Source organism: Apodemus sylvaticus, chromosome 8 (genome assembly GCF_947179515.1).
Source record: "Apodemus sylvaticus chromosome 8, mApoSyl1.1, whole genome shotgun sequence".
NCBI classification, from domain to species: Eukaryota; Metazoa; Chordata; class Mammalia; order Rodentia; family Muridae; genus Apodemus; species Apodemus sylvaticus.
In genome coordinates this window covers 54,122,172-54,194,260 of record NC_067479.1, presented here as the reverse complement: position 1 = coordinate 54,194,260, position 72,089 = coordinate 54,122,172, and the positions used below count along the sequence as shown (strand labels likewise).

The following is a 72,089-nucleotide window of genomic DNA, read 5'->3' as shown; positions in this document are numbered from 1 at the left end:
TTGGTTTTTGTTTTCCAGGACAGGGTTTTTCTGTGTGGCCCTGGCTGTTCTGGAACTTGCTCTGGCGGCCAGGCTGGCCTCAAACTCAGAGATCCATCTGTCTCTGCCTTCCAAGTGCTAGGATTAAAGGCGTGTGTCATCATGCCCAGCTGAATGGTTTTTAAAATGTATATTAAAATAATTTACATAGATGATTATGACTGGGCTGAAGTTATAGCCCAATTAGTTGGTAGAGTGCTTGCCCAGCAAACCTAAAAGCCTGGGCTCAGTCCCAGCACCATCTGAACCTCTTATGGTGGCTCTTACCTGTGACCCCAGCACCAAGGTGGTTCAAGGCCATCCGCCTATGTCTAGTCAGCTTGAGGGGCCACGTGGGTCTAAATGAAATTCTCAAAATAAATAAATGAATACATAAATAAACTCACGAAAATACAACCATAGCCCTACTTAAAATGTAATGGCTCAGGTTCATAGCATGTAAGATCTTTCAGAAAACCCAAGATCGATCAGTTCCCAGTATCCATGTCAAAGCTCACAACCGCTTGTAATTCTCGATCTAAGGATCTGATGCCTCTGGCTGCCATAGGCCTCCGTAGATCCCCTTACCTACCTTCTCTCCCCCTCTCTCTCCCCCCTCCCCCTCTCCCTCTCTCAAGTATAATAATTTTTTTTAATTAAAAATTGTTTCTCTCCCTCTCAAACATCTGTCTTTGGTCCTGGCCCTCAGCCTCTACTAGGAAATTCTTCCTGGCCTGTGCTTTACAGCAGTACAGTAGGGTTCTGAATCCAGTACATTCAGCATTCACCCTACGCACATTGAAAAGCATTCCCTTCTGTTGCTTCAGGGAAAAATGCTTAAGTCAGGTTAAGCCGTGCAATGGCTGCAAATAATAAATAAAAGACAGTGGTGCTGAGTTCAAGTCATGGTTTGGAATCCAAGGGGCTGAGTGGTCAGCTAGCAGTCCCCCAACCCACTGGGGCTCCCCACTCCTCATTCTGCATGGAGATGCTTCCGGCAGATAATCTCTAGGATAGCTTCCAATTCCAGGGTCTTTGAAACTAGCTCGTGTGTGTAAGAACTGGTATGACTTATGACTCGTGATATACAGATATTCCAGAAGACAGCATCCTTCAGCACAGATTTATTTTGTCCTCTTTTTTTTTTTTACTTAAATTTAAACCGCTAGCAGCCAGCCATAAGACATGATGAGGAGTCAGGGGCGGGACAAGGGAAACATGCTGGTGTCTTCTTTTTCACCTACACAAATGGAGCGCTTTCTATAATTTTGTTTTAAATGCCCAAAATGAATTAGCCTGATTAAATGTCAACTAAAATCTCTCAGGAATTTCAAGCAGCTGAGTTTGTGAAGCCCATCAAGTTTTTCTTAACTGAACACAGAGAATTATTTGATGTTGGCGCCACAGCATTTGGGGAGTAAGTCAGTCTTAGGTCTTTGAACTTGCAAACAGACAACTCCAAGCATCCATGCACTCTGAAAAGTCTGAGGCTCAGTTTCCTTTTTATGAAGTGGGGGGGGGGGTATGTGCCTCTCTGACAAGGTCATTGTGAAGATGCTTAAAAAACAAAACAAAACAGAATAACAACACAAAAACTTGCTACATAACAGGAAGCTAGCTCTGCAGTCTTCCATGAGTGTTTGCTGCTGCTGTTGGGGGAGGGGCTGAGGCAAAGGAACCAAGAGCTTTAAGCTGCACAAGTTTGAGGCCAGCCAAGGCTATATGAGACCCCATTTCATAAATAAAATAGGTAAATAAATGGCTGGAAGGTGGTGAAGGAAAGATCTCAGGGGTTGAAATAAACTTAAGTATATATGGCAGCCAAAGTGGGTAAACCATGATTTGAATCCTAGCTGACAAAACCAACTTTGAAAAGTCAGTTTTTAAGCCAAATGAATATTGACCAAAGATTTAAGTATGAATTAACTAATTTTTGTTGTTTAGTTTTTGAATATAGGAATAGTTTCATTGATTTTTTTTCAAAAAGCTTACATGTGGCAGTATGTGTAGGTGAAATGATATTTTAGAGTAACAGAGCAGATGTATAAGGCAGTCTTCATAAAACGAGAAACAGCAGAATATCCATAAAGTTAAGAGGCAAGATAATGAGAATTTTATAATTCTGTCTTCTTCTGTGTCTATGTTTGAATGTTTTTCCAACAAAAAGAAACAGGTACCTCTATCTTTAAAAAGCAAAACAGAAGTGACTAGTAGATAAAGAAGCTTTCTTTTTCCAGACCGCCCCTGCTGTGTGCTCTGCCTTGCCCTGAATCCAGATGAGAGAGCTCTGTGGAGTTCGAAGCATTTGCTCAAGCTCTCCAGTTTCTGACAGCCATGGGGGTGAGATGTAAGGAGACTGCCTGGCCCAGGGACATGAGTGACATTGAAAACTGGGTTTCGAAATCCTTGCCAAAAGATCAGAAACTTGTAGCTGTCTTTGCAGGAAGCTGAAGACTTCCGTAGAACACTCTCCGGAAAAACAACTTTATGTTTCTGAATACTGATGCTTTGAGAGATATCAGCCCACGGGGTCATAATGGCCGCAGCTACTGTTTCAAGTGGACTCTGCTGATAAAATCACCAGCGTGGGGAAGGTTATGCTTATTATCGGGTATCTTTATGTGAACTTGGTTGTGGTTTTATATCTGACCTCTATCTCTGACTTTTCCCATTCTGGTTTAAATTCTCCTTGTTTGCAATGCCTTGCTCTTTGTGATCAACCAGAGCTGGCACTCCCTGTCCTTGATCCAACTCCCTGTGCCTAGAGTTGATGTAGTTTAAGAAAGGCTTTAAAAGATTGTGTGTGTGTGTGTGTGTGTGTGTGTGTGTGTGTGTATTAAGACAGGGTCTCCTATCTCCAAAATTGTTCTCAAATGTCAGTGTAGCTAAGAATGGTCTTATACCTCCTGTTGGGATTACAGCTGTGCACCCATGCCCAGTTTACACCTCAATTAGAGGTACATCCCCAGTCCTTCCAGATAAACTTCTGATTTTGTGGATTTGGTTTTGTCTGGTATTTATTTCATCAGTTACTCTTGTCTTCTGTTTGTTACTGTTAGCTGGACTTTGATAGGTGGAACAGCCTTGTACTTGCAGGAGTCATCATAACCATCTCTCTTTCCAAATATTATGGCAGGATGTGGCCCTAATAAACAAGACTCATAGTCCTTGTAGTCATAAGCTGGTCCCAAAAGGAGTAGGCATAGCATCAAAATCAGTAGTATGTCAGTCCACCAACGTCCACAAGCCCACCAACATATAATATCATAGAAGCTGATTCCACCTTATAGAAAGGTGAGCTCCAGCAGTCTCAAGAATACACATCTCTTCTTGCACTGGAAGCAATGACCCACAAAGACAGCTAAGCTTATTATTCCTGTTTCAAGACCTTGGGAAGAGAGAATTTGTAAAGTCCGTCAGGGCAGAGCTCAGTGCGTATGATCTGCACACATGGGTGCACACGGTGTGTTACTGATTGACTACCAAAAGACTGGATTTTCTGGGTCAGCTGGTAGAGAATATTTCACTCTCGTAGCATTAGCTTTAAAAGGTTAGTATCTAGGCTGGAGAGCTGCACGGTGGTTTGGATCTCTTGCCACTCTTGCAGTGGATTCAGGTTCAGTTCTTAGCACCTATGTGGTGGCTTATAACATCAATAATAACTGGGGTTCCAACCCTCTCTTCTGGGTAACACAGGCACCAGACATCTATGTGATGCATAGACATACATGCAGGCAAACACATATATACAAAATAGTATCTGATACACGGGACATAATAAAATTATTTCTTGGGATGGATAAGTGAGAAATGGCTCTCCATTGAGGCTGCAGTATGTACAGCCAGTTGGCATGCTCAGTGTGTAAGCATTCAACCGAGCGAGCGCGCCTTCTCACAGGACGCCATCTCTGGAAGGACCTTCACTTGTGAACAGGCCTGACCTTCAATACACTCTGCCATTTTTTCCCCTCCAAGGTGATTCAAACTACCACATTCAAGAAATCCCACATTAGAAGGAATGTGAACTTCAAACATTGAAATTAGTAGCAGATTTCTTCTACTGTGTGCACTAAAAACAGAATGTTGGTCTTGCTTAATATGGCAACATAACTAGTGCCAAGTCTGAGGTGTGTGTGGCCATTCCAGCCCCTAAATAAAGTCTAAGACCAAAAGGAAACAGAAAAGCCCCAGAAGAAGGTTTAATTTGCAGCAGCCTCTGAAGTCTACACAACGAAGCCAGTCTCAATCTCTCCAGCCCCCACTCCACAACCCTGACACAGAGGCCTTACATGGCCCAGACTGGCTTCAAACTTACTAGGTAGCCAAGGATGACCTTGAACTTCTGATCCTCCTGCCTCTACCTCCCTCTCGCTGAGATTACAGCGTGATGCCACACCTGGTTTATGAGGTACTAGGGATTGAACCTAGGACTTCCTGGATACCAGGCAAGGACTTTGCCAACTGAGCTACAAACCCCTTTCCCCGCATGAAGCCAGTTTCTTAAAAAGAGACCACACAGAACCATGTTGAGAACTCGAGTGAGACTCACTGGGTAAACATCACACACTTATTATGTGCCAGCTGTCATTCTCGGAGGTGAGAACAAGAATAAAGTTTCAGGTCGCATTTAAGTCACATTTTATTCGAGGAGAAACACACTAAGCAAACAAGACAATGTGTGTATATTTCAGGTGGTAGTCAGTATCACAGAGAAAAAGGACACAGTATGATCATGACTAGGAAGGCCTCAGGAGATTTAGAGAAGACCATAGCCAGAGGCCCAAGAACACCCTGGCATGAGCCTCATCAGATTCCCAGTGCAGAGGATGGCAAAAGAGCTTGGTTTGCATTGCTGAGTGGCCTGAATGCGGAGGAGAAGAAAGCAAGAGTTCTATGTCCTTTGCTCTAGTGGGCATAAGTTATGTTTGCCATGTGATCTATGGAGAGACCAAAGTTCTCAGACCCCTACTCCCCATGAGAAATCAAGGGAGTCGGGGTAAACCTTGTCTTCACATTCTTAGCTTGTCTCATCCCTGCTTTTGCACTACCTACTTTAGACATTTTGGGGACGAATAAGTAAATACAGTTTGCATTGGGAACTGAATCCAGGGTCTCATTTGCTAAGCATGTATGCTACCACAGACCCACACCCCTAAAACTATTCTAGGAAGCTTGAGAGAAGGCCAAGTCCTGGTACTTAGTTTTGCCCATCCTCTAACTTAAAGCTGTCTTTGTGGTCTGGCCAAGATCAGGCAAAGTAAGAACATTGTGCAAATAGAATTTTCCACTGGTACCAGTGGAAGTGGGAGTCTGTTTAGAAAAGGTGATCAGAGGCTAGATGTGGTGGCACATGCCTATAATCTTAAAACCAGAGAGATAGAAACAAGAAGATTTCTGTGACTTCTGGGCTATCCCCCAAATCCCAGGAAAGTCTGAGTCATATAATAGACCCTGTGTCTTAGTTAGGATTGAACTGCTGTGAGCAGACAATATGACCAAGTCAACTCTATAAGGACAACATTGAATTGGGGCTGGCTTACAGGCTCAAAGATTCAGTCCGCTATCATCAAGGTGGGAGTATGGCAGCATCTAGGTAGGCATGGCACAGGAAGAGTGAGAATTCAACATCTTGTTCCAAAAGCAAACAGAAGACTGGCTCCCATGTGGTTAGGAGGAGGGTCTCATTGCCCACCCACAGTGACACACTTCCTCCAACAAGGACACACCTTGTTGTCCTCACTCACTGGGGCCAATAATGCCACTCACTGGGGCCAAACATATTCAAACCATCATACCCTGTTATACCATCATAACCATCATACATATTATTTTGAGGGGGCACCCAAAATAATAGTGGAATAAAGAAAAAGCTTATCACATGAATTTATCATGGAGGCTCTGAAGCAGGAATGGTCTTGGTATATTGAAAAGCAAGTGAGGCAGCTGTGTGGTGGAGAGATGGGCAGCAAATGGTGCAGGAGGCTACAGGAGTGCCAGATTATAAATATGGTCTGTCTCAAATGCCGTAAGGACTTTGGCCTTTATGTTTAACAAAGATATTAGGATTTGATCAAAGGAGTGATGTTTCCATCTAGAAGGGTTCACTAGCAGAATCCTGCAATGATCTTAGTACGAAATGATGAATGATGGCATTTTAGGAGAAGAGTAAGCCTTGGACATCTGCAGATTGAAGATAGAATGCATAGGACTTGCAAATGGGGCAGATGTGAGGCCTATGGAAAACCATCCAGATCAATAGAAAAGAGAGCTGAAGAAATCCCAGGAGAGCTAGTGGGGTAGGGAGTGGGGCTGGAATAAATTTGGCATGCCAAGCCAAGTAAAGCCTATTAGACAAGCAAGATCTGAAGAGATCATATCTTATGCTCTGTAGGGGGGTAAATGAGGCAGTATCTCAGTTGCAGCTACTTGAAGGCACACATTATTTGATTAGGTCTTAACTCCAAGGTAATAGGGAACATATTATAAGCTGGTCTTAGTGTTTATACCTGGGAACCTACTAATACTACTTGGGAACTACTATAGGCTCCTGTGTTATTTGTAATATATCAACCACTCCAAATAATAAGGTTTACAATAAAGGTGGTTTCACAGTAAAATTGTTACAGATTTTAAAATTTTATTCAATTTTGGGGGTTTTGTTGTTGGTTTTGAGTCTGAGTCTCATGATATAGCTCTGGCTGGCCTGGAACTTACCATGTAGATCACTCTGGCCTTGAACTCACAGAGATCCATCTGTCTGCCTCCTAGTACTGAGATTAAAGGCATATGCCATTATGCCCGACTCTTAACAGACTTTTAAAAACAAACTGTCCCCAAAGACTTATATGTGAATGTTCACAATAACTTTATTCATTCAAGGCTGTTCCAAATCGGAACAACCATATAACTCTATGTATAGTCATGACAAAGAAATTGTGATACACACAAAGGTGGAATACTCAGCACATGAAAAGGGACCACTCCACATGACTGTCAAAAGCATTGGGTGGAAAATGGGCCAGGAAAAAAGATCACATGGTACATGTGCCTGTATGAGTGCAGTCTAGCAGAACTCAGAACAGCCTGACATGTTCTGTGGCTATAGAAACCACAAAGTCCCTGCAGCACAAGAGGGGATACGGAGTAGAAATGGGATCAAGGGAACTTTCTGGAATGATGAAAACATTCTGACAGTTATCATGGATTATGAAACTGTCAAAATTTTACTGAATACTTATAATGTGCTTTTACTGCACACAAATTATATCAAAACACACAAAATATGTGAACCCCGATGAAAATGGCCTATGCTGAAATGCTAGGCTAAAAATAACTTGTCTAAATTAGGAACAAACTCAGTGTTGAGTTTCCTATCCACCAAAGCAAAAGAGGAGGAAATCATCTAGCTACATAAGCTGTTAATCTAGCATGTATCAGAGGAGAAAACTGTCAGTTCTGATAAGATTACAGTTTAGAGTATTGGAGAAGAAACAAGAACTTCTGTAAGCTAAAGGAACGTTTTTGGCTTGTGTTGGTTGTATCTATCAATCTTCAGCACAATAAGAGAATATCACACCATTGTTCAATGAAGGCCTTCCTTTGAGGAAGGAGGAATGAAGACAGGGATTTAAGACAGAGGGTTTCGGGAGTACAGCTAGCTGCAGAGAGCATCTAGATCCATCCCTATGGCCTAGGAGTCTGATTTCACAGGCTCCCTCCCCTCTCTGGAGGTCTCAAAGTTTGTGATAGGAGTTGAGAATTTGGTAGTTAAGGGTTCAAGTGTAATATTCTCTGGAATTGAGTAAAGCTAGGTAACTGAGTTTTAGCTCCTGAACTTGCACTTTGCTAATTACGGGTGTTAAGGAACGTTCTAAACGCTTGCTCTATTTATACCCAGGTGGAAAAACATGCCGCCTTCTACTTACCGGGCTTAATGGATACCTTTCTCCCTGGCATTCTGAAAGCTCTTCTGGGTCTCTCTCAAGCTCTGCAGCAGACACATACAGAAGATTAAGATGGGGCTGACATTGGGCAGCAGGACTCCTCCGTGTTAAAGCTCTTGAAATCACTGGGCTTTGCAACATCAACATCCTTTTGACTGACTGTGGAAGACCATGACTCCACACATCACCTTTGTGAACTATGGAGACATAACCTTGTCTAAACCATCTGCAGACAGGTATTCTCAGCAATCCACTGCAGCCAGGGAAAAACCTTAACAGGTCCCCAGTTGTCTTAGTCAGGGTTTCTATTCCTGCACAAACATCATGACCAAGAAGCAAGTTGGGGAGGAAAGGGTTGATTCAGCCTACACTTCTGCATTGCTGTTGATCACCAAAGGAAGTCAGGACTAGAACTCAAGCAGGTCAGGAAGCAGGAACTGGTGCAGAGGCCATGGAGAGATGTTACTTACTGGCTTGCTTCCCCTGGCTTGCTCAGCCTGCTTTCTTATAGAACCCAAGAATACCAGCCTAGAGATGGTACTACCCACAAGGGGCTCTCCCCACTTGATCACTAATTGAGAAAATGCCCCACAGCTGGATCTCATGGAGGCACTTCCTCAACTGAAGCTCCTTTCTCTGTGATAACTCCAGCCTGTGTCAAGTTGACACACAAAACCAGCCAGTACACCAGTGAACATTTTAATTAGAATAAGACTTTAGTCGTGCTATAGGCCTGGGGGATGAACAAGAGAAATCCTTGCCAGCTGAGCTGACCCACAAGATGTGGTTTGTTTGTTCATTTGACAAACACTGAATAGCTTCCCAGCAGAGCTATGATGGGCAGTTTTGGCAGGGCACGAGTCTGCTTTACATGACTCCCTACTTTTAAGATTGTTTCCCGGGGTTGGTGGGGAGGCTCTGTGGGTAAAGAAAGGTTCCATGGGTAAAGGTACATGCTCCCAGCCTGATAATCTGAGTTTGATCCCCAGGACCCACATGGTGGGAGGAGAGCACTCCAGCAAGCTGTCCTCTGATCTTAAAACACCTGTAAGTAATCTAAAATAATACTAAAAAAAATTAATGCCAAAAAATACTTTTAGTGACATCCATGGTACACTATTCCACTGACTAGGATAGTGCTTTATTTCTGCATTCAATGTTAAGACCTACTGTGTGCCAAATATCAGAAGCACTGGGGTCAGAAAGCTTTGCTTATGGTCTAATGAACACAGAAACAGGAGGTTAGAAGACACCCAGGGTGGTATCGGTGTATCTGGAGGATGAAGACTTGCCTATTTATGTGTTTTGTTTTCACAGCACAAGGATGGGGCAGGGAGAGAAAACTGTCTCAGCCTGGGCTAGCAGCTTATCTTACAATCAAGTCATAGGGATGAGGGCATGCAAAACAGAAATGGCAGAAACCACTAGTGGGGGCAGTTTCATACCCAGGAGATGGATTTTCCTACATGCAGAAGAACAAACACCAGGACTTAAGGGGGCAACCTAAATTTTCAGTAGACTTAGGAAAATTAGTGGTGTATGCAAGTGGTTCAAGAAGGGATAATTCATTTAATAAATAAGAATTATGTGAAAGGCACTTTACTAAGATACTGGAAGCTAGGGGCCGGAAGTGGAGTGCATGTTATTATAGCATGTGCCTATCAGGCATGACGGTCAGCACCAACAAAACAGAAAAAAAAAAAAAGATACTGGCATGTTGATGTTAATATATTAAAATGTTTATCATACTAAAAGTCACAAAAAGAAAAACATGTGGTGCTATATGACACCCAGAGACAGGATATTTACCATTGGTCCACAAAGGAAGGAATGAATGTGAACAAATCTTGAAGGTTAAAATACGTTACCTCAAGAGCATGGTTTTGTGTAGCAATTTCCTTTGAGACAGAACCATTGTTCTTGGGCAGAAGTTCCTTAAGAAGCAGGATGTTAACGGAGACATGAGACATCAGGGTGCTCCAAGAGGGTAGGGAACATCAGGGTGCTCCAAGGGCGAAGGGAACATCAGGGTGCTCCAAGGGGGAAAGGAACATCAGGGTGCTCCAAGGGGGAAAGGAACATCAGGGTGCTCCAAGGGGGAAAGGAACATTAGGGTGCTCCAAGGGGGAAAGGAACATCAGGGTGCTCCAAGAGGGAAGGGAACATCAGGGTGCTCCAAGGGGGAAGGGAACATCAGGGTGCTCCAAGGGGGAAAGGAACATTAGGGTGCTCCAAGGAGGAAAGGAACATCAGGGTGCTCCAAGGGAGGAGGAGACATCAGGGTGCTCCAAGAGGGAAGGGAACATCAGGGTGCTCCAAGGGGGAAGGGAACATCAGGGTGCTCCAAGGGGGAAAGGAACATTAGGGTGCTCCAAGGGGGAAAGGAACATCAGGGTGCTCCAAGGGGGAAGGGAACATCAGGGTGCTCCAAGGACATGAGACATCAGGGTGCTCCAAGGGGGAAAGGAAAATCAGGGTGCTCCAAGGGAGGAGGAGACATCACGGTGCTCCAAAGGGGGGAGGAGACACCAGGGTGCTCCAAGGGGGGGAGGAGACATCGGGGTGCTCCAAAGGGGGGAGGAGACATCAGGGTGCTCCAGGGGGGGGGGGGAGGAAACGTATCTTATAGGGAAGCGCTTTAAACTCAAAAGTTAACAACTCACTAGTTTCAGGAAATCCCAGAAACTGATCATATTCACTAGGTTCCTCCCTCTCCAAACATCTACAAGCATTTAGGGCCACTGAGAAATACTCTGACCAGCTAAGCCACCTTAAAGGGATAAAGACCAGCTGAGGAGCCCGAAGAGGCTCAGACTACCCGAGCCACCTGGGAAGGGCACTCTCCAGCTTCTAAGACACCTGTAAGCTATGTAGTGTTTCAGGTTCCCAGATTTTGTGAGCTGTCACCCATGCCAGAGGGGGCTTTGGTGACACAGCTGTCTTGGAGTCATTTCTGCTCCTGAAATAACACCTCACCCACATTCTTGTAAGAAACCCCAACAGAACTTATTGGCTTAACAAGAAGGACTTTGGTGGGATCTTTCTTTGGTCTATTGTCAGTTTTCTATCTGTAGTGAGTAGGCATTCTCCCCAGGAAGAATGCCACACAACAGGAGGGGAACAGATGGGAAATGGCTTCAGGGGAGAACAGCATTTACCAAGAAACCCTAAGGCTCCTTGTAGCAGGGTGGGTGCTCAGGGCAAAGGAGAGTTTGATATGTGGCTAGAGTATGGGTTGGGACTGGATTGTGCTGGCTTTCACTATAGAAACCAGAGGCTGAGACAATGACAGGTACAATGTTAGCAATGTGAAATTCATGATTTGAAGATTACTTCATTAAAAAAAATGGATTATAATAGCATGTGTGTTGAAGCAGGTTGAGCCACAGCTGCAGGAACTTGGGAAGTTCTTTGGAGATGGAGGAATCGGTGACTATCGGAGGATGAATTTTCTGGCTTGGCCTTTTTAAAGATTAATTTTATGTGGATCTGACTATTTTGCCTGCACATGTGTCTGTGAAGTATATGCAGTGCCCCAGACCAGAAGAGGGTATTAGACCCCTGAAAGTATGGTTCCCGTAGTGGTTCAAACCAGTGTGAACCACTATGTGGGTGCTGGGACCTGACACAGGACCTCTGCAAGAGCATAGGCATGCTCGCCTGCTGAGCCAGCTCTCCAGCCCCTGCCTTGGCCTTCTTAAACATATTTCCTGTTTGACGGAGGATGCCACTAAGTCATCTAAAAGTGACATCATACAGTAAACTGTTAACAGCCTCCTTTGAGGACTGGGGCTGGGACTGGGGAGTGAGAAGTGAACACAGGGTAGCATCCACCTTAGTATTTCTGAACTTTTTTCCCTTAGTAAAAGTATATTTTCATGTAAAAGTTTCCCTTCTGCTTACACTCAATCTGCCACAGGAAGTAAAGAAAATGTGAATCTCGGCACAGTGGACACACAAACAGCATCAGAAAACATTTCCATCCATGGCTTCCGAGCTCAGCAAGTGGTTCAAAGGTCTTAAGGTGTTCTTACTGATGTCTTCAGCATTACAAAAGCTTGAAGTGATCAGTAGGAATGGACACGGAACTGTGCCTTACTCACATCAGCACTAACTACAAAGACCAAGAGAGGAAAAGGGTGATAGTATCTTTGAGTTATATAGTGTAAAGGGCTGTTGTCCTGTTTCTAAATTGACACGCTCAAGTCCTTGTTTAGGAAACAAAGCCTCAAATATTTGAACATGCCAGAATCAGAGCCCAACACAGATAAGTTACAGATGCCTGGGCTGCAAGCTCTGTCCGGTGGAAGGAGTCTCAAAAATCCTCAATTGTTAAAGGTTCACCTACCGGAATCCTAAATTCAGTCAGCAATGGCTCCTACCGTATTCAAGAGTAGAGTCTGTACTGTTTCCTTCCAATAATCCACTTGATTTTTGGTTGCATTATTAGACCTTCTTTGAGTTTCTTTAAGCTGTAGGCTCCTACTGCTGGCATTTAAGATAAATACCACTCAGATCACTGTGTGCTTTTCCCCTTCATCCAATTTACTAAAATTGGTAGTTTAAAAAAAGTCAGGAAATGCGATGAAAAAAAAACATACGTTTAAAAGACAAATCCTCATTTACTTGCTCAACAAAGTCATGCTGGATTAAAAACCGGCTTGAGCTGGACAGTTAATACGAAACAATTTTAGTCACGGTTTAACCAGTCGCCTCTTGAACCAGAGAATCTCTCATTCCTCTGTCACAGATGAGCAATCAAAGTCCTAACCACTTGTTTTCTAACTTCTGTGCTCTTTCTCACACAGAAGCAAACAGGACATACTACAAAGCAGGCAGGCCTAGGCCCACCTTGAGCCTTCACACACAGCCACTTAGGGTACCTCACGAACAGAACTGTATCATTCTGACCTGGCCACACCCAAAATCCATGTTGAAATAAATACTGATCTCCAAGGTGTCAATGGCACTAGGGAAAGGGGCCTTTGTGTGGTCACATGGGTAGAGCCCACATGATTGGAACCAATGTCCTCACAGCAGAGGGTCCAGAGAGAACAGTGGGCGCTTCCTGTTGTTGACCTTGATTTTGGAGTTCTGACCTGCACAGGTCTAAGAATCAAATACCTGTAGTTGCTAAGCCTCTGACGAGCCTGTATCTCACCACAGCATCCCACCTACAAAAGCACTAAAGGTCCAGGTGCAACCCTTCACTCCCAAGCTTTTTAAAGGCTCCATCACAGAACCAGAGATCAAATGGCATGCAGAACCACAGCTAGGAATTCTCAAATTCCTGGGAGGGAGACACCTGGCCAAGGGTGTCTCCTCCCTTTTCCTTGTTTAAAGATCTTAGCATGTGGTTGGAAGTCACCTCGAACCCCATGTTGTTTACATGGCCTTGAACTCCCGATCATCCTGTTTCAGTTTCCCAAGTGCAGAGATTACAGGCACACACCACCACTCCTGACTTTGGGCACTCTGCTTGACTGATGTAATAGTAATGGAAATAAAGTCAGGGACGACCTGCTAGGTCCAATCCAGCCAAATCAATGGTTGTAAATGTCCTGTGCTATCAAGGATTTGGCTAGGACTGTATGAAATCCTTAAACCATTCTAATGAAACATTATGCTGGGGCTCACTGTGCTGACTGCAGGCAAACTCATACTGTGTGAAGTCAGAGCGAAGCCACCCTGACGGTGCACTACTATAAATGGAGGAACAAACTAACAAGCCTCTTTCAACCACAGACCCTAAGGAATACCCATGGATTCCCAAATGACAGCCCAAGGGCGGTATATGAGGAGGATGGGCTCCTCTATCTCAGCAACCGCATTTGTCTAGCACCTTCAGGGTGCTTTGATTCACAGACCATAAAAATGTTTAGATGAAGGTCTGTCCAGTAATTATCATAACAACTGTAACTGGCCGACCACTCAGTACCCGCTTACTGTATTATAAAGATCCACAACATTTTTTTTCCTTTGAGTGGAATCTATCTCTACATGTAACTGTATGTGTTGGCCCATATGGGACTCAGTATCTGCTCTTCAATGTTCACAGGCTCCTGAAAAGCCGTATTTTAAAGCCTGGGAGGCAGAAAAGTGTAGTTCTCAATTTAGTAAAACCTCTCTTCTAAAGTAAATTCTCAATCCCTAAACATCCACTGAGCTGCACTAAAGCTCTGACAGAATTACTGAAATAAAACTGAGAGGTAGGAGTCACCAAACCTCCTTCTGAACAATGACTGGCATCCAGACCAAATCCTTTATGGACTTTTGAAGTTTCAAAAAAAGTCCAACCTAAAGTCAGAACTGAAATGTTTTGTTTCAGGAATCTATAGCAAATCCTCTCTCGGTGTTACTTCTTAATTCACCCGTATGTTACATTGTGTGCAGGTGCCAGTGGAGACAGGGAGAGAGCGTTCTAGGAGCCCAGAGCAACGTTTGCAGGCAGCTGTGAGCCACCCAAAGTGGTGCTGGGAACTGAACCTGGGTCCTCCAGAACAGCAGGAAGCACTCTTCTGAACCATCGCTCCAGCCATACTCCGGTGTTTTACATGTAGTGGATTCTGAATTCTTGCAGGTAAGAAACAACCTCAGAGATAGATATAAGCTAGGTAATGGTGGCTATGCTAGTAATCTTAACACCCTGGAAGCTGAGGCAGGAGAATCATCATAGCCAAACTAGATGAGTTCTAAGTCAGCCTAGTTTCCAGATTGAGACCCAGTTTCAAAAACGGAAATAACAACAAAAACCCTGTGTCTAACATGCCAGGTACTGCGGTACATGTCTATCTCCCTGCTACTAGAGGCCAATGCCTGGAGATTATTAGTTTCAACAGCACAGTGAGATCATGTCTGAAGAACACAACAGAATGGACTGAGAACAATCACTGAGATCCGCATCTTAGATTCGATAATAACCGTCCACTGAAAGACAAGATCCACTTCCTATCAAGCAGTGGCGGTCAAGTTCGCCCTCGGTGTCACTAGAACAGCATCCACAAGGAATCTGATTTAGTAATTAATAGCTTATTTTATTTTATTGTTTAAAAAGCTGATTTTATAACTATGTAGAGAACTAGATGTTATAAAATAGTTTCATTTTTTTTTTATGTATGTGGATTACCTTAAAATATGGAGAACCAAATTACTTCTTTGGTTTTTATCTTACGGGAAAAACAACGCACAGTCTCATCACATGGCTTTGCGATATTTATATTCCATTGCACAGATATGGGCTATACAACTTAGTAATATGAGTTGCTTCTTAAATTCCAAACATTTGTCTAAAATCTTATTACAGCAGAGGCCTAGGATATTAAAACATCAAGGCAGAAATCCTCTAAAGTAGTTAAAGCAACACTGAAAATACTGCACATTTTAATTAAACTAATATTAGAGGCTGACCTCAAATGCTAACAGACTACGCAGCAGGGCTACTAGCATCTACAAGCAAGTCACTGTGGTCCTTTAATGTATGAGAAGGACTATTCTTTAGGAATCCTTTCTTCGTGGAAGTACAGAATTAACACAAAAATCCAGATTAGTGATTTCAAGACCTTTAGATTCTTCGTAGTACGTAAGTGCTAAGGAGAAGCGAATATTATTTAGGAATCCTCACATGTGCTAATTTGAATATCAAAGACACCACACTTAGAAAAAAAGGAAGGTTTTGTTTTCTTTTTTTTAAGATAATGGTTTTTAATTGAATTATTGAGATGAAGAGACAGTGAAGCCCTGTTTGCTACTTACATGAAAAGAAGATTTTAAAAAACAATCACTGCACAAAATACAAAGGGGCAGGGTATACTGTGGCATTGAATTTCTCCCCACGTTTTTTTTCTTGACTTCTCAAGAACAAATTAAAGTTTCCATGACAAATTTGTTCTCAAAATGCCGAATGGTGAAACAGTTACTGGCTTCTCGCTTCTGAATACCTGTTTGGAAAGGAAAAGGGGTTGTTTTTGTTTTACTTTGAGTTAATGTTTAGTAACAAATACATCAATCCTCACAGTTACTCTTTAGACATAAAAAAGCATGCCACTACTCTATATCCACCCCATAATTTTAAATTCATTCTTCACTGGGCCTTTTCATATATCCTAGCAACTGGTAACGGTGCTTTACAAATGGCTTACAGATGTGCTGCCTAGTCTTGAGTCAACTTGACACACAAACTAGAGTCATCTGTAAGGATGGAACCTTAATTCAGGAAATGCCTTCGTAAGATTCAGCTGAGGGGCATCTTAATTAGTGATTGGTGTGGGAGGGCCCAGCCTATTATGGGTGGTGCCATCCCTGGGCTGGTGGTCCTGGGTTCTATAAGAAAGCAGGCTGAGCAAGCCATGGGGAGAGTAAGCGGCATCCTAAATGCTCCCTGCACCTGCTCCTCCTCCAGGTTCCTGCTTTGAGTTCCTCCCTGACTTCCTGGCAATGAACAGCAATGTGGAAGTATAAGCTGAATAAACCCTTTCCTCTCCAACTTGCTCTTTGGTCATGGTGTTTTGTTGCAGCAACAGAAACCCTAAGACACAGATATACGAGCTCAAAGGTTTGGGAAATAGTCTAGTTACATATGGTGGAGTCACATGCCCATATGTGCTTGCAGAAAACTGCACACCAGGAGAGACCAAATATCATTCTATCAAGTTGGTTTTAGAAAATTATGAGCCAAGATAGTAACTTAAATGTAAGAAATCAAGTGGTGGGTTTCAGATGACTCATCAGCCTGCGGTGAGAACAATGCCATTACAAGTATTAGAAAAGACCAGGAGAGCACTTCTGCAGGGTGACGCAATTCCACAGAAGCCAGGCTGCGGCGTCACTGATGGCACCGAACGCTGTGTACCATCTCTTCTGTTTTGCATTTATAATGGGCACATGCTGCTATTCCTACTGTTCAGGGGAAAAACAAGATTTAGTGAGGGCAGAGCTGCAAAGGTCATGTCAGGGCTCTGGACTCGTGGCCGACACGTCTTCTGTCACCTGGCTATGACTAGCCTCAGCATCACCCACAAGGAGAATGGACCTGTGAGACCTCCTCTCTCCTGTGGCCAGGCCACAGTGAGGATGAAAAGCCAGACCTGACTTGTCTATCTGAAAAGACGATTTGGGACTTCGATGATTCTAAATCCTGAAAATACTAACCAAGCGTGACACAGGTTCCCTTGAATTTCTCACCCAGGCATCATAGGAATTATCTGACTCTTTTTACCTCTAATGGTCTCCCTGCGCTGCAGTCTGTAGGTTTCCTTGTCGTGACACAGTCGGTAAATGAAGAAGCCCAGGTTGTCCACGTTTTCGATGCGGTCGGTAATCACCATGTGCTCATGGATAAGGTAGGACTGAGGCAGGTAGGTCCCGGCCTGTGGGGAAAGAAGTGACAGGGAACTTTCCAAATGTGCACAGAGCAAAGCGAAAGGCAGACAAAATTCTTAGGTGACAGTTTTAAAACAGGGTTTATGGATATTTAACTGTCTGCTTTTATAAGTATAATCTTGGTTTTGAATTGGAATCTCGTTTTGTTGCCCAAGCTGGTCTTCAATTACCAGACTCAGCTAGTCTCCCAGGAATGACTATAGGCCTGGATCACCGGGCCTAGTGACACATAGTGTTGCTACACAACAGCTATGCCCAACTCGAAGGCATCCATCGGAATTAAGTAGCTGGTTAATAGTTATTTTCTAGTGCTTTAGGAAAATTTAAATGTGATAAAATTTTTACATTTAAAAACTTTCCATTTATCATTTACTATGTATAGTGTGTGTGTGTGCATGTGTAGTGTGTGCATGTGTATAGTATGTATAGGCCTGAGCATGGATGTCAGAGGCTAACTTTCTGACGCGGTTCTCTCCTTCCACTGTGGGTTTTCTGCACTGAGCACACAATGCCAGGCTAGCATAGCAGGCACTTTTACTGCTGAGCCATCTCTCCAGACCAATTTTGAATATCTTTTAAAATGTTATTTATAAAACCTAAAGCATTACATATAAGAAGAGAAAACACACAAGTTTCAGCACTTTTTTGTAAATCCCTTGGCGATGCTCCAGAAGGGTGAGCTCCAAGGATGTTAACTTTTCGAGACCCTGCAGACATGGTGAATCAGACACAGCAAGCACTGGGTACCTTGATGTTCATGAGCAGCTCCAGCAGGTTCCGCGGCGGCATGACGACAGAAGTGTTCAGAGGAATCACGTAGCACTTGTCCAGGTTAAGGTCCAAGTACGCAGTGAGTTTCTGGAAAGAAGGACATATCTCAGACAGGTCAGCAGCCATTGGGCTTCTGAGAATTGTACCCACAGGTGGGCTAGCTTTAGAATTCATAAATGACTTGAATTTCAACAAATCAACAACTTGATGGGATCAGCAGGCAAGAGGCGTGAGAAGGCTGAGTCTCACAGGGAGAGAAACAAACCTACGTCTTTTTTGTTTATCTCATTTGAGACAGCACTTGATTCCATAGACCAGGCTGGCCTCAAACTTGTGATCCTCTAGTCTCCCCAGTGCTGGGATGAGATACATGCCTGGAGTTTCCATCTCTCCCCCTCTCCTCTCTCTTAAGTAAAAGCTAAAAAACTAAACTGAAGAATTTAGTAACTACTAAAAATTAAAACCGTAAGAATCCTAGAGAACCTGAGTTCTTTTCACAAGTCTGGACATTGGCTCACCTTGTTAAAGTCATGCACAATGTTGGCAGGATCACTGTCCGCAAACTCTGGTACAGGCACGCTGATGAATTCAACTGCGTCTTCCTCAAAGATCTTAATATTCTCTTCAATTGTCTGGTAGCGAGCAGCCGGGGCCTCTGCAGAAGGCTCATTCAAGATGACGTCATCTTTGATGTACTTTAGTCCACAGTAGTACACATCATCTGGCTGCAGGGTTGAAAACACTATATTTCAGCAATCCCGCAGGAGACAGGTTTTTAAATGTAAGCCTTACTTAAACTGCCACCCCTACCTAAATAGTATTTTGCTTAGAAACGCTTACTTTCCAGATGACAAGTCAGACAGTTTAATTACAGAGCTAGCACATTATCAGGTTCTGAAGTTGTCTTAAAAAAAAAAAAAGGCTTTTCAGAAGAAAAAAACAGCTGATTTCTTCTCTACTCTTTGTGGTAGATAAGAATACGAAAGCTATCTGGTGTTAAGAAAATCTGAAGAAACATGTAGCCCTGCCCCTACCTGTAGGCAGTTTCTCACAGAACACAGTCAGGAGCAGGCAGTATTTTCCTTTCTTTTAAGATAGGGTTTCAAGTAGTCCAGGTTGCCCTGTACCTTGCTATATATGTAGCCAAGGATAACCTTAAACTTTTGATCCTTCTGTTTCCAGCAGGTGAGAGCCGCCACCTGGTACTGAGGGAGTGTCCCCACTCCCAGAAATAGGTAAATAAATGTATGCAATCAAATATTTTTAAAGTATTCGCACATAAAGACTGAGGGTACGTAACAAAACATTTTGATACCAAATGTTCTCTTTGGCAATAAAATTGCAAATTACTTTTATTTTATTTTTATGCACATTGGTGTTCGGGCTGCACATATGACTGTGTGCCAGATTCCCTGGAAATGGAATTATAAACAGTTGTGAGCTGCCACTGAGTGCTAGGAATTGGAGCCGAGTCCTTTGGAAGAACAGCCAGTGCTCTTAACCACTGAGCCATTTCTCCAACCCACAAATTATTTTTTCTGTATCTTATGCTTCTTATAAAACAAAACCAAACACTACATTTAAAAAGCTGTAGATAGGAGTGGTAGTGGTACATACTTAGGACATGAGGAAGAGGCAGCGGGATTAAAAGTTTATGTCAGACTTGTCTATATTAAGTCTATTTTAAAATAACAAATCCACTTTTACCCTATTCAAGAAATGTTTATCAATATGCCTTTATCTTGACTAAGGCTAAAAGTGAGCATGGACTTCATATAAACTCTGGAAGAAGACTTCAAAATTAGTTTTAAAATCTGGTTATGAAGCATTTCTCTCTACTTGGAAACATTAAAACATCTGAAGTAGTCATAAAAGTGGGTTTGGGTGGTGACTCATAAATTATAATTAAGTGGAATCAACGTCTTAACACATTGAGAGCACTATAAACACTAAGCTACAGGCAACTGTCACCAAAAGTGACATTGTCATCTCTGCAAGTCACCCAAGAGTGCCTGACACTCTTAGACACAGCAACAGCAAGGGCTGTCCAGGGATGGTCTGTCGGTCTGTCAGATCACAGCTTACATATTCGTACAAGTAGCAATTCATGATGTATCTCTTTACTATTAGCTGTGGTAGGAAAATGGAAGTTCATTTTGAAAAACCAACCATGTCCAAACACTGTCATTGGCCACAAGACAGAAGGGCGCATGCTTAAAGCAAGGCAGGGACCACATTCTAATTCACAGGAAAAGCAAAGAAAAATTCAGGCCAAAAAAATAATAATTTCTGCAGAGCTGGCAGGCCTGCTCAGTGGGTAAAGGTACCAGCTACTAAGCCTAATGATCTGAATTCCATCTCTAGGACCCACACGGTAACAGGAGAGAACCTGCTCCCCAGACTGTCCTCTGAGCATGTCCCTTCCCCTCTAAGTCACTAACTGTAGTAAAGATCTTAAATAGACCTTTCTACTCACCTGAAGTGCGAAATACTTGTAGAGGTAGGCTCCCCCAAGGATGACGCCGGCGAGCATGAAGGCCAGGCCGAAGCACATGCACCAGCACCACGCCCTTCGCTGCCCGACTGGGACCACGTCATCTGGGTCCTAGAATGCACACAAACAGCCACTGTAAGCAGAGCAACACAAGGTTTGGGGCTACTAATGAAGATAAAGACCAAAGGTACTAAGGCTCTGATCAGAACTAACCATGGAAGACTCAGCCCCATGCCTCCTCAGCCAGCGATGGACACTGGTCCCCAGAGAGACTGGTAGGTATTAGTCTCTTTCTCTCCATAGCCCATCTCCTAAAAGTGTCTTGAGCAGTTATACAAACTACAATTTTTATTTTCCATACACAACTTTTGGCACCGTGTTCTAACATCTGAAATTCAGAAAAGGTAACAACACGACCTTGTCCCATAGTTTTGTAAGGCTGCATCACACATCCAGGGTATTTCCAAATTGGGTAACTTACAAAATGGTTAGCCTTCATTCCAGATATAAAAACATTCCTTAACAATTTTCCGGGAAAAACTAACACAACACTAGCAAAAGATAGGACACTAAAATTCTTTGAACAAACAAAATCTAAAAAAATCAGGACAAAGGTACATCTCTATAGTTAATTCTGTAATTCCACTATCTGATATTCCGAATATCAGTTTGATAATGGCTTTCATTTTATTTTAAAGAACTAAAACTGAAACCCAGTATGGACTGTGGACATTATAGGACGTATGTCATCGAGACAGAAAGGCTGGGTGAATGATAAGGAAAACCCCAGTGAGGTGAGACGGTGCGTCAGCCCAGGGGCAGCTAGGGCGAGCGATGAGTCACTGGGGAACGGCAGCCACCGCTGTGCATTTTCATCCCTAAGATAGGAGATCGCATTTGCGAACTGATGGGCAACGTTCAATTCCAAGTACTGCAGCCAACGACAACAATGCCACACAGACGTGCTCCGCTGTTTTTTAGACAGAGGTTCTCACACCGTGTAGCTCAGGCTGACTTCGAACTTACAGTAATCCTCCTGCCTCTGCCTCCCACCTGTTATGATTATGGCATATGCCATTACATTCACAGGGTTGGAAGCTTTATTTTTAAACACAGAATCATGCAGAATAATAAATAATAGTCAATGTAAGGTTCAGAGCCGATGACACCGTGAGGACTCCATCTGAGGCAGTTCTCATCATGATGGCGTACAGATGTTTACATTAGTGGGTCCCCTAAAACGTAACATAGCAAGGGGGCAGATGGGGAGGGATTCATCAGATGTCCTATTTGTGAGAAGTTCCAAAAATCCCACGTGCAGTAAGATTTTATAGACCGGAACAATGCACACAGGCCTGCTTAGCTTGCCTGACAAAAATGTCACAGGAGACAGACAGTGTCCTAGCATAACTACTCTCAGAGTGGGGGCAAGGGTGAAGGATGGAATGACAGATGCAAACAGTTGTTGTCAGCATTTGTTACCAGCTGCTCGACAGCCGCGTGTGCCCACACCCACCCCTACCTGCAGGCTCGCCCCTGTGAGTCCATAAACCAGTAGCTGCGGACCACGGGTAGGCGCTGAGGACCAATCTGCAGCCTCACTGCTACATGGGCACTGAGTTCTCAGGCTTTTTGATTTTTGATTTATCACTTTAACTATGTAACAAACAATGATTCTGAGAATAAATTACACATGTCTAACATGTTTAAACAGTTGCCCTGGGCACCAGGAATACAGACTCTGCCAAGGAAAAGATAGGCTGGATCGCTGAGGAAAATAAAGACAAAAATAGCCAGGCATGTTGTGCATACCTAGAATCATAGCACTTGGGGGGGGGGAGTGGGGGACTTCCGCCAGTGAGAGACAGGAGTTCAAGGTCAGTCTAGACTACACAGGAAGCTCTAAGCCAGCCTTATCTTTCCTATCTAATGAAACACAAAACAACATAAATGTGGGCTCTGACAGGGAAAATGCGGAGAGGGAGACAGGATGGGTTAAAGGAGAGACGCCCAGGGAGAGAACACAGTGTGGAAGGACACAGGACAAACACACTGCCAGGCAGAAGACAGCGTTCCAGGAGGCGCTCTAAAGGTAAACAATGAATAAAATCCTGAAGGCAGCCGGCACCGCACTGCCTGGGAGACCTGGTGCAGCTGGGTGCTCAGCATGGTGGGAGGGATCCTAGGACAGAGAACTGGAGCAGGCCACGAAGGGCCTTGGTATGGAGTTGAATTCTTAAGTTATTTTAAAAAGTCATTTTCCAGGACAACAGAAGAGACTGATTTGTTAAAGAACTTTAAGGTTTAGAACACTTATTCAAAGGGCAGCCAGCTACTCCGCACCTGAAATATGGCTGGAGAGAATAAAGAAATCAACAAGAGTCTATTTCAGTATCTAAATTACAGACCTGAGTCCAAACCGCCGGGAGCCTCCTAAGAGCCGACAGTCTTCAAGGTCTGATCTCTTTCCTCTATGTTGCTATTAGTCACTTGCTTTCTTGCATTAGAAATTCATGGAGAGATCTTATCTCTTGCTACTAGGCTAGACAGTTCCTGTTTATTCGTGTTGATTCTGCATTCCTAGAAACTCAGTTAACATGCAGATACTTGAGGACCGAATGAAGAGCTTGGCTGTTTAAGTTTTCATGATTCACAATCATTGTATCAGCAGCCAGAAAGACAATGGAGGGGACCATGCAGTCACCTAGGAGTCTAACGAGCTGGCTATCTGGCAAAGGCAGGACCTGCACTTAACCTGGCATCTCTTAAGGCCAGACTCGGGGAACATGCTGGGCAAGGTCCTGGAAGAAAGTGAAGCGTGGATAAACCTTGCCTCTCACCGTCAGCAGTTTATGGACTAACTCAGATATGACGGACATGATGGCCCCATTACCAGCTGAGTCACAGAGCAAGGATGAAGCACATTCACTCAAGACAAAGGTTGTTAATTAAGCTCTGTGTGATGGCTGAGGCAGAGAATTGCCACAAATTCAAGGCCAACCTAGGCTAAGGTATGTTCCAGTTCAGCCAGGACTACAATGTCGAAAACTAAAAACAAAACAAAACAAAAGTGTTAAAGCATAGAGTGCTAGCGTAAACCTGTACCTGTTGGTTTACTAAAACTCACAGCACAGCCTTTCCAGTCAGGTGGACAAGGATGCTAAGGTCGAGTCTGTCCTACTCGATGAGGAACTTGACATCCCAGTCAGTACACAGATGTCAATAGGCACAGGGTGAGAAAAAAAGAAAACCGTACAAAACCTAACGAAGTAAGATGATTCTACTCAAGATCAACTATGAAACATCACCTGCCCTTGGGCAGCAGGACGAAAGGACCAACCGGGTTGGCCAGAGAGGTGACTCAGGCTCTGCTCTCAGCACCGCCATCAGGTAGCTCAGAACCCTCTGTAACTATAGTTCCTGGGAATCGATCAACTCTCAGGACCTCAGGATCTACAGGTGGTACATATGCCTTCTCAGGCACACGCACATACATACATGTGAAATTCAATAAACATTTAAAAATAATAAGTTCAAAGTAATCCTTCCTACATAAAGTGTTTTTAAAGAGTGCCCAAAGAACACGAGATCCTACTTCAAAGTAGCAAAAAGAGAAAAGAATAATTATTCATAGCGTCATTCAAATTTGTTCCAAACTAAAACCAACTCAAATATTAACTGATAAATAGATTTCCATTTATCACATTCATATTATGAAACGAAACAGCAGTGGTCCTGCATTTTGTGTGTGCTTCAAACATTTTATAACTTAAAGAGGAAAAGGCCACCGCAATGTTCTCAGGAGCGTTCTTCTTTTCTCTTAAACCTAGTGCTTAAAGTCTGTATTACTAAACTTCACGTCAGCTTTGGAGAATTTATTTCTATTTTTATTTTCTTCAAAAAAGACGGGTATGTAACTTCCCTTGGCCTGATTTAACCAAAGGCACACAGTTACCACCTCCCCTGCACAGCGCTGTAACTGCTGCGTCCTAACCGTGCTTAGAACTCCCGCAGGCCCCACACAATTATCATCTTCTTAATCTTGCTCAAAGTCAGGATTTTAGCCCAGTTTATTAAAAGCACACTCTGGCCTACTCCCATGCTCAACAGCAGATAAAGAAGTGACTTTCAGGATCTGGCTGGTGGTCCAAAGCAGGAGGGCTGCAGTCAGCAGGCGGCCTAGCCGGCTCAAGTTAAAGACATAAGATAAAAAAAGAATCCTGGAGATGCAGTTTGCAGAGTAAGTACTTCGAGGACACAAAGACTCAGGTTCAGTCTTGGACACAGACATGGGGCAGTGGAACCTCTCTTGGTGTACCACAAGATGTTCTGGCTACCTTACCAGACAGTAAGACAAGGTTACTTAACTGTACCTTAAGCAAAATGAAGTTTAGCTGCATTTTACTTCCATTAGTTACAAATTAGGTCACCTTGGTCAGTTTCCTAAGAGGCTGCAATAAATGGGCTTCAATCATTAACATAGCTCAAATAAAATGTTAAGGTTTAAAAAAAATTTTTATTATTCAAAGTAACAAATACTTCACATCCTAGCTGCTTCTACCTGAATCTTATTTACATAATAAATGGTGCACAGAGCTTTTTATGAGACACTCTAAAGTTCTTCAAATGTAATGTTTTGAATTTCACAGCAAATGCAACAGTGGTGTCTTAGAAGCCATGTTACTAAAGAAAAAAATATGTCAAGTATTAAAAATTACAGGTCGAGGGCTAGGGATGTGGCCAGATGGTAGAACACTTGTCCAGCACACGTGAAGCCCCTGGCTTTGGTCTCAGCACCACCGCAGCAAACTGACTGTGACTGGCACACCTGTGAGCTGAGCCCTGAGGAAGTAGGCAGGGAGGAGAAGTTCAAGGTTATCTTCAGCTACACAGTGGGCTAAAGGCTAGCTGGAGTACAGTAGACCCTGTCTGAATGAATGAATGAATGATGAATGAATGAATGAGTTCCAAACAGAGACAGTTTGGGTATAGGGAAACTATGGCATAAAAATATTAGCTAAAAAATAAGAACAAAGGAAAAATATCATTAATTCAAAAAAGCATGTACTACTGAACCATCAGAAATAGCTTTACTTAGAAACATATATGAATTATGTTGGACTAATATAGGTAAATATTCATGGGAATGAAACAATCCAAAAGCCTTGGAGAAGATTTTAGGGACAGTCCTCCCTTGGAGTCCTGCCAAGGCCTTGCAAATTCTTTCCTCAGTTTTCTGTAATAAACCTATGTTTATTCTGCTTAAAAGGAAAAAAAAGATTCTGGCATTTCCTTGTATGCAAAGCACAACAAAAGACATTTTTTTCAAGTCAAGAAACAGAGGCGGGGTGCTGTGGCTCTGGGTCCACTGCAACACCTCTCCGGCTTACTGAGTTACCCCGCACTGCACGGCCTGGACAGGGCTACAGCCCAAAGGGCGTTTCCCCTTTACAGGTGTCATTACAAGACTCTTCATGGTCAGTCCCCTGTGAACTATCTCCAGGGTAGTTATTTACTGTATATGTTTTAACTCCTACGCTCACAAAACTTTTACCGAGTACCATAACTATATTTCCCAGACTAATGGAAAATATTTTCTAAGATAAATAGTAAAAGTAGCCTTAAATATGAAGAAAGAAGAACTTGAAGTACACTTCTTTTCCTGTTGGTATCAGGTACTTAGGATTACAGCGTATGTACCAGGCCTGAGAGTTCTCGGTCGCAGCTGACTGGGAGATGCTCTGCTCACCTGGCTTCAACAGTAGGCAACTTTTCTCAGTATAGTAATACAAAAAAGGCCAGATCTCCTGATCTTCCCACCACCAAAAGCATGCAGTACCACGAGCAGCTGCGGAGGGTGACACAGAACCTCAGGCTGGCACGTTAACAGTCTGCCCAGGACAGCCGACATCTGCTTACTCTCTCTCTCTTCTTCATTCCAGCCAGTTTGTAGATTCTGCTTCCCAATCTCCTTTTCAAACAAATCTGTCACTGTCTCAATTACTAACAAGGTCCACATAGGAATATTACCTTTGACACATAAACGGGAAGCAAGTTCCCAGAGCTGGGCATGCGCTGAGAGGAGCAGAGAGCTGCCCTGTGCAGTTAAGGCCACAGTTCACAGGGGCCCGGGCCAAGCTAATTAGTATTGAGCTGAAATTAGGAAGCACAAAGCAGCACAGTGACTCGGAGCGATCGAGTTAGTCTATATTTAGAAGAGGGGTGATGAAAGCGAGGAGCTCTCGGCGACAGTGCTGACGCCACCAATACCACTCGGCACACAGTCTTTCTTGGTTAACAGATTCTACACTACACAGGCAGCAACACAGGAAGAGAAATGGCAGTCTAAGCTACTGCATAGCATCTTGAGAAATCTATAAAACCTGACCCAAGCTGCTAGCATCTAACAAAATGAGTGCATGCCTAGGTTAAATAAACAGGTCAGGATGGAAAGACTGAGTACGGCTGTAAAACTAAATGCGTTTAGTGCGGGAGCGCATCAGTCAATTCAGTATCATTAGAGAAAGGCAGAGTATCTGATGCAAGGTAAAATGCTATTAAATATTCATTTATGAGTAACTTAAAATCCACTCCGTTTCAGCAGTTTAAGACCTCCTACTTTGGCTATGGTTTGGTGACGACCACCATTTCTCTAGTGCTCGTGCCCTCTGTGCTTTCTAGAGCCTTACAGACGACAGCGTAGGAAGCAGGTATTGGCAGGTTTTCCAGCTCATAATGCTGTTAGGAAGCAAGGAGGGATACAATCTTCTTGTGTAGAGATGACTTTGAACATGCTGTCTGATTCATGTGTCAGTTTCTCTACGGTTCATCAAATTATATGAGTTAGTGTTTATGAAAAAGCACGGAAATCATATACTCATGAAGCAAAACTGTAACAGAGACTATTCAGATTGCCAACATGCACATTTTAAAGTAAACCTGAAAAGTCAAGATATAAATGAATAGTTAAGCACAGAAATCACCTGTAATTATTAGTGCTCAGGGAGCAGAGGCAGAAGGATTGCTGCAAGTTCAGGGCCAGCCTGGTCTACACAGCAAGTCCTAGTCAAGTCAAATCAGGGCCACACCGCAAGACACTGACAAAACAGACAAGAAAGAGAAGGAAAAATGAAAAGCAAAACTCAAAGCAGTAAAGGCATAAAGCGAAATCCCAATGGTAGTGAGCTGTCTTCGAAGTTACTCACAAACTCGGCAGTCTTGGCTCTTTGGAGAGGAGATTAGAGAATAGTGGTTCATTTTCTAGGTCATATTGTCAGCTCTTAAATTAGTGCCAATAATCCAGACAGTTTCCATTATTATCCATTATTAATTATCATTAGGCCTATTGTTAGTGCAAAGGGAATATTCTAATTAAACTTTCAAAAGCTACAGTGAAGGTGGAGTTGAAAGTCCAAATATTGATTTTCGGCTAATGTTTATCTTCTGAAAACTCAATGAGGTAATGGTGAAGGCAAAGTGAATGAACCCGTGGCCCCACAGAACAGACACAATCGACAGCAGAGTCGCCCAGCAGTCTCATAGAGGGGAAAACGTCACAGCACCAGGAGAAAGTCCCAAGCTTCTGCAGATGGAGAACAAACATGAGGCAGGAAGAAAGTCTAGGAAGAACTAGAACTCGGAACAGCAGCAGAGCAGGAGCGGAGGCACGGCACCCAGGGGCCACGGCTGAGGTAGAACCCGATACCCAAGGGAATGCAAGGGTCAGCTGGGAATGTGCAGGCCTGTAGTCCCAGCGCTCAGGAAGCGGAGACAGGAAGAGCAGTGTGAATGTGGGGCAAGCCTGGACTCCATCACTCTAGGCTACAGAAAGAGACTGTCTTGGGAGGGAGGGAAGGAGGGAGGGAGGGATCAGTGCACTCAAATATGCGAGACTTTACACATTTTTGATCACAGCCTTTTTTCTTTTTCTAAAGTAGATCAAATGCACGGAAGCAAACACAACGCAGAAGGACTGACTGATTCCCTGGTAAGCCTGAAGATACAGAAAGGCAATGAGACAGCTGTCAGAAGACGAACAAGCAAAAAGTGCACAGAAAATTAAGCCACATTCCCTCCAGCTCCAAGAAAAAAAAGATCAAATCCAGACAAAAGAAAAAAGGTTTTCTACAAGAGAGGACAGTGCAAGGGTACACATTACTCTGGAGTAAACACCACTTGTCAAGTACGGTAAAAGCAGGGGCTATCAATTTAGCAAAAGTTACTATATATATCAGGAGATTAGATTATGTGTGTAGTGAAAACACACATGTGTACATGCATTAACTATATCCATCTTTCACAGGGATACTACCAATGAGTAACATTAAAACAGCTTAAGAATGAAAAATAAACTTTTAGACACAACATGAAAAAAGCAGTATAAGCAAATATATCTGGACACTGTCACCCAAGTATGGTGCAGAGGTCCCATCAGGGACCCACAGTCCTATTATTCTCCTAATAGGGCCAGGAAGCTCTCACTTTCATTCTCTGTAGCAGGCAGCACAGTCTCCACAAGCTGAGCTCGGGACATCTTGACGGCCACCATGGCCGTGCAGACTCCAGCTGACTTCTGTCAAACTGTGCGTTAAACACTGCATAACTCCAGGAGAGTTACTTTTAATCTGTCTGAGTTGTTTGGAAATGTTCGTGACTCACGGAACAGCTGTTTGTGTTAGGAGTATAAGTAGTCTGCCTTCTTTCTAAGATAGTATCTCTTTATATAAAATCTGTAGAATGCAAAAGCTCTTTGGGTTTATGAACAATTTTTTAACTTTAACTCAAGGCGCTTTGGGCCCAAAATGTTTAAGAATCCCTGGTTCAGAGAACCATGGAGTTCAGATCATGGAGAGCTGAGCGGTGTTTCTCGCACAGAGATACTAGCTACACTCCAAAGCCACAAACCAGAGCAACCTAGTGGCTGCGCCGTAATAAGAGACTAGACCTGAACATAATTGCTTCTGATTAATTTAAGGACACTGACATTAGACTATGTCTCTAGGGAGAGAAGAGACACACTAGAATAGTGACTGTCTCTAAGGAGAGAAGGCATATTGTAAAGGAAAGTAATTTTCCCAGTTGGTAGCAAAATTCTTTCCATATTGACTGGGGTGTTATTAGTTTAGGTACATACATGTAAAATGATCTGTTTCTATGTATAACTGCACCACAGCTTCTAAGAGTGTGTTCTACTAAGATACTGCACACTTTTTATACCTTAAAACTAAATTAATTCCATTAGTACCTAATACGTACTGGAGAAACACACATTTTAAAATCCTGATGGGTTTTATATGTTGAAGGACTCTGAAACAACAAAACTGTCAATACTGTTCTACAACTGACATGAGGTGTGGGCATACAGAACAATATCACAGACATAATATTCCAAAGTAGGAATCACGGGTGGGGTGGGGGCGTGGCTTCTGAAGCCTATAGTCTCTGTGCTGCTGATGGAAACAGATGCAGAGACTTGAGGTGATTTAGTCAACATAGCACTTGAGAGATCAAGGCAAGGTTCAAGTTTCCATCACTAACTGTACTGATGTGCAAACTGTTATCACTGGATAAAAAGGAGGAATACCACTTTTCCATTCTTTCTCCTCATCACTGGAAAATGTAGGTATCACTCCTAATTCCTGTGCCAGAGAAAACCAAGCATTACATCACACCTGTACTCAAGAGCCAGACTTTGCTCGATTGCTTTCCACAGGAAAGGAGATTATACAGTAGTGCTTCACATCAAGCCATTAGTGTTTCTAGCTAAATGATTATATGAATTTAATGAAAATCCTGATTTGCCTTTAAAACTGCAGTATTATAGGGTATTATGTGGAGTAGCTCAGTGGTAGAGAGTGGGCTTAATATGTGGGTCCTGTGACCAGGAAATAACCACTACCGGCACCCTGGTACAAAGAGCGGACCGGATTTCTTGTAAATGAAAACCATAGAAAGTCTAACTTGATTAAGTGTGCAAAAACTCCAGCTTCACCAATTCGCATTCTTGGGTGTAAGAGGAGTGGTCTGTCACGCTGTTTAGCATGGCTCCGCCCTCTTCTAACTAAAAACGGATGGGACTGGGGGTGTGCACCAGCCAAGAAATAAAAACAAGAGACACTAAGTGAGTGACAGTGCCATAAGCAGACTGCCTCTCAAGGTCACCGTCCCGAGTTTAACGGGGATCTTTGGATACTGCAGCAATCTAAGCAATTTAATTAACAATGAGAATTGCCTGTCTGGCTAGGCATGGTGGTGCATGCCAGGTGGTCAGTCCTAGGACTCAGAGACCTGGAGGCAGGAGGAATGCCACGGCTCTGAGGCCATCTGGTCTACATAGTAAATTTCAAGCTAGCCTGGGTTACAAAGCAGGTCTCTATCTCAGAAAACAAGGGGAGAGGGTGAAAGAGAAAAAGAAAGAAAATGGGTTGTTTGCTTTTTACAGTAACTGATTCTAACCAGGTAGATGGAGCAAGCCTGAAGTCAAAGCACCCAGGAAGTCAAGGCCTGCAATGAGCTCCAGCCAGGCGAGTGACGCAGGCCCAGGTCAGCCTAGGTTACAGAGTGAGACCCTGCTTCAAAAGCTTTTAAACTAAATATTGCAATCACATTTTAGAAAAAATATTAAGATTTACGCTTTATACTTACTATGAAAACCAACCTTAATTCCTGAGCATAACCTGACACTGAAAGCTACAGATTCAGAGACAGGTGTGATGGCACGCATCTGCAGTCTGCACACTCGTGGGCTGCTGAGTTTGGGGGCCAGCCTGGTCTATACAGCCAGTTCCAGAGCAGCCAAGGACACACTGTGACAGTCTCTCAAAAATAAACAAACAAATCCCAAGAAACTTAAAATTTTGAATATTAATAATCAACAAAGCTTGTTCCTTAAGATATGGAATCCAACTACCTTGTTGAATGCTTACTGTATAAACAAAATTGTTTATGCAAGTATTTGAAATTTTAAAAGTAGTAAATTTCGCCGGGAGGTGGTGGCTCACGCCTGTAATCCCAGCACTCTGGGAGGCAGAGGCAGGCGGATCTCTGAGTTTGAGGCCAGCCTGGTCTGCAGAGTGAGTTCCAGGACAGCCAGGGAAACCCTGTCTCAAAAAAAAAAAATAAAATAAAATAAAAAATAAATTAAAAAAAAAAAAAAAGGAGTAAATTTCCAGCTAGGAACAATTGCTCACATCTGTCATCTCAGCACTTTCTAGTCTGAGGCAGGAGGATAGTTCTAATCCTAGACCAGCAAAGCCCAAACAAACAAGCAAATCGATCCCTATCTCAAAAGAAACAAGAAGTTCTAATGCCAGGCAGTGTGTCAGCTTCTCAAACAAATTTAGTACGTAACTTAAAGTTGCTAGGCTAGCATTAATAATCTAAACTATAGGTTTTATTTCAATATTAACCCTCTCTTTAGTCATATTCGTATTAGCACCAAGCCATGATTCACTCCAGGAAACCTGTTAGCATTAGATGATAAAAATAGTTAAGTACAAAGTTAGGAGATTCAGTCCCCCACTAATAATTTTTTCATTTCTATTAACTCAATTTAAATTTTCCCATTTGGGAATTAAAATTATATTATCAATCCAATTTGCCCTAAAATGGGACAATTACTAAAACACATCATAGCTTTCCCCCTGCCTCAACTCAATGTAAGGACTAAAATTCAGCAATTCTTAAAAATGTTTTTTTTTTTCATTCAATTATTAGTAACATGCCCAGCTTAAAGCTTGTGAGACTATGGATCCTAAATACAGAAGAAAGTGAAAAACCATAATTAAGGAGAGAGTGCTTTTTTTTAAAAAAAAAAAAAGGGTTTTGTTTTTGTAATTTTTAAAGTTAACACACCAAGTATTGGGATTCATTTTTGGAAAGTTTTTAAATGATGTCCTTAGGGTCACTTCTGCAATGCCATCCTAAACCATGAATGTTTCTCGTAGAAGACTAGCTCGGTGACACTCCATGCAGAGTGCGTGCTGGGAATACCAGGCTTTACACAGAAATCGAGCTAATCCCAAGCCCAGCCCTGTGTTCCCAATCTCTGAGATACTCAGTCATCGCCTGAGTGTGAGTCAGGAACCTGAGCTCCTTTATCTTCACAGGCAGCGGCCGTGGCCTGAATCCTCTGATAGGAAGTCCCTAACTCCTCCTTCAGTCTCCATGCTCTAATTAAGTGGCATATTTAGGGCTGGAGAAGTAGCTCAGGGCGGAGGCGTAAAACCCTCTTCTAGCATGCACAAGGCCCTAGGTTCAATTCCCAGGACCGCAAAAGTGGAACTCTTGCCAGTTAAAAGAGAGCACCTTTATTCTGACCCAATTTCTTTGTCCAGGATGATCTTTACTTTACTAACACAATGTCGTACAAAGAGATCTAAGAGGCTTTAGTCAAAACATGAATTCAGAGAGCATCTCATTCCTGAGGAAGAATGTAGCTTTTGAAGTCACTTCAAATGTTTGGGTTATGGTTTGATAAAACTGAAATGTCTCAGAAAAGTGCTTCATACATTCTTCTCTGGGCACTGACACACAGGTCACACTTTTGCAACATATAATAAACACATGCTAAGTTGAATACTGAGTGCACTGAATATACCTATATCATAAATGAGTTTTAGTATTTCTGATTTAGAAATATATACTGCTATTCACATAAAACTCTTAGGTGGTAGAATTGAACTTCCTGAGTTCTTAGAGGTTTATGAATATACCAAAGACACTATCTGCCTTGTCCACCTGGAGACTATCATCCTGGCAGCTAACTTGTCCTCCAACTAATGACAATATGCAGTGTTACCCACACTCAAGAAACGGAGTGTCCCATCAGAGATATGCAGAAGCAATTATCTGTCTCCCAGAATAAAACCTTCACAACAGACATCCATATCCTCTACAGAGGCCAAGATCTAATGAATGTGAAAGGCTCTAGCCAGGCATAGTGGCACATGTCTGTCCAAGCACCAAGAGCCAGGAGGCAGGAGGATTACAGTACTTTCCAAGCCAGTCTGGTCTACCTTGAATTCTAGGATAGCCAAGTCTATTCTATAATAAACGTTTACAGCCAGTGTCTACAGACATAAATTATGTTAATGGGTAACGAGGTGCGCTCTGATTAAAGACAGCCAAGCTCCCGGCCCCCCCAGAGACCAGCACACCTCACTGAATGTCTCCTCATGCATTTTGTGTCCTTCCTCTACCCCCAAAGCCACAAAACCACCAAAAAACATCATTACAAACCAAAATCCACATTATCAAACCAATCAGTCCTGACTATGGAAATAACAAAAAAGCAGATAACTGGGATGCACCAAGCCATTCTGTGACAACTCAGAATCTGCCTGTCACCCAGTGCCATGTCGCCGGTGTCCTCTAAACAGTGTCTCATAAACAGCTTACTCAGCTAAGAAACAGACATAAGGAAGGGGTCACAAGCAGGTACTGCAGCCCCGTTGCTGCGTATTCCCTGCTCCACAGTGAGGTAAGCAGAGAGGAGGACCTGCTTGATTATATAATCCTTTCCCTTGCTCCTTCCTCTTTGGCCATTTACTCCTCGTAGGGCTCAAGGGAGGGCTCTAACAAATTAAACATGGAAAGGAAGACAGGAAATGGTCTTGGAGAGGAGAGGAGGACTTGGTTTTTTTCCCACAATTAAAACAACGGTTAGCTGGGTGTGGTGGTCCGTGAGTACAATCTTAGCACTCAGGAAGTGAGGACCAGAGGAGCTCGAGTTCAAGGTCACCAGGAGCTTCGTGGCAAGTTCAAGCCCAGTCTGGGCTGTGAGAGATCTTGTCTCAAAACCCCAAACAACAATTTTAATCACTGTAAAACTGTAATTTATATAACCCTAGCATCGTCATATAATTTTAAAACTGAAAAAGTCCTTGCAGACCATCTGGTCTGATCCTTGAAACTTCTCCCCCTCTCCGCCCCCCCGCCCCCCAAAATGTAAGCTAAAAAAAAAAAAAGTCAGGCAGTTATATTGGACATACTTGGGGCTTCTGATGCAGTAACAGTATTCTCTTTGTATTTGCACATTTGCACTTTCCCAGGGTTCGAAGAAAGCTCTGAACACAGAAATCAAGGACTGCTGCCTGTACCATAGTGTATCTTATCATTTCAAACTGACCTTTGTCACACAGATCACAGTACTATAATCCTTTGCTGAGTCTGTTCCCCTAAAAGCCGTGTGTAGATCAGGATGGATCTAAGAAGACAACTAGACTGTCAACTGAAAAATGTGGAAGAAAAAACAATGCAAACTAGCTGGGGTAATGTAATCAGAAGACATAGCTGCTGGAACAGACAGCTAATGCAAAGATCGGTCTGAAACAGTAATGGAGCGATGCGACTACTTCCAGAAGGTTCTTGTGCAGGGCAGGAGACAGCAGTGTAAACATACATATGTGTATGTTACATAAGCCACTGACAGGAGAGAGCAGAATTCTTACAGATACCCACAGGGTAATCTTCAACCACAGTCTGTAAAGACAGGTCCACGACTACTGTGTAAAAGTGTTAAAATGCTCTCTTTCTGAGCTCTCAAAACCGGCTAAGTCCTCTTGACCAAAGGAAATGCCCCAGGCAAAACACATTAAGGCTAATTCTGTTCCCAGCCCAGGCGGTCAGACTAGGTGGTTGCCTCACAGTGCAGCCCAAAGGAGCACCAGAACATTATGTAATCACTCCGCAGCTATGGGATGAGATCAGTCCTCTCAGTAAGCAGGCTTCTCCTTTATTCTCCCTGCTCCCATTGTAGAGATATTGCCCCCCACTGAGAAAGGCTTCCAGTTTATAGCTGGAAAATGAATTCCTTTTTATATTACTATTAACCCGTTTGGCTGTAACTTCTCTGTGACTATAGAAGAACATAAGCCCTCACTGCTTAATCAAATTATCTTCCTTTGGATAGAGAAATCCAAATAAAAGGAAAGTATACAGCTATAAGCAGTTACTGTGAAATAAAAATTAAATTATGGTGAGCATATGAAAACTCCTGAGAGCTCGAAAATAAGGCCACTACTTCCAAAGTGGCAAGACTGATTCAAAGCTCCTCGGGAACGTGACTTCTGATGTTTGCATAGAGTTTCAAACCCTTAGAACAGTAGAAGACAGAGAAATGACATCACTGATACTTGCTTAGAGTGGGAGGAATTACAGTTTTAGAATTTAAAGATCATATACCTATATAATATCATTGAGAATGTATATTTGAAACTGGGCATGGTGGTGCACACCTGTAATCCCAGTACTTGGGGAGAAAATGGAGGACGATCAGAGTTCAAGGCCTATCTGGGCTTGATGAGACTTAGTCTCCAACAAACAAGAATACTGATACAGAGTTGTTGTGACTGGGTACTTGACTATGGGTCTATTTTAGATTGAAATGTGCATCCAACAAAAAGAGATAAGGATAATTTCCTATGACAATTTTCACCTGTGAATTCTAAACATTTTTTCAAGCCCAACAGTGTTTACACAAGGTTCAGGAAAACAATACTAAAACCAGAACCCTTAATCCTTTTTAGGAGATCAGCTCACTCTTCTTATCTCAAAGGAAGACAGTCATTTAAAAAAAACAACCTGATGTTTGCTTTTAGCCGAACATTTCCAGAAAACAAGTACAAACAGCCCAGATTGCTATTATAGTCTCGAAAATTTTATAGGGCATTTGTGGCCTGTTTCTTTACAGTAATTTTCATTAGATCATAAAAAAACAAAAACAAAAACATTCCTTACTACTTGTACCATAGATACAAACGATTGCTTTTTTAAGTCAAAACTAAAATTACCCAAGTGACAATACGTATTAAAAAGTGCTAATGAAAAAAAAAACAAAACGAAGCAGCACCCACTGTTAATATCTGTAAGTATCAAATGTCAGCAGCCTAAAGATGATGCAGAAAGAAAACTTAGGAAACAATTATACTTATATTTAAAAGGATATTATTGTATGTCACTTTTAAAAATTGAATCCAGTGTCAGCTTCACTGAGTGCTAACGGGGGATGTGGTAAAGTAAGGGTGAATTTTGTAGGAATGGGAACAAATTCCTACATTCGGGTTCCAGTTTCACTTCCTCAGAAGTACCCACAAAGAAGCTGATAACATTTAAAAGTCAACTGTTGGGTTACACGGGAACAGCCACAACAGCCATTACTTTCACCTGGATTGTTTGTTACTATAATAAAATCATCAGCCAGAAACTACTCCCAGTATATGGTTGTCTTCTCTCTCCAATCCCCAAGGTGTTCACCTGCCAACACCGAAGGCCATTTGTAGGCGAGGGAGTTTGTAAAAGAAAAGGGCTTTTAAAAAATTAAGATGCTTACAGTTGCTGGACTTAGTCCAAGTGCTGGTCAGCCTAGAAACGAAAGTAGGAAACAACAGAGGTTTAGGCTTGTTATGATGTCAGCCATTTTAGGCACAGTATTTATACTGGAAGAAAAGTGCCAAACTCGGTGGCGGCGGTGCCAGTCGCTGCAGGTTCCCGGGCGACCAAGTCGAAGGCAAAGCCGCGGGAATTCGTACACCTGTGCAACTGTCCCCTCGGGGGTCGCCAGGGCCAGGACCCCGCCCCGCCCGCTGCACGCACACCCCGGCACCCCGGGAGCGGAGGGCCGTCCGGGTACCCGTCCCTGCCGCGGAGACCCCGCCCGCAACCCCAGCCAGGACCTTGCAATCCACCGCCACGGCATCCGGAGGGACGATGAGCGCCTCCTCGCTGCTCTTGGGCTCGTCCTTCTTGGCCTCCTTCTGGGCCAGCGCCGAGTTGAACGTCACCTTCACCATGGTGCGGCCTAGGGCGCCCTAGGGGGCGGCGGCGAAGGCTGGGGTCGCGAGTGGCAGGATCTCGGCTGCGACTGCAGCCTCGTCGGCCGAGCTCAGGGCACGACTCTGCAGCTAAGGAGCGGACTGCGCGACAGGAGCAGCGGCTCAGTGCAGCGCGGTTTCCGGCCTCGCAGCTGGGGCGCGGGCACGGGCGCGGGGCGGAGCCGGAGGCGTGGTCTGCGGGCGGAGCCTTGCGCGGGGCAAGGCCTGGCTTCACGCCAGACCCTCCCCCCACCCTCCACCCTCCCACCCCCACTCCGACTCAGTGGGAATCTGGCCAGGCTTTGTGGAGGGCGCGCCTGGTTGAGCTAGGACTTGTTGCCCCTCCGGGCTGCCTGGATTTTCCGGTTCTGAATTTGCTTCCAACTAGTTCTCCTCCGGGACCCAGTGTTGCAGGTTGATAAGAAAATGGGGTGAATTCTGTCGGTTGGCTACATAGGATAAGTTAACTTCTGATAGCCCCAAATTCTCTTTAATTGTGAGCCCAAAGGCCGTGGAATTTTTATGTGAGAAAAACAAATAAACCCAAAAGTTCTGTTTAATCATTTATTAGTAAGCGACTCAGTAGAGCATAGGAATCTTTGAAGCACTGTGTCCTAGTGTCCTGGCGATCTGACTTATCTCCCACAGACCTCACCCTAAGGTGTTGCCTGGTTGACTAAGCTGGTCTTTTCTTCCTCCCTCAGAGGTCATTCATTGCCTGCCTGGACTAGTCTCAATCCAATGACCAGGAACCCTCTTCACCCATTTGTATTCCTAAAATCCTACACTGGTAAAACAAAATGTACCAAAGGAGCTCATTTGTGATAACAAGCCAAAAAAAAAAAACAACAAAAAAAAAACAAAAAAACATATGTGCCTTAGCCAATCTGTGATTTGTGACAATATACCTAGGACAAGTTCTTATTTTTTCTTCAAAATAAAAAAAATTCTCCTTTTTTGAAGAGGTTTTGCTTCTGACTGACAGAAGATACTGGCCCACACACTCTTACTGGGTTTACAGCTGTGTTGGCAGATGGTCCTTTGGTCAAATGATTGAACCTGTAGCCTTCTCCATGGAATTCTGAATCACAAATCCTTGAAAAACTGCTCTTTTTTTTTTCATTTTTTATTGGATATATATATATATATATATATATATATATATATATATATATATATATATATATATTACATTTCAAATATCCCCTTTCCCAGTCCCCCCCTCCATAGTCACTATCCCATCCTCCCTCCCTTCCCCTACTTCTATGAGGGTTTTCTTCCACCCACCCACCTCCCATGCCTCGATTGCCCTATACTGGGGCATCTAGCAAGTCTTCATAGGACCAAGGACCTCTCCTCTCACTGATGCCTGAGAAGGCAATCCTCTGCTACATATGCAGCTGGAGCCATGGGTCCCTCGATGTGTACTCCTTGGTTGATGGCTTAGTCCCTGGGAGCTCTGGGGTGTCTGGTTGGTTGATACTGTTGTTCTTCCTATGGGGTTGCAAACCCCTTCAGCTCTTTGAGTTCTTTCTCTAACTCCTCCATTGGGGACTCCAGGCTCAGTCCAATGGTTGGCTGTGAGCATCTGCCTTTGTATTTGTAAGGCTCTGTTTGGCTCCCAGGAGACAGCCATATCAGGCTCCTTTCACCAAGCATTTCTTGGCGTCCACGATAGTGTTGGGGTTTAAAACTGCTCTTGAGAATAACCTAGGCTGAGAAAGAATCCAGTCTAGACCTACAGTTTTCTTTAGTATTTTGAGATTCCAGTCAAACTTAAGTAAGCCTGGGAAGACATGTTCCAGTTCCCCATTTTCTTGGTAACTGTCTGCATGGCCTGCAGCAGTTTATTTAAATTCCTTAAACTGGAGTCACTTGCCCACTTATCAGTGCTGCGGTGTTCACTAGCCAACTGGCTTTTGAGAAATGGTACGTATAGCTGGGCACAATGTTGAATACCTTTAATTCCAGCACTTTGAAAGCAGAGGCAGGCAGAGCTCTGTGAGTTTGAGGCCAACCTGGTCTACATAGCAACTTTGAGGCCAGTCAAGGCTACATAGTAAGACCCTGTGTCAAAACGAAACAACAACAAAATGTTTAAAATGGCGATTTCCCAAGAATTATAATGGAAGGCTACAGAATTCTGGAAGCAAAACATATAAGACAAAAGGAAGAGTTACTTGGAATATCTTAATCTTTATTTCTTTTTATTTTAAAATAATTTTGATATGCTTATGACGTTTTTTTGTCTGCATGTGTCATGTATCTGTGTCCAAGGAAGTCAGAAAAATGAGTCAGATCCTCTGGAACTGGAGTTACAAATGGTTAAGAACTGACAAATGGATGGTTGCTGAGACCTGAACCTGGGTCTTCTGGAAGAGCAACAAGTACTTCTAACCACTGAGCCATCTCTCCAGTCCCATATCTCTATTTTTGATTCTGGAATTGAGTAGGACTCCATTCCATGAAAGAGAAGGTGAGGGGGATGGATGGTTTTATGAACAACAACAACAAAAAAAAGTAAGCTGAAGAAAGCAGATACGAGAAACAAAAAGCAGACTGTTGTTTCAGAGTCACATTGGAAGCTGAGACAAGGAAGCAGCCCTGCAGAACCACACGTAGCTCGCTGGTTAATACTACGTCACCCAGTGTCAGGTAAACAACTGCCGATAACAGAGTCAACAGAGTAGATGCCCAAGTTGATCAGTCCTGAAAGAGGTTATTCCTATTACAAATGAGTTTTATTAAGAACCAAATAGTATGGTATATTAAAAACAAAACAAAACAAAACAGACCCTTACAGGGAAGAAAACTTCCTCTTAAAACCTGGAGAGATATTTCCTCAATGGTGAGAGTAAAAAATAGGAGAAGGTTGTGCTGCCGAGAGGGTTGGCGGGGAGCCGACAGAGGAGCCTCTTCTGAGGAGGCTTTTAAGATATTGCAGAGCAAAGAAAATGTCAAACTCTTCTAAGTTTTGGGGATCTGGTGAAAAGTTTTGCATCATGTGATTTAGCTCAACATATCAGACACAACAAAGATCATGGAGGATGTGGGTACTGGTTAGGACCACAATGATGGGGTTGGGGGTGGGAGTGCGGTAGGTGCGGACTCCCCTGGTAGGTATGAGAGCTTCTTAACTCAAGGCTAGGTATGATCTCTTTAGGCTGTGGGAGCTTGCCTTGTAAGTATAACCTCTGTCTTTTTTTAAGGGTTCAAGGGGGAGCGTTCATTAACATGCCAGTTAAAACAAACCTGTTGGAGAAGTTGAGACTGTTGTATCTTCAATCCTAATTTCTCAAGGACAAATTATTTCCATGGTGACAATAAACTTCCCTGGAAATTGACTCCATTTTGATTTGTAGAACTTCTCGCAGGAGCTTACTTTAAAACAAGGTCTTCATACAACTTTTAAAAAGTGATGTTTGTGAATTGGAAAATGGGCATCTGTGTGCCATGATGCATGTGTGGAGGTCAGAGGATAGTTTATAGAAATTAATTCCTTCTTTCTACCATGTAGGATCTAGGATTGAACACCAGGCTTTGTGGTAAGTGCCTCCACCCCCTGAGCCACCTCAGTGTCCTCTAAAGTTTTATTAAAACCTTCTGTGTGTAGTTAGTTATGCCTGTTAACGTGACATGACCTAGAATCAGCTGGGAACTATCTAGATCAGGTTTATCTGTGGAGGATTGACTTACTCATTCATCGATTTGAACGCACCCAGCCTATTGTGGGCGGCACCATTCCCTAGGCTGTTTCCTGACCTGTATGGCAATGAAGAAGAAGCAAGCCGGCGGCTGAGCAGAAACAAGCAGACGGCAGGCATGGATTTGTTTCTCTCTGCTCTTGTCTGTGAATGTCATGTGACTAGAAACTTTACGTTTAACTTTAACTTGATGGATGGTAACCTCGAATTGTAAGCCAAGTAAACCCTATCTTCCCTAAGTCTCTTTTAGTCAGAGTATTTATCACAATAATAGAAGTGAAACTAGAACACATTCATAGTTCCATGTTAGGATGAAATGAGAGGAAAGTCCTTAAAGCTTTTGACAGTAGGTAGAATAAGAGAAGACAGTTCTTTCTGAACAATACCATTTGTTACAACTCTTGGGAAACTGAGGCAAAGGGAGAGTCAGTGAGGGTGACAAACAAGAATTTTACCTCTGCCCTAGGACTTTTATTTTATAAAGACTTGTGAATAAAAGGCCATTATTTTGTGTGGTAGCTGTGAACAACAAGGATGAAAATCAGTTGGCTGACAGACTGGGAATAATCGCTGGGTTTTGCTTCTCTGGTTTGGTCTGGTGTGTCTACAGAGCTGTGTAGTGCATAACAACACAGAAAATAAAGAGGCTGGCTTGAGACCAAACACAGCAAACCAAGTCCTGTGATTTAGAAAGTTGGCTTGTTGACCCTATAAACTAAGGGGCAGCGGAGGAGGAGAAGAGTGCATGACTCAACAGAAAGCTAAAAACTTAGAGCCAAGTTGCCATTAACTACCACATGTAAAGGGCCAGCCCCAGAAGGATTTTGTTTTCCTTTCTCATGTGAATCTGCTTTTAAAATGAGACTCCCTTTACACGTCCCTGGGATCCAAGTTTGCTCTTTCTGGGAAGGAGGCTAATGCGGGGCAAACTACTTTCTAGCATCCTAATTCACTTCTATCTGTTCGATATGCTTGGGCTGTTTAGCTGCTGTAGCTTTTAGAAGTTCTTCCCGTTCCCTGTCCCTCTGTTTTTGCTCAAGACAGCAGTTCCCTCTTCTGAGAGACTTTGAAGTTGAGCAGACCGATTAGGAAGCATCTTTTGCAAACACAGGGCTCTTGCTGAAACAACATCACTGAATATGCCCTTTGAAAAGTGTTCTTGGCACCTGCCCTCATGCCCCAAGTGTGGCTTTAGCTAGGCAGCTTGTGGCTTTGTCTCAGCTTTCAAAGGGAAGTGGCTCTTCTAGGTTACAAGAACTCTTCAGCCTCTACAGAGACTTCAAGACAGCTTTTGTCACGGTAATAGTGGCTGTCCTTTACTGTGCATACATTTTCTTCTAACGAATGCTATGATCGACTTCTTGAATGCTTTTTAAAATTTATATGATAGCAGGTTTTTGTTGTTTGATTGTTTTGTTTATTGTTGTTTAGTCTTTGCAAACAAGGTCTCGCTTTGTATTTTTGGCTACCCTGGAGCTCATAATGTAGCCCAGGCTGACCTCAAACCAATCACAGTTCTGCCTCAGCTTTCAAGTACGGGGATTACAGACATGAACAACCATGCCTAATTAGTATAAGTTGTTTGTTTCGCTTTTTCTTGCCACAAGGTCTCTCTAGGCAGTACTGGCTGTCTGGGAACTCTCTATGTAGACCAGCCTGACCTCAAGCTCACAGAGGTCCGCCTGTTTCTGCCTCCTGAGTATTGTGACTAAAGGCGTGTGCCATCATACCAGGCATATATCTTTGGTTTTCTTTTTTATGACAGTCTTACTATGTAACCCAGACTGGCCTTGAACCTTCCTGCCTTTACCACCATGGTGCCCTCATGCCCAGTTTATAGCAGTTATTTAAACTTAAAGATAGTTCATCACAGGCAATGAAGAGATGACCTAACATTTAAAAGCACTTGTTTCTATTGCAGTGGACCTGAGTAAGTTCAGTTCCCAGCACTCACATCTGCTAGTTCCCAAATACCCGTGACTCTAGCTCTCGGAATGTCAGTGACTCTGACATGTCTTCTGGCACCTGCACTCAAGTGTACATAACTTCCCCCCATTCCCTGCCCCCCACCCCATAATTTAAAAATTGAATAAGCAAAAAATAACATTATTTTCTACAATAAACTCACTAAATAACCCTCTCCCCAAGATTATTACTGAAATTTTTAGAGCAAAAGATAGGATTTTGGCAGCCTCCAAAGGCAAAGCTCTCCTGCCACAGTAGACCAACTGAGGGGAATCATGAAAATCAGAAAGAGGGACGTCTATCAGCGTGGCCACACTGGAGGGAGGGAGGAACAGATATAGAAGTCAGGTGATCCCCATGCTCGTCTTTGGGGATCCTGATATGAACTTTGGGTTTAAATAGAGGAGGGATTAGGGCAAGGGATATGAGGTATATGTAACTGGCTGGCTAAGCTGTGGTCCTGTACAGCACTGCCTCAGCTCCAGCTCTGCAGGGTGATCCAGAGAGGGGCCTGAGAGAGGAGGAGGAGGACCTTAGAGGAGGGCGAGATGGGTTAGGTAGGAGAGTCAAGGAGTAAAGTGAGCCAAAGTAAATGCAACAGACATAAAAACAAAGGCAGCAGTGCAAGCCAGATTTTCATTTTTAATCCTTCCTTTTTTTTTCCTTTCTAATTTTTTTGTTTTAAATTTTTTTATATCATGGTCTAAAGTATCCCAGACTGGCCTTAAACGTGCACTTTAACAAGGGTGAGTTTGACCTTCCTGAACCTCTTGCATCTACCTCTGGGATTAGAGGTGTGCACCACTGTACCAGCTGTATGCTATGATGGGACTCAAATCCAGGATTTAGTGTGTGCTAGGTATGATGGTTATTTTGATTGTCAATTGAACGACACCTGAAACTAACTAACACCCCCTCAATGGCTGGGCACACTTGGGAGGAACTTTTGCTTAATTAAATCATTTGCAGGGAGAGGATCTACTTCTAATCTTGATCTTTGAGGTAGGAAGACACACTTCTAATCTGAGCCGTACCTTCTGCTAGCAGCCTATATAAAGAACGTCAAAGGAAGTTTGCTGCTCTTTGCCTGCTTGCTCTGGCCCTTGATAGCAGTAGAGTCTTCTTCTTTGGGATTCAGCTTATACTGAAGACCAATTGAAACATCCAGGCCCCTGGACTAAATAATGAAGGAATTCTTGGACCTTTCTGCTCACAGGCAACCACTGTTGGATTAGCTGGACCAAAGCTTACAAAGTAGTCTCTCTCTATATATCCTCTTTATATAAATCTATATCTATATCTATATCTATATCTATATCTATATATGAGAGAGACAGAGAAAGAGAGAGAGAGAGAGAGAGAGAGAGAGAGAGAGAGATTCATTCTATAAGTTAGTTCTATTACTCTAGAGATCACTGGCTAATACACTGGGCAAACATTCTACCAACTGGGATAGTATTTCCCAGTCCTCCTGACTTTGGTTCTATTTTATGGAATGAAAAACTTCCCTCCCCTCTCCCGTTTTAATGCTTAGGCAGCTTCTAAGTGCTATTTTCAGAATTTTGGCTTGCAGTCACTATACAGTGGTTGGTGTTGTTGACATGACAGGATCTAGACTCACCTGGCAGATGAGCCCCTGGGCTGGCGTGTGGGAGATTGCCCTGATTACAATAATTGGCATGGGAAGACTCACCTTAACTGTGGGTTGTACCATTTCTGGGTAGGAGATACTAGACTGTATAAAATGGAGGAATCCATCTGAGAATATCCATCTCTCTCTGCTTCTTGACTTCAGCTCCAGTACAGCTCCCTCAAGCTCCACACACTAATTGGCCCACCTTGATGGACTGTAACCTGGAACTGTGAACAAAGAAAACCCTTCCCCCATAACTCACATTGGTCAGGGAACCCTTCTCCCATAACTCATGTTGATCAGGGTATTTTACCTCAGCAACAGGGAAAGAAAAATACTAAGATAGTCCTAAACCCTTTTCTGAAGTGTCTTAATAATAAATGCAGATCTCTCTGTATTGAAATGATTATGGAATTTGGGTTTTTTATCTTGTTTTGTTTGATATGAAAAAATGAGAACTCCTCCATATTGAATACTTTAGGCTTTAGCTGTCATCTTATGGTTTTCCCTCATCCAAAATGAGGAAAACTTCATTGGATAAAGGTCTACTGTGTCCATGTTTCAAATATATTTCTTTACCATTAAAAGAAAAGGAGAAAAGGAAAATGAAAAAAGTGATAGAAGAAAACAAGAGAAAACATAAAGAAAATCAAAAGAATAAGGAGGCAAGGCCAGTTATGGTGATGCACGATTCCAAGCCCTTGGAACATAGGGGTAGGAGGATCCGAAGTTCAAAGCCAGCCTCTGGTACAAAACAAGTTTAAAGCCAAGTGAGACTCTGTCTCAAGAAACAACAGCAACAAATTTGGAAATGTGGGATATCACAAAAGAAGGCAGTGGTCCAAGGAACAGCGCCCATTCAAAAGACAGAGGTCTTCCCGACTATCTTGTTCAAATGTCGGCATACTTTGTATTTTCACTGGTTGGCTATCTTTGTATGCACAGGGGATTGACTCCTGGTCTCTCTCCAGCTGGACACAAGTCCCTGAATGGTCAAATCTCTTAAATAAGCTGCTATAGTATTTGCATATAACCTCTGCACATCATGTGCACACAACTATGCAGCAAGCTTAGCCATCTCTAGATTATCTACAATGTCTAATAGGTGTCAGTGGTGTGTGATGGGTACTGGCAATGCCATATTGTTAAGGAATCGTACAAAAAGAAAAAGTGTGTGGACCATCAGTAGAGATGCAGCTTTAGAAAACATTTTCAATGCACCGTTGATTGACTCTACAGATAAGGGCACAGAGGGCTCATTGTTCTATATAAATCACCTGTTGATGGCATGATATCAGCCTCTAGACTATGTGACAATAGTCCAGGAAGTCGTCTTAAAAAAGAAAGAGTTTCAGTTGAAGTAATGGGAAGGGTTTGGATGAAGACAAGGAAAGAAGAAATCAGCACTTTGAGTAAAGGACAACACTGAGACCAAGAGAAAGGACGGAACCGGGGAGACAATACTCTCAGCAGGCAGAAGTATCTGCTGAGTGCTTATAGGAAATATGGCTGCAGGGGCAGCATAATGTGTGTTAGGTTTCCACGACTGTAACAAAATCCCTGAGATGATCGTCTTATGGAATAGAAAAGATTATTTTGGACATTTCAGTCCACAGGTGGCCCTGTGGCGTTGGGGCCTGTGGCAAGGCAGCCTATCATAACAGGAGCACTGGGTTGAGAAAAGTGCTGGAAGCCAAGGGTGATAGGACGCAGTCACCCAGGATCCCATCCCATAATTTCTGACTTAAAGCCTCTCACTAGCCCTGCCTCTTAAGGCTCACCCTACTTCTCAGACTACACTTTTCTAAGTAGAATGTAAGTGCTATATGTTGTTTCCTGAAAATATTTTCCATGATCTAGCTGCTATATAACTCAAAATTAATGTCTAGACCAGAGCCTCTTTCAGAGTGACTCAATATAGTCTATCCGTGGTTTGATATGACACAGCTCTATTTTTATACATTTTGTGTGTATATTTTGCATAGTCCAACTAATGGCGCATAGAGTACATATATAATTTAAATCTAAATCAAAATAGAAAAATGGTCTAAGCAGAAGACTAAAATTACAGCGGCAACAAACAACAAAATAAAAATGGCTGGCTTGGGAAGCAGAGATTTCTGGAAACCAAAAGTTGAAGTCTCATGTTCTCAGACTCAATAGCCAGAGGACTTTGCTTTGTGTTCAAACAATGTTCCAGCTAATAGAATCAAACTGCTGGAAAACAACTCTGAGAGGCCTCTCAAACTTCATTTGCTGCCCAGTCCAAAAACATTTATACTGTAAGGCAATACAAAGGTCATGCGTTTTTTAAGGGAGACTTCTTTTTTTTTTAAAGCTACAGGAAAATTTCTTTGATGTTATCACCTAACAAAATTTCAAAACTCAAAGGAAGAACTGAACTACTTTGGTTTTCTGAAGACCTGTAGACAGTGACAGGTTTGCATGAACCTAAGAGCTTTCCAGCAGGGGATCCACACAGCACATTGTTTTGGTAATAGTTCCTGGCTAAGGTGGTGGTTTAAATGAGATATTCCCAACAATGGAGGTGACACTGTTTGGGTAGGTTTAGGAGGTGTGGCCTTGTGGGAGAAAGTATGTGACTGTGGGTGACGGGCTTTGGGGAATTTAAAGAATTTAAATTTAAATAATTTGAAAAACCATTTCTGGTTCACTCTCAGGCTGGTGGTTCAAGATGTGAGCCCGCAGCCTCCTGCAGCCATGCCCTCACCCTGCCACTGTGGAGTCTAACCTTTTGGAGCCATAAGTCCAAATAAATACTTTCTTCTATAAACTGCCTTGCTCACGATGTTTTATCACAGCAACAGAGAAGCGAAACAACAGGTCAGGAACACACACACAGAGCAGTGTAATAAGTGGGATAAAAATAGCAAGAGAAGTGGAAAGGAGCTGGAAGAAGCGGGGAAGGGAAAACTGTAAGCAGAATATATTGTATAAAAATCTATTTTCAATAATTTAAAAAAACAGTAAGAGCTTTATTCCATTCTTAGTTCTCATAGCTACAGGATGGTAAGATAACCTAGGCTCAGACACTCTGGAGGCTCGTTCCGGTAACTCTGAGAACACTTCCGAGATCAGCATAGATGTCTGTGTCTAAACGGTCCCTCATATTTCCAGTCACTAGCTGCTTCGATGCCAATCCTTAGAATCATTTCCTGTGATACTGAAGTTCTTTTCAGAAAACTCTTGTGTTGTATCCTTCAGATGATTTGTCTATTGTTTTGCTGTCTCGGATTCTAAGCTTTTTGTATCAAGGTCTTTGACTCATACTGTGTTGGTTTTTGTTTTTGCTTTTGTTGTTTTGTATAGGGAGAATGATGAAGATCTAGTTTTATTCTACATACAGAGATCCAGTTGTGTGAGGACCATTTGTCATAAAGGCGGCCTTGCCACTAATGTACACCTCATAGCTTTTGTGAGAAGTGAGAAGGTTAAAACTAAAGGTTCGTTTCTGGAGCCTCGATCACGTTCTGTCCGGCTCCGTGTTGGGTCTTCATGACAGCAGCAGGCTGCTTTTGTCACTGCTGCTCTGTTATACAGTGTGAAGTCAAGGGTTGTGACACCACCAACATTGTTCTTCCTATTAAGGCTTGTTTTAACAACTTGTGACCTTCAGCGCTTGCATATGAATTTTAGGATCTTTTTTTTTTTTCTAGCTCTTTGAAGAATGCTGTAAGGATTTTCCTGGGCTTTGTGCTGAGTTTGTCAATGGTGTTCAGTAATGTGGCCATCCTCACAGTAAGTGCTGCCTATCCATGAGCATGGGATGTCTTTCCATTTCCTGAAGATTGTTCCAGTACTTTCTTCAGTGTCATAAAGCTTATATTATAGAGGTCTTCCACCTCCTGGTTAAATGTAATTTTAGATACCTCTCTCTCTCTCTCCCCTTCCACCCCCCCATGTGTATGCACGTATGATCATGTGCATTCAGGTGCATGTATGTGCGTTTGCCTGTGGAGGTCAGAGGGCATCTTCAGGTGGTTTTCCTTAGGTGCTATCTCTAACTTAAACTTTTCAAATCCTTCTTTAAAAATGGGTCTTAAATGCTTTAACCTCCCTTCCAGCCTATCACCCACCAGAGGTAGTGGGAAAGATAGGTTATTAGGATACAGAGAAAGTACTTTGGAGAAAATCCCATCTGCATTGTCAGGAAATCAGCAGACCAGTACACAGGATGTGGCAGCGGCAGCAGCAGTGGCAGCAGCAGCGGCAGCGGCAGCTCCATCTACTGCACCGATATACCAGCTGTCCAGTTCAGTAGAGTCCGGATAGCAAACATGAATCAGTAGAGGTGGAACAGCCTAGCAGAGACAGCCAGGCCTCAGCCAAATCAGCCCGAGGCAGCGGGAGTGTCTCTGCTGAGAGAGGCACAGCCCAGAACTTCTCCTGGAGCTCCTGGTCTCTTCAGCTTGTGCATCCTTTTTCAGTTTATCCAATTTTTTTTTTTTTTGCCAGTAAACGTTAAAAAATCATTTGCTCATTTTTGTTAATACCTCTGACTTCACTAATTGAAGAGTCCCTTGCTTTTTTGATATTTCTTACACTTTTTCTTTCCTTTTAACATTATTTTCATTAGCTAGTATCTCATATATCTGAATGTAATCTTAAATTTCTAATCCTCCTGCTTCTGTCTCCCAAGCGTTAGGATTATAGGAATGCACCATCAAATCCAGTTTTATGAGGTGCCGTGTAGGGCTTTGGGCATGCTGGGCATGCGCTCTGTGAAGATACATCCCCAGCCCCATAGTCTATTTCTAAACATTTAAAAAATTCAATGAAACATGTTTGATTACATTTGTCTTCCAGTGTATGTGTGTGTGTGTGTACATGTGCGTATGTGTATATGTGGGTATGTGTGTCCTACCGCACACACGTGGCAGTCAGATGCCAGTTTGTGGGGAGTTAATTCTCTTTTTCCATCCAACTCAGGTCTCCAGTCTGAGCAGCCAGACCGTTTACCTGCTGAGACTTGTTGCTGACCTAATGTAATCTTTACATTATCACTGTTACAGGGTCATAATGGCGTTCTTCGTCTCCTCCTCACTGCCCTGCTCCCCCTGCGTTCTGCACCCCTCCTACCGTCCCTTTCCCAGCAGCTGCCTTTCTGCTTTTATGACATTGTTCCTCTCCTTCCCTTAATATCTCTTCATCTCTCATCATCCCTTGTCTAGTTTTATGACTACCATATACATATATATTATGTATGCCATACACATATATATTTAGATATATAGATACACACAGATTTAATTCTGGCTTCTCCCTATGAGAGAGAACACGGAGTATTCTCTCTTTAGTGAAGTGACGTTTGCAAGACAAACCAGGAGTTATAATTGAAGCTGCTCCAGGAGGAATGAAAGGAAGGAGACAAGAACCCCAAAACACTTTGGGGTTTGTGCCAGGGAACAAACAATACCTTAAGCAAGAATGTCGGAACTGAATGCAGTGGTGCCTGCCTGTAGCCTGTTATCCCAGCATGCAGTTAGGCTGAGGCAGGGAGCCGGCCATGAGTTCCAGGCTAGCCTGGGCTACAGTGCGAGACTCAGTCTCAAGAAAAAATACAAACCAAACCAAACCAAACCAAAATCCCCAGCTAGATGAACAAACAAACAAACACCCAGAGAGTATGTTCATTATTACAGATTGCTTCCTGCAGCACACTTGGATACAGGGGTGTTGTTTCATTTCTAATTATGCATATGCCCTGCCCAGTCTATCTCAAGGACAAAAGAATATGAAAAATGCAAATGAGCCCTCCAAAACTGCATGGAATTTTACCTTGAATCTATAATAATGAGTGTTTTTGTACTTTGAGTCATTAAACAGTGACAAAGACTCACATCCAACCAAAAAGCAGCGGGCACTGTGAGTCAACAGACATCCAATGAACCTGCTTCCCGAGAGCCTTCCACCTAGCTTCCCTCTGGCTTGTTTTAAGAAAAGGGGAGGTTTCGTTTATTAAAATTCCAAGGAGCCAATAGAAAAATATTTATATAAAAACCCCTTTAAGTAAAAAAAAAAAAAAAGTCCTTAAAGGGTGTTCCAAGCAGATAAAATAAATGCAGAATGAGGATGGACTTTTTGAAGGTGAGAGGAAACTCATGCCTATTAAATGTCCTAAATGCAGATGTTTTCCCTCAGGATAACCATGGTTTGAGTGATCGCACTGCATAAAAGGCCTATGAGCTTCATCTGAAAGAAAGAAAGTGACCGAAATCAGCAACAACTTGGTGGCCTGCATTTGCTTTGAGAGGCTACTCGGAGGAAAAGAGATAACGGGGAAATCCGAAGCTGGCTTGGCAGTTCAGATCTGAAAGCCGGGCTCTGGGCCGCTAGTCCAAGAGGATTGCTGCCTGTGAGTGGAATAGTGGCAGTCACAAAGGAAGCTGTTTACCAAGGGAGGCTGCCAAGGAGGACATGCCAAGCACCATCTTCCCCCATCTGAGGTCAGGACTAATTTTTTCAAGTCACAGGAAGATTGCAGCTGGGTATAGTGGTGAACAGAGCAACTTCTAGGCCAGCCTCCGCTTCGCTGTATGAGACCTGCCTTTCAAAGCAAAACAGAGGACTGGGGAGACGGCTCAGTGATGAAGCTCTTCCAGAGGACTTGAGTTCATTTCCTAGCACCCACATGAGGGGGCTCATAATCCTCGGTAATTCCAGCTCCAGGCAGATCCTATGCCTCTGACATAGAGCCTCAAATAGAGACATGATTTATGCATGATTAAAAAAATAAAAATTTAAACCAAAACCAAACAAAAGATGAAAGGAACAGACACAGTAAGACATTGCCTGAAAAAGATAAAATTGCATAGAAGCCACCCTCAAACTCACTGTGAATGAAACAAGAGTGCTGTTAATGAAGCAACACACATTCAGGACATTTCCCAACATGCCTTAGTCTCAGTTAAAGCCACATCCGTTTCTAAACGGGAGGCAGTACCCCACAGTGACTCTGCACTAACCTCAGGGAGAAGGGGGTTCTGCTTTACTCTTTCGGGGCTACTGTGGACCACACTGTTGATGGAACACGCTGCAGCATCTCCAGGGTTTTCCTGGTGCACCTCAACTAGGTTTCCTTCTTTTTAAAACTTTGTATATTTCGATGCCCTGGTTTGGGATGTCACTCTGATGACAGAGTACTTGTCTAGCAGGCATGAAGTCCTGCATCCCCAGAACAGAGGTGGTAATACATATATTGCTAGTATTCTGTCTAAGCTCCACCCTACACTTAACTGGCAACTGCCAGGTATGCCCAGCCCCATAGACCTGGCCCACTATAAAAGGGGCTACTTGCCCCTCCTCACTCACTCTCACCTCTCTGCCCCTCTTGGGCTCTCCCCTCCCCCCTCTATCCACGTGGTCATGGCCAGCCTCCACTTCCCTATTCTCTCTCTCTCTCTCTCTCTCTCTCTCTCTCTCTCTCTCTCTCTGCCTCTCTAACTCCCTTCCTCTGCCCTGAATAAACTCTATTCTATACCATGTCTGTGTGCGTGTGGTCCTCAGGGGGAAGAGGTACCTGGGCATGGGCCCGCTTAACCCCTCTCTCTCTTTTTATGCCCACTTGGTTAAACAAACCCAGAAGGATCAAAAGTCACAAGTGTCCTCAGTTACATAGGCATCTCTTTCTATCTACATTTTTGCAAAGAGATAGATAATACTCTGGAGGCATAGTAAAACCCTGCGTGGTAGCCATTAGCAAAGAAGAACATGATTCTCATTCTGAGAGATTAGAGTTAGCTCTATGAAGGACAGGGGAAGGACCAAAAAAATCAAACATGCATACTGCAGACACTGAAGATTTTGTTCTGTTTTGGTTTCTGTGTGTCTCCCTGTGTAGCCCCAGAGGGTCCGGAACTCACCGTATCGAAAAGGTTGGTCATGAACTAGTATCCATCCTTCTGCTTCTGCCCTCACAAGTTTTATATAAGTCAGGCATATCACGATAGGGATGAGAAAAGTCTCCTTTAAAAGAAACAAAATTGTGTGCGCATGTGGGCATGCACATGGGTGTGGAGTCAAAGGACAATTTATAGGAGTTGGTTTTCTCTTTTCCACCGTATGGCCCTGAGGATTGAACTCAGATCTGGTTTGCTGGTGGATGCTCTTATCTGCTAAGCAATCCCATCCATCAGTCCTATAAGGCCCCCTTTTAAATGCCAAATAAGTGGGTAGTTGCATGCAATTGTGCAAAGGTCCAGATATTCATGGAAGACAGTGGGCCGAGGGGTGGACACAGGGTAAGAGGTGGGAGAAAGGGTGTACACATGGCATTAGGGCCAAATAGCTTCTCCAGGCAAGGACTTAAGTTAATAAACCCTGTTATATGGTAGAAAACATCCCAAAACAAATAAGAGGCACCCAGCTGGCCGAAGATAAAATATTCAGAAAATATTTTTACAGAGTTCAATATTTTAGAAGCCCCACTATCTTGATCAAGCGATATCTTCAAACATCCAAGGAGAGAGGCCAAGACAAACACACCCAAAAGTCGCTAAATAAGGAGTAAAGCAAGCCACTGAAGAACCACAGCCAACCTGCATTTAACCCGGTGCCAACACAGTTGAGGCAGACAGTTCCTCAATGCTGCTGCTCTTCTGAGGGAACATTCCTCAGTCAGCAGGCCCAGGGCAGGAGGGAGCTGCGGAAACCTAGCAGACACAGAGACAACCTAAACTGGGCTTGAGCTTCATGTATCCTGTGCTTTTTTTTTTTTTTTCAGCTGCTATTTTAAAAACTAAACATTACATTTGTGGTGGAATTCTTTCCAGGTTCAAGAAAAGAAAACAATATGGTTAAGAAAAGAGAAGAGTTTAGGTGGAGTTACTGCCTTGCAAATGTAGACTCTTTTCTTCCTTGTTTGAAAAACAAAGGGGGGATGGGGTGGGGGGTGGGGGTGGGGGAGGTGGTCAAAGAGCAGGGGAAGGCCTTTGTCTGTCTAGTGCCCTGAGCTGGGCCCACAGTGAGCCAGACAAACAGACCTTATCTCACAGAAGCCTGGCGAGCCGAGAGATGGCTGCCTTGCTGCACAATCATTTGGACATTTTATTTTCCATTAATTGGTGTCTAAGAGGCAATTTTGCTTACTCTTAAACTTTATTAAAACTAGGCTATTTTCATAGTCTTAATTAGAAAAAGAAAGGAGTTTTAATTAGACTCTTTAAATGCTTTAGTCTGTTTTATGTGACTGTAACAGAATACTTGAAGTCAAGTCAGTAATTTATAAAGACAAGAAATAAGGTAGGCAGGGTGGCCCTGGCCATCCTGGGTGACATGAGACTCTGTCTTTTTTTTTTTTTTTAATTAACTCATCTATTATATATACAGGGTTTTGCCTTCATGCCAGAATCGGGCATCAGATCCCAGTATGGATGGTTATGAGCCAACATGTGGATATTGGAACTTGAACTTAGGACCTCTGGAAGAGCAGCCAGTGCTCTTAACCTGTGAGCCATCTCTCCAGCTTGTGACCTTGTCTTTAAAAAGAAAGAAAATGAGTGTATTGGCTTATGGTTCTGTGGGTTGTGGGATGACACTTTGTGGGTTTTGTGCTGTGTCTCAGTGTGATGGGGCAACACATAAAGGGAGCAGGTGTGGGTGAGAGCTTGGATCCTTTCTCATCTTATGATACTATTCTTTCTATCCCGGGAATCCTGTGTCCATGACCTAATCTAACCCCAGTTACCTCCCTATCTCCCAATCCTAGGAAAATAGGAAGCTGAAGACTGTTTCCCACACAGTAGCCTTGGGGAGACATATACCAACCGCTGTTGAAAGCCAAGAGTTCCCTTGTGGCTTTGAAGAGTCTTTCTGATTGCTGGTCCAGAGAATACTTTGGTTTGGTGGCAGATGGCACAGGAAGCCCTTTTCCCATCCCAAACCCTGCTGTCATCACACACTGCACTGCTACAGGCTCCTGCTCCCTGATAGCCCGTCCCAGAGGTGCAGATCAAGCTGAACAGAGGGGCACTTGGTAGACAAAAGATCCTTGAACTTCATTAAGAAATTAGTCAAGATAGCCAGGAACAGAGATATATGCCTGTAGTCCTAGAACTCAGGAGGTTGAGGCAGGAGGAGCTCAGCGGGGCTGCTTAGTGAACCTGTCTCAAAACCTAGACAAAGAATCAGTTACTTCAGGTGGAGCAAAATAGGCATCAAGAGCTGTGTTTCCTTTACCAGCAACAATGTGTCATAGATAATGGTGTCCTTCCACAGAACTGGAAGACAGAGAGGGCTTCAGGAAATCTGCTACATTCTTCTTTTTCTCTTTCTTTTTTCTTCTCTTCTCTTTCTTTCTGTTTTGTTCTGCTTTTCCATAACAGAGTTTCTCTGTGTATTGATGGCTGTCCTGGCACTCACTCTATAGACCAGGCTGGGCTACAACTCATAGAGATCCTCCTGCTTCTCCCTCCCAAGTGCTAGGATTAAAGGCATACACCACTACTACCCAGCAATCTGCTACATTTTAAGCCTCCCAGTGTGGTGCTATTCTGCACGACGGCAGTTTTCTGTAACTGCTTAACAAATCATCATAAATGAGGCTGGAAAAAAAAGAGAGAGCTGTTCTTACATGGTTCTGGGGGACAGAAGTCACAACACTGTAAATCCTCTGAGATCAACATGTTGGTGGAACTGTGTTCCCTTCGAACACTTCAGAAGTGAAGCTGTTTCTCCCTGCTTTCGGTTTCAGACAGCTGCTGATACTGTAGTTTGTGGCCATTTATTTATTTATTGAAGCAAAGGCTCACGTAGCCAGGCTGGTCTCAAAGTCCTGCTCTTCATACCTCTGCTTCGCAGGCGATGGGATAGCAAGTATGCAGCTCCACTCCAGCTGTCATTTCCAGTGTGTATGAACCCAAGTTCACATCACTAGCTCACCACAAAGCCGGGCTGTGGCTGAGTAATTTCTTCACTGAGGAAGGTGGGGCCAGCAAACCTAGCCAAACCCAGCAAGCTCCGGGTTCAGAGAATAACTCTATCAGGCGATGAGATGGAAAACGGTTGAGCAGGGTGCGTGATGACCTCCGATGGCCTCCGAAGGTGAACACCCCTATGAACATGTAAATACAAATAACACAGAGCAAACAATAGCAGCAGCAGCAACAAAAACAGAACTGGATTCTTGGTCATACCAAAAGGATAATAAAGAAAACTCGAATGTTTTGATGCAATTAAGAAGAAATTGAGCTGGAGAGATGAGTCAGCAGTTTACAGCCGGTGCTGCTCTTGAGGACGTGGGCTTGATTCCAGAATCAACATGGTGTCTCACAACCATCTATACCTCCAGTTTCAGGGTGTCCGATACCTTCTTCTGACCTCTGCAGGCACCAGGCATGCTCATGGTGCATGTACATATGTACAGGCCAGACATGCATGCTTATAAACTAAGTAAATCTAAAAAGACAAAAAGGAGAAAGCAACAAAATAGAGAATATGTACAAAATATGTAACCGTTCAAATGGCTGAGTCTAGATTTTTAAGTTTCTAAAATGATTGTCTGTGTCCTGGGAAGCAGTATATGCACATCGGTGTAGGTGTTCATGGAGGCCAGAAGAGAAGGTTGAGTCCCGTGGATCTAGAGTCACTGGTGGCTGTGGGCTGCTGGTGTGGGTGCTGGGAATGGACGGAGCCCAGGTCCTCAGGGCCCTTAGTTGCTGAGCCCTCTTTCCCAGCCCCAGAACAACTAACGCAAGCAGGTTTTTTGTTTGTTTCTGTTTCTGTTTTTAGTAGCTGCTCATTGGTCAAAATACTTTAGGTATATGTATTAATGGCTTTTCTCAGGCAATGACAAAACCGGAGGAGTTCATTTGGCTCAGTCTCGGGATCTCGGGGCAGGTCCTGAACAGGCAGTTGGGAAGCAGAGAGCAAAGAAAGCTGGCACTCCGCTCCCTTCCTCCTTCACTCAGTCCAAACCCTAGCCTGCGGTGTCATGTTTAGGGTGGGTCATTCCGAACTGCTTAACCCAACCTAGAGTCCCCCTCATGGACAGCCCTGGAGGTGTGATTCTAGAATCCGAGATGATTTGAGATCCTGTCAACTTGCCAATGCATGTCAAATACCACAATCTATTAATGCATACGGTTCCCAGTGAATTGGTGACCTTTATTGTCTCCATTCAACAGATAACCAGGTACTTATTAATAATTTGCTGGTGACTGGCAGAGCTAGGATTTCAATGCAGCAAGGTGATTTCAGAATGCTCTTTTGTGTTATGCTAGGTTACCTCCTGTGGCTGTATATTCTTTTTCATTAAAAAAATAAGTGGCTATTCAAGATGAAGAAATAAACAAATATTGCTTCTTTCTTGCTGGTTGAAACCGGCTCCAGATTTTGTGATTTAAAACAACAGTCCCCTTTGGTCTTCACAAGTCTTTAACCTGGGCTCAGCTAGCATTTTCCACAGTACAACCATCACGGCCGGGGCAGGCAGTGAAGTGACAAGCGACTTGGTATTGGCCACCTTCTGGGCTCAGCCAGAGGGTCATTCCTCACAGCATGGTGGCTCACTTCCAAGAGGCCACCTTGGAGAGAATACACAGTATCACTTCTGCCAGAATCCCCAAATCAGCCAAACTGAAGCAGCAAACAGTTGTCACCTCTCAGTGAGGACCGAGTGTCCTGGCTTGGCGGTTGCAGGTTGAGAATGTACGCTGTGTCACAAACATGCATTATCCAACACCTTCATGCATGCAAGGACTTGGTAGCAAGTGAGATATGAAGTAGGGAAATGTAATCACTAGGCTGAGGGAGTTGCGGGGAGGCTACCACAGCTGATGTAGGTCAGTGATATGACACCTGCATCAGCACATGTAAGGCTCCCAGGGTCAGTCCCCAGCATCTACCACATCCCCATAAGAAACTAATTTTAAACTTTTAAAAGAATTTAAAATTTTAACATAGTATTTGGGCTGGCTGAAGATGCCTTATAAATTGGTTTACAATGTAGAAAACTGACAGTAGGAACCTTTGAAAAAACACAAAGACGGGAATGTTGAAGGACAGGACAGTAAACACAATAGTTTTGTGTAATTTAGTAACGATATAGCTAGGAGAAATATCAGCAGGGCTTTGCACACCTTTAGTCTCAACAATTAGGAGGCAAAAAGAAGCAGGTGGATCTCCATGAGTTTGAGGCCAGTCTGGTCTATAAGAGCAAGTTCTAGGACAGCCAGGGCTACACAGAGAAACCCTGTCTCTAAAAACAAAAACAAGAAAAATAAAACCAAAAAAAATCCCCAGAGCTATATTTATGCAAACATATCCCCACCACCACCTGAAGTCAGCATTGTTTTCTAAACAAGGTCTTTCTCTGTAGACTCCCTTGGCCTGGTCCTTGCTGTGTAATCTAGTCTGGCCTTGAATTTGATAATGTCCAAAGCCTCCTAAGTACAGCATTAGAAGCATGTACCGCCATACCTGACTTCTTGTGTTCTTTTTCTCTCATGCACTAGCTTAAGTGTATAGTGCTACTTAGTCATTATACTGTTACATGAATTAAACACCACAAGTTCCAATTATCGAAAATGCATGATATTAAAAAGGACTTAGGAGACATAGAGTTATTCTGCTTTATCACAGTTGAGCTAGTATATAAGGCTTATAAACATGCTGTGAGCTGTCATGCTGCACATACCTGCAGTCCCACTTGAGAGCTGCGGGGAGGAGACTCAGGAGTCCAAGGTCATTCCTGGCTGCAGAGAGTTTGAGGCCCGTCTAGATTATGTTTGAGACTCTGTCTCAAGAACAAAACAAAACAAAGACAGAAGTTGAATATTTTCTTAAGAATATCCTTCTGGCCCTGTCAGAATTTAGACTTACCAGGCTATAAAGGAGAAAAATTGTACTATTGCTTGAAAATAACTAAACAAGTCATCAGCAGATCCAAATATTAAAAAATTCAAGTATCAAAGCATATATAGATAGGTTGTAAACCCCAATTTAAAATCTATTATAAAATGTACCAATTGATGCAAACTGTTGGTAGGGCAGCCTTGTGCATCCAGGGGGCTGTGCACAGCTCTTTGTCATTCTGGAATATTCCAGTGTTATGAGTGTAGAGTACTGGAAACAGCATCAGGAGCATATTGTGATCAGTCACTTTCTTTTTTTTATTTTTTTAAATTTTTTTCTATATTCTTTGTTTACATTCTGAATGCTTTCCCCTTTCCAGGTTCCCCCCTCCCCATTGGTCTCATAAGCCCTCTTCCCTCCACCCATTTCCCAATCACCCCTCTCCCATTTCTCTGTCCTGGTACTCCCCTACAATGCTGGATCAAGTCTTTTCAGAACCAGGGCCCTCTCCTTCCCTCTCCTTGGGTATCATTTGATATGCTAATTGTTTCTTGAGAATTCAGAGGAACTGAGCAAAACCATCCTGGATCTAAAAACAGAAGTAGAAACAACTAAGAAAGCACAAAGGGAGGCAACTTTGGAGATAGAAAACCTTGGGAAGAAATCGGGGGCCATAGATGCAAATATCAACAACAGAATATAAGAGATAGAAGAAAGAATCTCAGATGCCGAAGATACCATAGAAACCATGAACTCAACAGTCAAAGAAAATGCAAAATGAAAAAAGCTTGTAACCCAAAACATCCAGGAAATCCAGGACACAATGAGAAGACCAAACCTAAGGACTATAGGCATAGATGAGAGTGAAGATTTACAACTTAAAGGGCCAGCAAATTTCTTCAACAAAATTATGGAAGAAAACTTCCCTACCCTAAAGAGAGAGATGCCCATGAATATACAAGAAGCCTACAGAACTCCAAACAGACTGGACCAGAACAAAAATACTTCCCGTCACATAATAATCAAAACCCCAAATGTACTAAACAAAGTGAAGGGAGTTGGGACTTTACAGAATCCATAGTTGAGGCAGACAAGCTTGAAGCAAGGTTGTGGTTGAGCCATTCCACAAACAGACCGGCCATAAAAGATAAGGGGCATGCCTGGGAAAACTCCTATGGGTCATACACTATCTAAACTGGAGTCTCCTGTCTCCTGTCCTTGGATGCAGTTTAAAAATGACCTTCCTGCTAACAAAAATAAACCACCCTCCTACATTGCTGACGGCCCGATCTGCACGTATGCCAAAAAAAACCCACCCTGCACGCCAAAATCCCCTGCCAATGTTTGAATCAGCAAATCATGTGTAACCGCGCCAAACCCCCCTGGCTTTTCCTATATAAACCCCTAACTTTTGAGCCTCAGGGTCGACTCCACTGTCTCCTGTGTGAGATACGTGTCGATCCAGAGCTCTGATAATAAACTACCTCATGCATTTGTATCAAGTCGGTCTCTCGTGTTTCCTTGGGTGTACGCTATCCCGAGAATAGAGTGGGGGTCTCCCCGAAAAGGAGGTCCTACAAAAGTAACATATAAACCTATCAAGTAACATATAACCTATCAGAATCACACCAGACTTCTCACCAGAGACCATGAAAGCTAGAAGATCCTGGGCAGATCTCATGTAGACTCTAAGAGAACACAAATGTCAGCCAAGACTACTATACCCAGCAAAACTCTCAATCACCATAGATGGAGAAACCAAGATATTCCATGACAAAACCAAATTCACACAATATCTTTCCACAAACCCAGCGGTCAGTCACTTTCTAAACAGAGGGGAAACACATGTTACCTGGGCACTTGCACAGAGACCCAGAGACCTTCTCGCTGTCTTGATTGGTGCCGGGGTGTTAGCCCCTCCTACCTTTGCAAAAATTGACTCCTGTGAAGCATGTTGAGAGAAAGGGAAGCAAGAAAGCTTAAATGTCACTATATGCTGTGTCCCCTCCCCTCAAGGGCCACCATAGATAAGCAAGTAGGTGGCGCATCTGTGGTACCAAAGCGTCATGGAGGCGAGAGATGAGGATGGAGGGAGAAGGCCCTAGGAAGGTTTCGTAGTTCCATCTTAGCCCAAGTCAGAATTGTGACCAGTCATCAGGCATCTGGATGAGAACAGATGCTGACCACACGTGGAGAAAGGGAGCCTGTGTACTGTTGGTGGGAGTCAGACAGGTGCAGCCACTCCAGAAATCAGTCTGAAAGGTTCTCAAAAAAACTGAATCAGAACCTCCAGGAGACCCATTTGCACCACTCCCAAGCGTATACCCCAAAGGACTTTATATCCCACTACAGGGACAGTTTCAAATCCACAGGCAGTCACTCTAGACGCAAGAGCTTAGAAACAGACTTAATCTAGATGTCCATCAACAGATGAATGGATAAGGAAAATGGGGGTACATATACACTCCCACTGTGAAGAAAAATGAAACCATGAAATTTGCAGGTAAGTGGTCAGAGCAAGGAGAAATTCTACTGAATTTAGACCACCTAGAAAGACAACCAGTCTGTTCTCTCTCTCTCTCTCTCTCTCTCTCTCTCTCTCTCTCTCTCTCTCTCTGGAGGGCACACTGGAAGCCAGGGACTTAGAAACAGGTCCCTGGGGGTGGATGCTTATTAAGTAAGAGGAGGGAGTAAAACAAAAGCGGAGAGGAGGGATATGAGGCAGGGAGAACTCGAGCACAGAGGGGGTGGACAATGGAGGGAAAATAAAGGGTGGGAGAGAAGATGGGGGGATGGGGGGTTAGAGGAGGTTCAGCCAAAGTGAAGGGCACAGGATAAAACTGTGTGGAAACATGATCTTCCAACCCAAGGGGGGGCGGGAGGCAGGAAATGTAATCAGAGGGTATAGAACACAGGTGTGGGCTGGAGAGACGGCTCAGAGGTTAAGAGCACTGACAACTCTTCCAGAAGTCCTGAGTTCAATTCCCAGCAACCACGTGGTGGTTCACAACCATCTGTCATGAAATCTGATGCCCTCTTCTGGTGTGTCTGAAGACAGCTATAGTGTATGAATATATATTAAATAAATAAGCTTTTTATTTAAAAAAATGACACAGGTGCATGGAAGGAGAAGGGGAGAATAATTCAGAATTAAAGGTTTAGATGGGGCTGGAAGACTGGGGAGCGGGTAGGGTAGGGGTATGTTAGCTTAAACTAAGGCTATATGGAGACGCCTAATTTTATATCATTTTCTATAATACTTTCAAACATTGTATACATACACACACATGCATGAGATTAAATAGAAGTGTTCTGCATGGGTGGACCATGCTGCCTTGAAGACTTGGGTTATTGAGTGAAAATCTCAATGCCAGGTGCTGGATACTTCTTTGTAACTTAGAGGTCAGGAAGGCCCCAGAGGCACCCAGAACAACGTAGGCTGAAACCATTGCTCTTGGCTGCTCACCATTTCTAGACAGTGAGAGCCTACTGCTGAAGACAACCACACACTTTTGAGGCAGAACATAAAGAAAAGAATCTCGAACTGACCAGAAAACGCCTTTATTGCTGGCTAGTTTACACAGTCCCAGAAAGGCCTCTGTAGGCTGCTGCGGCAAAGAAGCTATCCATTGGCTTAACCAGCGCTAGACACGACATGCTACAATACTAGCCTTTCTGGCAAGGGGTGCCCATGGTATAATGCTGGCATGACAGTTATAGAGGTAAGCAACTGCTTTCTGATTGGTTACATGATGTCCATGCCACAGGAGAGATTTATGCTTGGTACCGTAAACACGGTAGAATGCTATGACTGGTGTTCATAGCCCCTAGGGTGCATATAATGTTGTTTGGCTAAATTGTCATGCTATCAAAATATATTTTAGACCATTCTTTATTTTATTAATTTAAATAGTGTGTGCATGCACATATGCGCACTTGCCTGTGTTTCTGCGTGTGTGTTTGTGTGCACATGGTAGTGAGAGAACAATTTGCAGGAGCCAGTTCTCTCCTTTCATAATGTGGGTTCTGGAGATGGAATTCAGGTCATCAGGCTTGGCGGCAAGTGCCTTAACTCACTGAACAATATGACCATCCCAAAAGCACCTTCTAAATATTTGGGTCTATGTCCATAGATCTGTGCTGCTTTTGACTTTAATCAGAGACGCTTCATTTTGCTCTGTGCACTGGTTAATGCAGAGACTCCTAAACTGGTCAGAGTAGTGAGTATTGTAGCTGGGCCCGCTCTATCAACCTCCTCAGGCCCTCTCTGTCAACCAAGGCCCAGGAAACTGCCTAAGAGGGGACAGAAAGGATGTCACAGCTGGGTGGGCAGGAGAGCTGTGAAGTGCTGATTCTGGAATATGGCACAGCTTCTGAACAAATACAACTATGACAGATCTAGTTCCCTGCAAGAAATCAGGCCAGTCAATGTCCCAGCACGGATGGGGGAGCCCTCCTCTGGGAGAGGAGGGGGAAGAACTTTTGGCAGTTGTTGGCTGCTGAGGAAGGAGAGCCAATTTCCTTTGGGGAAGTGGTTGTTGGTAGGTTTCATGTGCCCCAGCGGATGGTCTCATCCCCGTGTACATAGGAAGAGTTCTAATCAGAGGTTAGATTTCAAAGGGCAGGAGGACTTGACTAGCGAGAGAAACAGATTAAGGGAGTTACTATAAAAAGTTGGAGGAGCTAATGTGGGTGGATATGATAACAATATGCTATACAGGGCAGTGGTGGCACAAACCTTCCTTCCCAGTATTCAGGAAGCAGAGATGGGTGGATCTCTGTAAGTTCGAGGCCAGCTTGGTCTACAGTGTGTTCTAGGACAGCCAAGGCTACACAAGCAAACCTTGTCTCGAAGACCAACCAACAACCAACTAAACAAACAGCAAGAAAGAAAACAGAAAAGGGTAAGTTTTAAAATAAAAGCTGTCCATCAATATTCATAAAAACATACTATATATAATGAATACATTTTTATAAGAATAAAAGCTATTTCTTAGGAGGATATTAATGGAAAAAATGTAACTGGGCCGGTAGAATGGTTACAGCTGCTTCAGAAGCTGAACCAGGAAGACTGCAAATCGAAAGCCTGCCTGGGCTACAGAAAAGATGGCGGACTCTTGTTCCTAATTACAGCAGGCTCTTTTCCTTTTTGAAAGAATTATGTTGAAAATAAACACAATTTATGATCACCAAAATAATAGGCCTCTTAGATAACTCAGACAGCAAAGTTAAAGGTAACCTAGCCTCCGCAGGAAATGAACATGGGTAGCAGCAGTGTCGAGCACGCAGCCAGAGGTAGAAAGGGAATACTGTTTTTCTACATAACGCAGGCTCTCACGTAGCCCAGGTTGACCTCACACTCAGAACCATGGCCGATCTTGACCTCCTGTTCCTCCTGCCTCTCCCTCCCAAATGCTGCGATCTCAGACCTGTGTCCTTGGACTCGGTGGTGATTTTGCTCTGTTTATAAAGAATACACATTTGCATATGTGTGTGGCACACTCGTAATACTGCTCCTCGAGATGTGAGCTTGTAAAGTGAATTTTGTCATTCTGATTGTGTTTGGTTCTCTTTAAGCTCGGCTGTAGCTCACAGCTCATCCCCTGCCTCAGCCTCCCAAGCACTGTACTCCAGGCTTGCCACACTTGGCGTCCGATTTGTCTTCCTTTGCTTCACTTTTCTCTGTGAGGGAAACTTCAAAGATAACTTTGTGAAGTTCTTTATATATATGTATATATATAATTGTATATATATGTATGTATATGTATATATATGTATATATATATATAATTGTGGGACTAATTATCATAAAATACTCCAGTTACGTAGTTTTCAAAGTAAGACACTTTCTTCTAAAACACACCACCGTGGCCTTACTGTTGACCAAGACTTGTGTCTGCCTTGCACAATGGGATCCTGGCATCAATTAGCCGGTTTAGAGTGATTCAACAACTTTCTCTTGCCTATTGCACAACAGCGGTACAGAGCAAACTGAGTCACTTGGGCAAAAAAACAACAGGTCTTAAATTCAGTGAACCACCGTCATATCAGTAGCCCTCAAACTGCATACTTAAGGGACTATACAATTAGTAGTTAGTTATAATGAGACGCTAATCCTAATTGTCTGTGTGTCAGGGTTCAGGAAAGTGGGAAGGTGAAGGTCACACCATTTCCCACACCATTTAATACCACTGTCATACCAGCAAAACTGAAATAGTTGGCCGTTCCTAACTTCCAGGCATTCCCCTGGACTTCTGCAATGGACTTCAAGCTCATGTGGGCCTAGCTGGTCTGGTGTAATACTGACTGGTTGTTGTTTTCCTCTAGATACTGCAAAGAGCTTCCCGTGCATTAATCAAGATCATTTATCTGCAAGACATGCATTCAAAATAAGTATTCTCATTTTACAGATGAAAAAACCAATGTACGATGAGTAAGGGCCAGGGATGCATGTGGCAGAGTTTGTTGTGACCCAAGCAGTTAGGGCGCTAGAGTCTGTGCTCGGAACGGTCTAGACACTGGAGCCTGCTTGGGCTTATAGACCGCCACCCTGAAGAGTGTGACAGAAATCAACGCATGAATCCTACTATTGGTATTCAAAAAGCCTAGAAATACTGATTCTACATCCAATGGTTTGCTACTTTTTCTCTTGTGATCTTTTCTTCCTTTACTCCCGTGGATTGACAACTGCGGTGGCCACTGACACGGACCTGAAAGTCTCTAGTGCTGAACAGTGTGTGCATGTGCGAGAGGAACTGGAAAGACCAGAGAGAGGCACACGTATGCTGAGCTTTCGATTTTTTACAGTAAAATATGGGAAGTTCAATTTCATTCTTCTACTGAACTGACAGTTTTCACATTATAGCTATTCTTGGCTTTGCTTTTGTCAAGATTTTAATTGAAAGATGTGTCTACACTATGTTAGTGACTGGCTGTATTTTTACAGATTGTGAAAGTACTATATGCTTACTATAAGCAAAGCTAAAGCGGGGCCTCAGGGCGCCATAGTGCTTACTGCTCTTGCAGAAGCTCCAGGTGCAGTTTCCAGCCTTCACGCTGTGTATCTCACAGTCTTCAGGGATCCAATGCTTCTGGCCTCCACATACATGCACACAGATAGACACACATAAACACATCAAATAACCTTTAAAATAAATGGGAGAGTACAAATGTATGTGGACCGATAGCATTCTACCTAGGTCAGAAATTTAAATGTAAATAAGAGTCCATGAATTACTGAAGGAAAATGTGGAATCTCAGGAATCAAAGGATCCAAGTTTAAGCAAAAATCTCAGGAATCAAAGGATCCAAGGCATACAATACTATCTGGATTGGTAAAGGAAAAATCCATACACTAGCCCACATATAAAACTTTATCATAAAAATAGACTATGTAAAACTAACAATTTAACAGAAGAGGGAAAAATAACATTTGAAACAAATAGCTCTTTAAAACACTTTGCAAAGGGCTAATTCAAGTCAGTAAGAAAATTGAAACTAAGTAGAAGCTTGGCAAAGGACATGAATACAGAAAAGCACATCCAGATGTTTTTAATTTAATAAAAATACTGGTTTGGAGAGATTTCTCAGTGGTTAAGAGCACTTGTTACACAACCATGAGGCCCTGGAGTTCAGATCGATCCCAGAACCCATGAAATTAACCAGGTGTGCTCTCTAGTACTGCTGAAACCCTGAGCAGTGTGGGGGCTGAGACAGGAGACTCGAGGCTCACTGGCTGTCAGCATAGGTGAAAAACTGAAAACAAAACAGAACAAAACAAAACAACCAACACACAGGCTCCAGGCTCAGGAGGAGGCCAGGCCTCACAGAAACCAAGTTGGATCTCTGGGTTATGGTGCTCACACCAATGCTAAGCCCAAATGGCCTCTCTCCAACATATTCTAACCAATACATCTAACACACATTTACCACAGGGCAATCTCACTGTACATATACCTCTTCAGAGTGCTTTCCTCACTAAATAGTGCATGGATATCTTTTCTTTTAAAGTGAGTGCTGTTTGCTTTGGGTTTTTGTTTTGTTTTTGATACAGGTTTTGTTTTCTATGTTGCCCAGGCTGGCTTTGAACTCCTGGACTCCAGTGATCTTCCCACCTACAGTCACTACAACTGCGGACATATACCCCCAAGCCCAGCTAATCAAGAATGTTAGCTTTGCTTTGTTATTTAAATGCTGGACAGTACTTTGTAGAAGGGAAACGTCAGAGTTCTTTCCCCTGAAGGTTGTTTGCAGTTTTCCCTGTTACGAGTTGGCACAGTATCGTAAATATTTGTGTGTCTGTAACAATTTTTGTTTGGGACTAATTCTTAGCAGAATCAGTTAAGAACGCTGAGAAGCAGAGTGTATGGTACATGTCTATATTTTTAGTATTTAAGAGGCAGAGGAACGAGGAATGCCTGGACTGTAGCATGAGTTTCTGGCTAGTCTGCGGTGGCCATGGTTGGAGAACACTCAGGATGAAGCCCCATCTTGTGACTGGGAAGCAACTGAGGGAGGCGGATGGGTTGGAGTCTGAAAGTTCCTTTCAAGGTTACTCTTCTGGTGACCTAACTTCCTCCCACAAGTTCCCATTTCTTAAAGGTTCTAGCGTTTTACAATAGTGCTATAGGTTGGTGACAGGACCTTTAATACACAGACCTGGGTGACACTTACTCAGGCCACAGCAATATTTCCTCTGTTGGTGGTTCTGCAGCAGCTCAAACTTTGAGTTCTGAGGTTGTGAAGCAGACATTCTACCACTGAGCCAATCCCTGCCCCAGTAATACTTTTTAAATTAAAAAAAAAAAAAAAAAAAACAACAACAACTTTAGCCAGACGTGGTGGTGCATGCCTTTAATTTCAGCACTGGGGAGGCAGAGGTTTAATTCCACTTAAGGGAACCAGAAGAGCCACATTCAGAGAAACAGGAAGTAGAATGGCTGGCGGCCATGGCTTCAAGAAGAGAAAATGGAGGGTCACTGATTCTCAGTTTTGTTAAATGAAGTTATAAAGGTCAAGCACTCTCACACAAGGTGAATGTGTTTAAACTTCTGAATTACACATTCAAACTATACACTCTGAGCTGCACAGTGAGTTCTGAGTGTGTAGAGTTGCTCACTCTACACACAACACCTTTCCCCCAAATAACAGGAAACAGCGCCAGTGCTGTGCGGGACTCTCATAAACATGCAGAAGCAGCCTGTGTTTTCAGAATTCATGTCTCCATTGTGTCACGTAGGGAAGTATCTCTTCTTGAACCTGCTTCTCACCAAGGATTTTCTTTGTTGAAATATCAGTTCAGATTGCCTTCCTGTTTCTTTTAGATTGTTCACTCCATTGTGAGACGTGTTCTTCACATCTTCTGCAATCTAGTTCTTTATCAGATATGTCTTTTGCAAACATTTTCTTCCCATCTGTAGGGTTTTTTTTTCCCTCTTCCCATTCTTTTAACAGGATCTATTGCAAAATGAAAGTCTTAAATTTTAACAGAATACAACTTTCCCATTTGTTTTCACTAACATCAGCAAATGCTTGCAAGAGGGTGCTCAGTGGGAAGTCTCATTTTACCCTTTATGGTGACTCAGAATTTAGGAGGCTGAGGCAAGCAGATTGCCCTGAGTTTGGGGCCATCCTGGTCTACATAGTGAGTTCCAGGCTAGCATGGATTGCAAAGCAAGATCCTGTCTCAAAACAAGGCTCTGGGTTGAATCCATTGCACTGAAAAAAGAAAAGGCAGAATAGTTCACCCACTTTGGAACATAGTTTGACCATTTCTTGCAAAGCTAAAAATAACCTTACTGTACTATCCAATAAGTACACCTCTTTGCATTTAATCCGAAGAGTTAAAATTTAAAAAAAAAATGTATCTACACAAGTAAATGTACATGGACGTTTGTGGCAATTGATAAAAGTTGGACCAATCCGAATGCCTCTCAGTCGGGGACTGATAAGCCAACACCTAGGAAGCACATCTATATACGGAACTTTAATCGCTACTGGGCCAGAATAAAACATGGCAGAATAGACGCTGATTACTAAGAAAAGGAAACTAAACGTGGAAGTGTCACCTCCTATGCTATTACAGTTAGATGACATCCTGAGGGGAGAGGCGGGCAGGGACAATAAACAACTCATTGAGCTCCAGGATCTTGGCAGAGGGAATAATGAGTAGATACAGTGTTTGGAGGATGATGTATCCACTCTGTGTATAAAGTGATGGAGGATTCATATCGCTGTTCACTTGTCAAAACACTCACACTGTACAGCACCAGCAAGCAACACATCAACACAGCATGACGCCTCCTGGGTGGTGGTAATTTCCTGATGTTGATCATCCACTTAAATGGGGCTCACACCACACCACCACTGATTTAGACCAAGCTACTGCAGCAAGCTCCCAGACATACCTTGTTTATATTAAAAAACGAAAACAAAAACAAAAACCATAACAATGTACCACTGTGACAGGGGCCCGTGGTAATGGAGCAGTTGGTGTGTGGGGACATGGGACATCTGGGAGAGCCCGGTTTCATTGGCCCAGCTTTACTATAGACCGAAAACTGTTCTCTAAAAATGGTTCTGATGGCCACTGTGTGTTTTTGCAGAGCCTCAGACCTAGGGAAATGCAAATCAAAACCACATGGAGAGGCTGCAGAGATGACTCAACAGGAGTGAGTCTTAAAACTCAGGCGGAGGCAGAGTGAGACAAGTCAGACAGAAAATACCAGTTATTGCTGGATTACACCTACAAGAGGTCTCTAGGAAAGGCAGCTCGGAGGCACTGAGTGATGGATACAGCCTCGCATTTCAGAAGACGAGCAGGTTCTGGAAACACATGGCAGCTATAGTTGCTCAACAATTCGGATAATTTTATTGTTGTTGTTTTTAGACAGGGTCTCCCTCTGCAGCCCTGGTTGGCATGAGGTTCAATGTATAGACCAGACTGGCCTCCAGTTTACAGGCATCTGCCTGACCCTGCCTCTTAAGTGCTGGGATTAAAGGTGTGCATCACCACATCCAGTCCTATTTGGGCAGTGTCAGTGTGCTGCAGTGGGTACTTAAAATAGCTAATGTGCTATGTGCGTGATTTTATATTTTGGTTTTCTGTTTATGTATATTTGTTATGAATATTATGTATATGTATATTTGTGTGTGTGTGTATGAGTGCATGGGGAAGCCAGAGATCAACGGTCAACACAGTGTCTTCTTCCACAATGACTTCATGACTTCTCTACCGTATTTTCTACTTAGCTATGTATTTTACACACACACACACACACACACACACACACACCACAGGCATGAACACACACATGCATGCCCACAGGCACACGCATACAGTACCAGGATGCTCATGTGGGGTCAAAGGACACGTTTCATGAGTGGGTTCTCTTCTACCATGTGTGTCTTGGGGATCATCCTCAGGTGGTCAGGCTTTGTGGCAAATGGCTTTACTCTCCTGACAAGCCATCTAAAGGGCTTCTCCACCTTGTTTTTTGAGGCAGGACCTCTCACTGACTACGCTAGATGTACCAGCCAGAGGTCCCCTTTCTCTGGTTCCCCAGCGTTGTGGTTATAAGTGTATGCTGCTGTGCCTGGCTATTTACATGGGTGCCGGAAATCAAACGTAGGTTCTCATGCTTGAATGGTAAGCACTTGTTGCTGGAAATATTAAAAAGATCTCAGCTCTCCTGTCCCAACACAACAGACACAACAACATGTCCTGGTGTGTGTCTGGCTCGGAGCTGAGCTATTGTCTCCCAGCTAGCTCCCACAGCATCTCAGCTCTGTTCTCTCTCTGCCATAAACCCCTGTAAACAGCGGACCCACATTCCAGTAACCAAGTAAATCAAAACTCTTAAAGCTTAATTAACCAATCAGATTTATGTATAAATAATTTTATAATTTACAAGGTATTAATACAATAATTTTAGAGCCAATTGATAATGATAAAAGCTTTATTCCAATATTTCTAACCTTATAAAAACTTAGTTATTTGTGGCTAGTAAATGCCACACAAGTCCACGTCCAAAGCCATCTTGGTTCCCCTCCCTTCTCCTCCTGGACCTCTGTCCCCCACAACTCCTAGCTCTGCCTCCCTTTTCCTTTCCAATCACAGACCTTCCTCTGCTTTAATGTGATTGGACAGGGGAAATCCTGCAACAAGCACTTTACTAACTGAACTCCTCATTACCCCAGCCTCTATTATATGTGCTATCACAACATAGTGATAAATAATAATAATAATACACAAAGAAACCACACACAGAATATGCAAGAGTTCAACTGTAGGAAGTTCAAGGCTCTCTTCTGTGGAGACTGGTGGAGTGAGAACAGCAGTTACCTTGGTAACAGAAAAGAAAACTGAAAAAAGAAAAAAAACTGAGTATACATTTCAAAGAGTCTAAAAGGGGGACGGACGAGCAGGTAACGTTTGCCAGGAACTACTGGATGCAGTTTTAGTTTGTAGGGCAGATAGAGGGAGAAGATGGCCACGGAAGGGAAGTCATGGCATGTGGGGGAGTGAGGGGGAGCACCAGCAGGGATGAGCACAACCATCCTTGGCTGGGTTGGTAACATCTCTTGCTTTGTGGACAGGAGGAAGAGAATGGAGGCTGGATGAGGATTAGCTAGCCTAGGGAGTGGGAGGGAAGAGATCATTTCCTAGTCTGCACCCCACAACTTCCGGCTCAGCATCACCAGAGTTCTGCAAGTGCCAGCTCTCTGATGTGCTTCTCCCCTGAAAACAGCCCTTCTGAACTTTTCCAGGTCTGAGCAGAGGTGTTTGCTCAAGATCTCTTAGGTTTGTTCGGGATGCAATGTTTTGCTTGCAATGCCTATGAATTTGAAAACAAGTCACCTGGGAAGCATTTGCATTTTTAAGTTTTCTCTGTGTCCTAAATATAAGAAACGCAGCTGGGGAATAAGTGTACTTGAGCTAAAATTACACTGGAAATAAAGAGAGCTATCTGCTTTCTTTCCAAAAGTTCTGGCTCCACCCTCCCCCGCCTGTTTTTTTTTCCAGATTAAATGAAAACTCTTTGCATTCTGCAAAGAAAGCTGATTTCAGACTTAGATAGCTAAATTAAATATATTCACATGCGTCTGATGTATCAACATTTTGTGAGTAGGAGGAAAATAATTGGAACAATTTTTTTTGTCTGTTCCGAACAGTGAAAATTGCATTATTGTTTGTCAGTCCATGGTAATAATTGGGATGAGTCTAGGATGTACTTGACTGAGGAACCAAGGCAGTTGCTAAAGGCCAGGCAGTGCTGTAGCCCATTCGCGTACTCCCGGAAAGAGCTTCTTTCCTTCCCTTCCTTTCTTCGGTCCTCCACCCCTCTCTTTCTTCCCTTCTTTTTCTCCCTCTCTTCCTCCTTCTATTGTATGCTTTTCCTCTTTGTTTCTGTTTGTTTGGAGCGGTCTCACTCTGTAGTGAGGCTGGCCTAGAACTCACTGTGTGGTTGGGAAAGCCCTTTGCTTTAGCTTCCCAAATGCTGGCTTACAGATGTCACACCAAGTTTAAAGGAGGCCCTTTCTAAAAGACAGACTTTTAAG

The 72,089-nt window shown here is 43.2% G+C and overlaps 1 protein-coding gene and 1 long non-coding RNA gene across 2 annotated transcripts; one reads left to right on the top strand and one right to left on the bottom strand.

Moving 5' to 3' along the window:
- Positions 1-14,974: 14,974 nt before the first annotated feature.
- Itm2b (integral membrane protein 2B) lies at positions 14,975-37,568 on the bottom strand. The gene is made up of 6 exons (XM_052190973.1): positions 37,278-37,568; positions 20,587-20,715; positions 18,629-18,835; positions 18,087-18,197; positions 17,176-17,326; positions 14,975-15,898 (listed from the first exon to the last, which is right to left on the bottom strand). The coding sequence occupies exons 1-6, from the start codon at positions 37,392-37,394 to the stop codon at positions 15,813-15,815; spliced, it is 801 nt and encodes a 266-aa protein (XP_052046933.1). The 5' UTR covers positions 37,395-37,568; the 3' UTR covers positions 14,975-15,812.
- Positions 37,569-42,193: 4,625 nt separating this feature from the next.
- Positions 42,194-53,537, top strand: LOC127691313 (uncharacterized). Its single transcript, XR_007979238.1, has 3 exons — positions 42,194-42,418; positions 48,395-48,476; positions 50,880-53,537. It is a non-coding gene; the product is annotated as an uncharacterized LOC127691313 (long non-coding RNA).
- The last annotated feature ends 18,552 nt before the right edge of the window (positions 53,538-72,089 follow it).

Bases quoted from the DNA above. Each gene is read 5' to 3' on its own strand.
- Itm2b (XM_052190973.1), bottom strand. From the start codon at position 37,394: ATGGTGAAGGTGACGTTCAACTCGGCGCTGGCCCAGAAGGAGGCCAAG. The intron at 18,836-20,586 runs GTGAGTAGAAAG...TCAACCCTGCAG, and splicing joins ACAAGTATTTCGCACTTCAG to CCAGATGATGTGTACTACTG. The intron at 18,198-18,628 runs GTGAGCCAATGT...CCTTCTTTCCAG, and splicing joins TTGTGCATGACTTTAACAAG to AAACTCACTGCGTACTTGGA.